A 71,398-nucleotide genomic window follows, 5' to 3' on the forward strand; every position below is an offset into this window, starting at 1 on the left:
AAAAAAGGATGACAAGCCCCTTACACATCAAAAAAATGCCCACCTGCATGCTGCACTTGATTCCTTTTGAAATTCCCCATTACAGGATGGGTGAAGCTGTGCTCATGCTAATAATTTGTGGCATGTTTAGCCTTGGAAGACAGGTGACAAAGAGAAAGCAATCCCCATGGAATTCAGTGTGACATGAGTCAGAAACTGACAGCAGGGAGCCCCTCTGAACCAAGGAAGGACACTTTTAAGCGCCAAGTATTAATAAAACTGTTATGTTTAAGTGTCCACTGTATCTTTGCAAAGGAAGATGATTAAAAAAAGAGAATCAGAATGGGTGAATGCCACATAACTTTTCTCTCAGCAGAGAAGCAACTGTGACAGCACGCACAGCTTCAGAACCAAAGAAAGACACTTTTCAATTTAGTTGAGTGCTAAGTAATCGTAAAACCACAGTGCTTAGGTGTCCATGGAATGTTTACAAGGAGGGAGAAATGCAGAACAACTTGGCCACACCCCTGTGACCTCACTGGCCACACCCCTGTGACCTTGTAGCAGCCCTGCCAGGTCCAGAGGACACTAGCTGCCACTGACTTAAGGGCCTCAAAAGCTGGAAATGGCCTGGGTCTCTGAGAGGGCCTGCATACTCAGACTTGGGTTCCCCACTGAAACCTGTGTACCACATTGGCGAAATTGTCCCAATTCTTCCTCTGCGTTCAAGAGACGCTTGAGCCACCAACAGTTGTTCCAAGAACAAAACTATATATCTGTATACAAACTTCCTTGCTAAACCAAAATGCAACGCCAAGGGCCAAACTAGACGAGAGAGAGAGCAGCGCACCAGCGCTCACCTGCACCAACGAGCTGCTTCATGAGTGCCGCCGCCATGCTGTCCGTAATGAGACATGCAGGGATCTCCTCATACTTCAGCTCGTAAGCAGTCAGCCGGGCTCCCTGATTGTACGGCCTCGTCTCTGTGCAGTAGACCTTCTCCAGACGACCCATGGCATGCAGGGAGCGAATGACACCTGCCAGGCAACATCATAAATATTGACACTAGGGAGGAGGTGCCAGCTGCCACTCCATATACAACCTTGTTTTTTTCAGAAGGGCAGCTAGGATTCCTAGCTCCTTCCTTTATCTGCCAGGGGAGGGACAGTGGGGAACCGGAGAAAAATGTGAAAGGGTTGGGAGAGGGAGCCACCACTCCTGGGAAAGGCGCCCCGTGGTTTGAGAGGTTTTGTACTTGAGCTTAGGTGATGCTTCCGGACTGTCACTTACCAAGCGCAGTGCCATACCCAGCGGTGGCCAGTGAGCCCGTGTTGCAGTGGGTGATGACAGTCACCTTGTCCTTCCCTACATGCTGCAGGAGGTGGCGTGCCCCATGCTCCCCAATGCTTCTGTTGTCTTTCAGGTCTTTATCCAACATGGCTTCCGCCCAGCTGATCACGCTGTGACAAGAGGTTACATTGACCTGTGTGTTCTCGCCTTAAAAAAAAAGGTGTGGGGAGATTGGGAAGCTGTTGAGCCCTCACCTTTCTCGCAAACTCTCGGCAGTGCTCCCTTCGCGCTTGGCCTCCTGGCGAACAACGTGGCCCAGCTCCTGAGCTGCCCGGGCCATGTTGACAGCGGTAGGACGGGCACTCTCTAGGTAGCGCAGCGAGTCTGCCACAAATTTTTCAAGGCTGCCCACAGTCTGCTCTGTGTTTCCTTTGGCGTGCAGCTCCACTGCCAGACTCAGGCAGCCGACAATGGCGATGGCTGGAGCACCTCGCACCTAAGGGAAAGGAAAGTGGAGTGTGAACACCACACATAAGAAATGATGAGCTGTGGTTCACTTTAATTTGTACCTCAGGGCCACTTACAGCCTGCCCCAGAACAGGCACCTGAAAGCATTTTCGCTTGGGAGGCGGATCCTTGTAGCATGTGCAAAGTGCAATGGCTTTGCACTTGAACACACGTGACATGGCAATGCTGCACCCATTTCAACTGGCATGTAGACTATGTGTGAGAAAAAAATTTATGTCACTCCTAACACAGAATGTGTTATAGGGAACTGATTTTTAATGGCCTCATATGGGAACTCTGACCAAACTGTGGGAGGCAGTGTAAGACAGGAGTGCCTGGCGTGCTCTGGTTGGACACGACTAAACAACAACAAAAACATGGGAACTTTAGGAGAAAACAAGTTAAAGAACTTGGATAGCAATTTGCAAGTTAAACAAACAGCAGAATTGGGGGGGGGGCAGTTCTTGCTGGACTGCATTACTTCAGACCTTCCATGGGGGGAGAAGAGATCACATGTTTGTATGGATAACTTTTAGCCCTCTAGATGTGGCTGAACTACAATTCCCATCAGCCCCAACAAGAAATTATAGTTCTGCAACATCTGGAAGGTCAAAGGCTCCTCAGGCCTGCTTAAAACGCCCTTCACTGTCTTCATAAATAGAAACAAACCCTGCCTGGCACGCTAGTTTTTGAACAGGAGCTGGATCAGCTCAACTCTGAATGCGCGACTGCTAAACAGATGAAACTCTTCCTGTGAGCAGGAATTACAATGCAAACTTTAGTTTTGGCCACGAAGGAGGACACCAAGTGTCCTGCCTTTTTAAAAGAAAATCCACCTCTGAACACGAGGAACCCCATTCTTTTCGGCCAGTAATGTTTTGCCTCCCCGCACAACACGGGGGGGGGATATCCTGCTCATACGCCTTCACTTCTGGATCCTCTGCCTGCCACTCTTTGTTGGGGTTCCTTTATCCGAATGATAAAACAGTCCCGCAGCTCTACCGCCCAAACTGCGGGCTGGCAGTCAAAAGGGAGTTGTTTTCCCCTATCACTGCCCCTCCACGTGGCAAGAGCTTCTCCTGTTGAACCGCTGCCTGCTGTGCAGCTGATAAAGGTGCGAGACCTCAGCCGGGGAGCAGCACGCGGAGCCCCAAGATCGCTCGGGTCCCTTAGGCGTTTCCCCTTCCCCGCCGTAGCACCTTCATGGCGCGGATGGCTCTCCAGCCGTCCTCGACGCTGCCGATTTCCTCGTAGAGGCTCTGCTGGGGCAGCAGGAGCTGGTTGAGGATCTGCAGGGATCCCCTGCGGTAGCGGATCGCTTCCAAACTCATGGCTGCTTCCGAGGCTGGGCTGCGGGAGGCGGAGCGAGGAGCGGAGAGGAAGCAGCCCGCGCGGGTGCTTCTGCCGGCGGACGAGACGCTGCGCTGGGTCCTAGGATGAACCATTTTCAAGTCCCTGCGAATATGCCCCACTGCTGACCCCAAAAGCTACACTAGGGCAAAGGATCCTTTCTTCTTCTTCTCCTTCTCCTTCTCCTTCTCCTTCTCCTTCTCCTTCTCCTTCTCCTTCTCCTTCTCCTTCTCCTTCTCCTTCTCCTTCTCCTTCTCCTTCTCCTTCTCCTTCTCCTTCTCCTTCTCCTTCTCCTTCTCCTTCTCCTTCTTCTTCTTCTTCTTCTTCTTCTTCTCCTCCTCCTCCTCCTCCTCCTCCTCCTCCTCCTCCTCCTCCTCCTCCTCCTCCTCCTCTATTCGTCGACCGCTGAGTTATTTATTATTTATTTGTAAGAATATTTATATAACACTGCATCATAAAAATATATCGTAGAAGTTTATGTTGATATGAAACCAAACAATAACATCGTGAAAAGTTAAGAACAAGCTAAAAGCATAAAAGAAATTAAAAACATCAATAGACTATTTTGCGGGATGGATGTACTCTTGCCTGCATAGACCTGGCTGAACAAAAAGTTTTCAGCAGGCGTTTAAAAGTTGGCGCAGAAGGTGCTCACTGAATCTCTAGTGGCTAGGTGTTCCACAGGACTGGGCCAATGACACTAAAGGCTTGGTTTCTTGTTCCTACGAGCTTCCAGTCGGGATTCAAGCCTCATCATGGGACTGGAATTGCCTTGGTCGCACTGGTCAATGATCTCCGGCAGGCTAGGGACAAAGGTAAGAGCGGTTTCCTAGTTCTGCTGGATCTCTCAGCGTTTTTTGATACTATTGACCATAACATCCTTCTGGACCGTCTAGAGGGGCTGGGAGCTGGGGGCACTGTTAAACAGTGGTTCAACTACGCAGCTGGCGAACCAGACAAAACTGGTAAAAGGCACTCCTAGCTACAGGACACTTGAGCCTCTGGTGACAAAGATGAGATTAAAATGTAATAATTAAAAACAAACAGAGCACTCCTGTTCATTAGCCTGTGATTTATTGAGGCGTTGTGAATGGACTGCATTAAGAGATGCATCGTTTGCACATTTGCTGAATGAAAGCTGTTTAATTACCGGTACTTTCCACCAAAGAGAATGCAGACATACATTAAGGATCCTGCTGACCATCTTATCCATCCCAAAATAGCAGGTGCACGTGTCTTACAATGCAATCCTGTGCACATTTATTCAGAAACGCATCTCTACTGTGTTCAGTGGAACCTACTCCCTAATCCGTGTGTTTATGATTGCAGTTTAAACAGAAGACATTATTAGGCTAAAAATGTTTCCCAGCAAGTGCATGTATGTGTCCCACAAACCTGCATCCAGTATAGATACATATAATGGTATCTCATGTGAATGTAATCACATAAATGCCGAGCAGATCTAGGCACTGAGCCTTGCCATACTAATAGGAGTCTTACAATGTGTGTACCTGTTTTCATCTCCCTGCCTACCTGCTCATTGCAGAGTTTTGATAACATCCCTAAACATTGCCAAAGGCTATCTTCCTACATAAATATGCTGCCTTGTAAATAATGCATGGTAAAATATGTGTCTTAGCATGTGATGTTGTTGCTAGTTTCAAGCATTGGAAGCAGGACTGAAATCCGAGCCGGGAGCAATCCCTAAAGCAGAAGGATACAACTTCGTTCAAATAGAACCGTGGGATGATAGCCATGCAATCTGAAAGCTGTAGCAACTACAACGTACAGGTTCTCTCATTTCTGGTAAAAGATGCCTTCACTGTTGGAGGCAGTATGCATCTAATGCCAGTTGCTAGCCATTAGGGATCTATCTGTACTCTACATTTAAAGCAGTATCCTAACACTTTGAACCGTCATGGCTTCCCACAAAGAATCCAGGGACTGTGGTTAGTTGAGGATGCTGAGAGTTGCTAGCAGTTCTCTATTCTGCCCACACAGCTACAATTCCTAGAGTTCCCTGGGAAGAGGGGTGGATTGTTAAGCCACCCTGCGAATTGCAGCTCCCATTCTTCACCTCCAAACACCCAATTTCAGGGCCTTCTGCTAGCTATCCCTGGCCAGCACCCATGGGAGAGCTTCGCAGAAGGATACCTCTGTTTAATCCAAATCAACCTTTGGCCTGGCATAAGAGCCAGCTGCCCTGCTGAGCAAATCAGAAACTTTCAAAACCATTACCCTATAGCAGGGGTTCCCAACAAAATTTTCTCGAGGACCCCTCATCGAGCCACTATTGTGACAAGGACCCCCATTAATTCCTAATCCTAAATCTAAATCCTAATTCCTAATTAATTTTTCCAGTAAGCTTAACACTGATCTTGGAAGGGTTAGGTTCAAGGGACGCCAACGATTTAGGTTCAAGGGACACTGACAAGATCGGTTCGAGAGTCACTGACTTACTTGCTTGAACATCAAATGCATTATCTTCCTCTTCATCTGTAGGCCTTTGTCGTTTTAACGAACCACTTTTTAACCAACGGTCCATTTTTAACTACGCGAACTGTAGCTTCCGCAAAAAACAACGCTTTGTTTAAAAACACTACTGTTTTGCAAAGAGGCAGCGCGCGCCAGGGAGGAGGGAGAGGAATGGAGAAGACAGGGTACCTGCGCAGTAGCGCACAAATGAAGCCGACACGCGCAAAGCATCTTGGGGAGGTGAGCGTTAGTAGAATGCGCGTGCTGCCTCTTTGCAAAACAGTAGTGTTTGTAAAGCGCCACCTAACGGCATACAGCAGAACTAATGCCTCTATCTAATTCTAGTTTTGCGCTAGACTCTGCTCATGCAGGAAGCGGCCAAAACAAAAATTCTGTTATCATACAGAATATATTTAATATATTTTTTATTCTAATAGCATCTTGCGGACCCCTCTGGCATAGCTCGCGGACCCCTGGGGGTCCACGGACCACCTGTTGGGAACCACTGCCCTATAGGATCACAAGGGTTTAACATTACAGGAACTTATCTGGAATGTGTCACACATCTTGATCCCACTAGTCCTCATTTTTGATATGAACTATGGACAGAGGGTTTGGCAGCAGACCCTGCATGTGCATCAAACATGCTGAGTCAATATGTGGGTGGGGAATAATTCTAGCTTCATTGAAATGAAAAGGCATTGTCCGGTACAGCATCTCCTTTTTAGGGTTAATTTGTTAGTATATTAGTCTATCCAGATGGCCATTGTTTCCCCCCCCCCGATCTATTCCAAATTCTCTTTCTATATAGCAGCAATTTTGGAACTACTGTTACTTACATGCAAGCGAAGAAACTTGGGCAAGCCCTGCAGGCAGTGGTACACAGGCTGTCACTGTAGCGCAGTTGCTATTGCCTTCTAGCTTTTTTAAGCCTGCTCTTCCAAGCTGTTTTCAATTTGCTTGTTGCTTCATTGCACCTCCTAAATCACAGTAAGTTGGTTAATAATAGAATATGCAAAGCCCTACCATTACAGAGTGGTTTCATGGCATTTTTCATTTTTATACTTTCTAAAACTCAATTCAAGTGTCAAAATCTAATTACTGCAACTTGAAGCATATAGTGCTTGATTACAGATAAAATAAAGTGCTCTTTTATTTTTTAATAACCAAAACTCATATTGAGGCAGCGGCTCAGTTGGTTGGCAGTGATTTTGACGGAAGCGTATGTTACAGTCCCCAAGCAAGTTATTGAAGTACGTATTTCTAGGATACCGTTGCCGTGTTCAGGGTGATTTCATCTAGTATATTCAAAAGAAAAATGTTTATTTTGTAATGGTTCCATAGACTTCTGGGCTGCCTGTTTTGAAAGTGCTTTTAGAAGTCTGTAGCAATCTTGTTTGACAATTCCTTTCATAACAGCCCTTAGACACATGATCAGAGGCTACTGAATGTGTGTGTACGTGTGGAATTGTTGGACCAAGATTGCAGAGTCCCTGATCACACAAAGAGCAGTTACATGCATCTCTAGAGTATGTACATACACTGTGCAGAAATGACCATGATTGGATGGAGGGCAGGGCAGAGGTCCTGCTGCCATAATCCTACTCACCTACTCCACATATCCCCTTGTTTGGTTGTAGGGAACAGGGCTAGTATCCAAGCTGGCAGGAAGATCACATGTGCAATAAAGTCTGCAAGGAAAGGGCTCATGCGTCATTGGTAAAGCACTATTTTACATGCAGAAGGTCAAGTTTCAGTTGCTGCCAGCTCTGGAGCAGGGAAAATTTGAAAACTTGGTGTTATACTGTCATCCAGATTGGTAGACAGTACAGGTCTAAGTATACTAACAGCTTCACTCAATATAAGGCAGCTTGCTATGTAAAAAATGTGTTTTCAGGAGTAAATCTAAAAATTTAAGCAGATACAAAGCAACCTGTTAGAAACACTGATTGTATTTCTATGGTGTTTGCTTTCTTTAATTCCCTGCTGTTCCACAAGCTGCCATGTTGCCCTTTGGCAAATGATAATGGCTATCTTGCTGTAACACATTCTCCACGCTATATTCCACCACCTTCCATGTTCAAAGTCCAAATGCTAATCATCGGATGTCGTTAAGGACAGACAGCAGGAACTGACTCAGGAAAGTACATCGGTGATGAACTAATTATTCTTTCGTGCAGAAGTAATACAATGCATCTAGCAATTCTAGATTTTATTGTTTCCTGGGTGCTTGGTTCATAGGTTCAGCCAAGCAGTGGGATAGCCTAGCAGATGGGTAATGCAATACACAGCCTGTCACATCTAGATCACTAGCTTAAATTCAGCACAGATTTCGGATGATCTGAGAGTGGTTACCATCTGTCCAATAAGGGCTAATGAAGTGGATTAATATCCTTTCAGCTCAGGCCTCTTGAAGGACATATGCCATTGAACTAAACATCCCAATTAGCCAACACTAGTTGAAAGTCACGACATGGAGACCAACAACTAAATAGCCCTGCAAAATGAAGAAGGCATTTGCGTCAGACAGTTAAAACTCGTGCACGTGAAGTTGGCATGGCAAATACACGTGATGTACCTGAGAATGGCTAATTACTGTGCTGGTGGCAGAAAGGACAAATAAAAGAACTGTTTATGTGTACATCCTGGATATTCTAAGAGCCTGCACCATACACCTTGTGCAAAAGCTTCCAGCATGGACCTACTTAAAATCTGCTAAATTGGAAATAGGGAACCTGTGGTCCTTTAGATGTTGTTAAACTCTAACTTTAAAGCGGTTAGGCTTTAAAAACAAACAAACAAGCAAACAAACATATAAATGTTGTTCTTCTAGTTAAAAAAACTTATATGTGTCTCTGTACCTGGACAGTGTCATGTGTATGCAGAAACAACTAAATTAATTTTTGGGGTAGCACCGTTTTGCTTCTTAACCAATAGAAGCATGGATGTTGGGATCACCCAGAGGGAATAACGATTAGAATCTGTTCTTAGATCCCGTATTAAGGTGTGACAAGAGGGCCCTGCAAAAAATCTTACTTTATACTGCGGCACGCCTCCCCAATCTCCTAGTGGTGTGAGATTCCAGAGGCTACAGGGTTTGGTTTTCTCAGAATGATATATGGTTTGTTTACACATATATACAACCTGAGCCTATGATGGAGAGGTTCACAGCATTAACAGCCCAAGAGGTGTTATAGCCACAGCCTTGGATTCCAGCAGAAATCAGGCATGGTTCTGTCTCCTAGCTGCCCTGCCTACAGCCTTGCTTCTACCTTCTAGCTCACATACACCTCAACTCTCAACTATGACTTTTATATTTCTAATTACCGGTACCAGCGAGTTGAGAGAGCCCACCCACTTTTGTCTGGCACAGAGCCAGTTCCTTTGTTACCTTAATGGGCCATACTCAGAGGGCCCTTACCTCACCAGGAAGCAAGCCTGGCTGTTTCAAGAATTGAATCCATGCTAGATCCAGGAATTAGAAGGGGGCTCAGGCATACAGCCTACCCCCTCAGCTCCTAACAATATTATTCTCAATGGAATATTTTATAGTTGTAACTGGTTTTTATTTTAATTGTATTGCTCGTACACTGCTTAGAGGCTATTGTAATCAAGTGGAACAACAACAAAACCAAAAACAGTGCTTCTGTTCAGAGCTCCAATTAGTTTGCTATGCTTTTCTCCAACAGGCCATTCTCCCTCCTACCTGCAGTTTTCTGTTTTCATTTTCCAACCGACATTCACCATTCTGTAGTGACTGAGTATGCACAGTCTTTATCATGCTGTGTGTGTGTGTGTGTGTGTGCGTGTGTGTGCGTGTGTGTGCGTGTGTGTTTTGGTGGCTCATTTTGTGTTGGCAGTTGGCACTCACTGCCTGAGTTCATTATTATTCATTCATTCATTTCCATTTATGAATTGCTTCCTGTAGAAGGCATCAAAGCAAATTAACAATAAAAACACCCACAATGGAAACAAATATAAAACAATTATATTTATAAAAACAAAACAATTTGATATTTTTAAAAACTATCAAATCCAATACAGATTCAGCATGGAATAAAGATCCTCACTTAAAAGACTTGTTAAAAAAAGGAAGGACTTAGGTTCTGAAAAGACATTTGGAGGGAGGATTTTTTAATACTGCTATCTATGATGCAGGGTTTGAGTGTTCCTTGGTTATCGGTTCACGACCCTTATCGATGACTGTGGAGCAGTTATATCCAAATGAAGAGCTGAGTCTTTTCTAAATGGGATCAATGGTGTACAATTTACAGATGGATCCCTGGGTGTCTGTGTTCCAACATTTGGGTCCAAAAAACCTATTGTCTAGATGGGTTACGATAATGTCTGCTAAATTGATGGTTATTCTGTTGACACAGGAGTGGGTTATGTATGTGTGACCTTAACAGTTTCATGCCCCTGTTCCAGATCCCTTTATTACCCAAGTATACATCATTGGTTCCACCTGAGTAAAACATAAATTACTTATTTTGCGTTTCTTAGTGGTACTTGAGGTCAGATGGATTATTCTGAGGCAAGTAGGTAGAGGGAGGGAAACGAAGCACACTTGCAGATAGAATCCAACCCCCTGCAATGCAGGAATCTTTCACTCAAAGTTGGACTCAAACCCACAACCCTGAGATAAAGAGCCTCATGCGCTACCAACTGAGCTATCCCACTTGCTACTTCGTTAAATTCAGCGAGGCTCCCCTTAACACAGCAATCCTGTTCATAGCTACAGGGAAGTAGAATTGTCCACTTAATATTCACGGGAGGTAGAAACGCGCGCGCTTCCCCCCCCCCCATTCAAACATCTCTCTCTGTGTGTGTGTGTTGTGTCTAGACATACGCGGTTACTCTACCCTTTTTTGCTACCTCTATGAATATTCCCTTCCGCTCCACCCATTGGCCGAGATAGAGGCGACTAGGCGGAAGGGCTCGTGCTCTCGCGTTGTCTTTCCGCTTCTCGCGGGAACCGCCGCAGCCGGAAGCTCCACGTCGGTGAATTGGGCTGTGAGGGAGACGGGGAGCGTCGGTGGCCGCAGCCCGGACTGCGTGAGCCAGAGCCATGGTGAGCTGGGCGAGGAGGGGGCGACGGCAGCGGGGCCCAAATGCAGAAGGAGGCCGGCTGTTTCTCCTAGGGAAGTGGGCTTGGTGGGTGGGGAGGAGCAGGCGCTGCTGGAACCGGGGAGAGAGAGGCCTGCCAGGCGCCCGGAGGGGCGAAGGAGCCGGCGGGGCCAAGGATTCCCCGTCTTTTAAAGCCGCACAGCAGGCAGAAATCCACCAGGTGAAGTCTTTCCCGGCACGGAGGCGCCTTGACAGGAGAAGGCTCACCTGCTGATTTCTGCGTGCTTTGATTATGGGGTGGGGGAGGTGGTACCTGTGCTATTGCTGCCTCTCCTGAAGCGCTGAGCGGATTTACTATCAAACTGCCTGCATATTTCGTGTTGTGCAGCGCAAAGCTCTCAGCCAGCTCCCCTTTGGAGCCCATGGTTGTGTGTAGACTCCCTTTGTTCCAGTGCTTCTTATATTCACAAGTAGTGTCTGGACTGGAGGTGATGGAAGAGATATTGGGGGTGGGGTCCGAGTGATGGTTGATGGTTCAATGCAAGCATTTGCTCAGTTGAAAATGGCAAATTCTCCTGGCCAACACTTACCAGCTGTCAGCCTGTTCTCATCTGCAGATGTGTGAAAGGCAGGCAACCAGTGGTGTTTTTTTTTTGTTCTAAAAAATGTTTAGGGTTACTCTCATTTTCCTACACATATTGAAATACTGCCCCTCAATGAGGCCAAACTTTGATTCACAAAATGTTTAGGGGTATGCATATCCCTGCGTCGTCCCCCCCCCCCGAAAAAAGCACTGCCTGCTGCAACCATTGCTGTAATTCACATTCTTATGTATCCTGTGTACATATCTTGAGCTGAGGGCTCTGTGGTATGGATAGTAGCCCGATGGCCAGGCATGTGGTTAGGGTATTGGCACAGTTGCTTCCTGTATGTAGTGTCCCGTTTGATGCCTGCTGAAATGGAAGTGCATTGTCCACAACAGTCTTTCCCAATCTGTGGCCCTCCAGATGTTCTGCTTCAACTCCCACCATCCCGTTAGCCTTGCTGGCTGGGCTCATGGAAGCTGGAGTTGAAAACAAATGGAGGGTGAAAGTAAGCTTGCACATTTCTGGGGTTTTATGAATTGTATAAATAGATTAGCTAGATGTATCCAAGAGGGTGTGAGATTTCATTAAAGCAGTATAATAAAAATGCCAGTTATAGAGACAGATCTGTGATCCATTTAGCCCAGTACTGCCAACTTTTACTAGCAGCAGTTCCTTAGGATTCTGTTGATTTATATGCTTTTAACTGGAAGTGCCTGGAGTTAAAGGCATGCAGTGTGTTTTGTGAGTGACCTGTGGATTTTCCTGGATGTTTGTATATATACTAATGGGGCGTTAGTTTTTTTCTTTAAAAAATCCTACCTAGCACTTCTATTACATTTGTCAAAAAAGTGTATTACACTTGCCCCCCAAAAAGGGCTGTGCACAAAGGGCATGAGCATGCTCTTTTATCTGTGTCACTTTTTGTGAAAATTGTAGCAGTATAATTTCATCCCAAACTGTTTTTTCATATCTGAAATCCTCTCACATCGTCAAAATTCTTAGTCTAGGTATATGATGAATGTGTGTTATTTTTCACAATGATGTTTCAATAAGCTGATTTTAAGTATGGCCTGGGCTAAACTAAATCTTTGGGCCATCCCAGAAAACAGTCTGTAAGGGAATAAATAGGTTTATTTCAGTCAGGCTAGTGTGAACCACTTACATAGACATGACTGGCTGTTTAGGCCCTGCCCAATTTTCTTTCAGTATATTAAATATATTTAACCAGCTATTTTATGTGTTTGTAACAGCCTCATTATATTCTTCTGCTATTTAGCCTCTTCGACTTGACATAAAGCGTAAGCTAACAGCTCGATCTGATCGAGTGAAGAGTGTGGACTTGCATCCCACAGAGCCATGGATGTTGGCTAGCCTTTACAATGGTAGTGTCTGTGTTTGGAACCATGAAACACAGGTAATGTGTGATATAAAATACGTTCAGTGAAAAGTTGGGCCCTTTTAAATGTGATTGGGGAGATTTGTGATCAGGACTGCTTATGTTTTATGAAGTCACAGGATCCCCTGAATTTGATTGGCATTGTGGTATGTAATCAGATTAAGACCCTTCTCCCCGCTCAAGGACATTGAATTGTGTGGTGTATTTATTTTCCTAAGAATATTAAATTTATAAAGCATTAGAAACATTTTGTAACTTATTTATGTAACTTTTGTAACTTAGAATATTGTCCATCGTGTTCCGACAGTTGAAAAACAGCTATCTGAAATAGCTGAAGAGATTTCTAAAAAGCGTTTTTTCATGAATAAAAGTTAACATAAAATGTAAACTTTGTTTTCAGACATTAGTGAAGACTTTTGAAGTATGTGACCTACCAGTGAGAGCATCCAAATTTGTGGCAAGAAAAAACTGGGTTGTTACAGGAGCTGTAAGTTAACTTCTTTCACTTAAGCATGTTTTGTTGTTTATTTTGGAAGCTTGAAGCTACTAATCAATCAGAGGTTTGCTTCTTGAAAATAAGCTTATTTAAGTGGTAAGAAATTTTGAATTGCAAATTTAATTGCAGAGGAACCTTATGGGCTGAGCTTATGGACTGAGGATGGTTGATGATTTTTAAAAGAGATATACTGTGTGGTAAAGGTAAAGGACCCCTGACCATTAGGTCCAGTCATGACAGACTCTGGGGTTGCGGTGCTCATCTTGCGTTATTGGCCGAGGGAGACGGCGTACAGCTTCCAGGTCATGTGGCCAGCATGACAAAGCCACTTCTGGCAAACCAGAGCAGCACATGGAAACGCCGTTTACCTTCCCGCTATAGCGGTTCCTATTTATCTACTTGCACTTTGACGTGCTTTTGAACTGCTAGGTTGGCAGGAGCTGGGACCGAGCAACGGGAGCTCACCCCGTCGCGGGGAATCGAACTGCCGACCTTCTGATCGGCAAGCCCTAGGCTCTGTGGTTTAAGCCACAGCGCCACCCGCGTCCCATACTGTGTGGTACAAGGTGCTACATTAGCAAAAATATAGGTATACAGTCCACTAAAGCAGAGATGGGGAACGTGGGGTTTTGCAGATGTTGTTGGGCTTCAGCTCCCATCAAGCCCACCCAGCATGACCAGTGGTTATGCATGATGAGAACTGTAGTTCAACAACAACTGGAGGACGAGTTGTTTTCCCATCTCTGCACTAAAAGATATGCAAAGTGATGCTAAAGGTTACTTTTTTATTTTTAAAATGTATCTTTCTGTATGAGGGAAGCTTAGAAACAAGTTTAGTAAAAACAATGCAAGATCAAAACCAATAAAGTTGTGAGTTGTGTTCCATTCACACAGTGGGACTTCCCTTTCTTCTCCTGTCCCTTCATTTCCCCCAAATCTGCTCTAGAGAATCCCCCAACTCTTTGGAGCAAGTTTTGAGAGTGCATGGGTAGGACACAGCGGAGAGAAGGGAAAGCTCCATTGCACAAATAGAAGTCTGTTGCACAAGCAGATAAGCAGCATTAAATACAACCCTTTATTTGGAAGTGGAAATTCAGTTTTCATTTATAGAGAAGCTGATTTTTATTGGGTTTTCTCATAGGATGACATGCAAATTCGGGTTTTCAACTACAACACTTTGGAAAGGGTTCATATGTTTGAAGCACACTCAGATTATATCCGCTGCATTGCTGTGCATCCTACACAACCTTTCATTCTAACTAGCAGTGGTAAGAGTTTAATTTTATTTCTAAATGTTATCTTAATGAGTGATTCTTTCTTAGCAGCATCTTTAGAATTTTGTAAGAAAATAAGCTGCGTACCTCCTTGAAGTAGCAACATATTTTAGCGACTGCAGAACTTGTACTGTAACAAGATTGAAGCAGAATCCTACCGGAAGCTATAGAACAGGGTTGACAAAACTTTAGCTGTCCAAATGTTGCCAAGTTATAATTGCACAACTGTTGTCCGTGCTGGTTGTGGCTGTTGGGAGTTGTAGTTCTGCTGCATCTGGATGGCCACAGGTTAGTCATCCCTGATATAGAACTAGAGCCATATTAGCTGGCTTATTGTCTCATAGTCTTCCTATTTATGTTGTTTTATATCTTCAGTGCCCCAGATCTTTGTTTGCATTATATGCTAGTCCCATTTTAACATATACCCAGCTTCTTCTTACAAAACATAAGTATTTATGGTTCTCAAGCATCTGTATTCAGTTATCCAGTTCACTGTGGTAGGATGTAGTCAAACTTCAAATAATTTAAATGTATGCTCTTGCTGCTGATAATGATGGTGATGCATATCTATGCAACATAAAACTCTCATTATGGGGATGCAAAACTGGGGCCCTCTACATTTTGCTTGCCTTCAACTCCCATCAACCCCAGCTAGCATGACCAAAGGTCAGCCATGATGGGAATTGCACCTCAACAACATCTGGTGCGCCACAGATTTCCCATCCATGCTCTAGAATGAATATGCCATAGAAGTATTTGATTAAGAATAAAACATGACCCAACAGCAGCAACTCAATATCTGAAAGAGAAGCAATGCATTTCCTATGGCACATCTGAATATAACAGTAGTTTGGGGCAGGGGGAGGGGGCTTAGCTGTGAACCTTTTTGGGGGGGGGCAGGTAGGATCAGAGAGAAACACCCTCTGCCAGGTTATGTATAGGGAAAAGAGGAAGGGAGTGTTGTCAGAGCAATGGCACTTAGGCATGGTGCTGTCCCGCTGGCATATTTCATATTAAAGAGGAGAGTGGGACTGCTAAACAGGTTACTGCAAATTTGATATCACTAGAATGAGTAGACTCCTGAAAAGTGATTTTGTAAAGAGAAGCTTTTCAGCCATATTGAACTCTTCAGGTAGATGTTCAGGGAAACAAAAGAAAAATAGTATTAGGTTATCACTATTTTTCTTTCCCTTTGGTGCTTATGAAGTGCATAATGGAAAGTATTTTTTCTCTCCTAGATGACATGCTTATTAAGCTGTGGGACTGGGATAAAAAATGGTCCTGTTCTCAAGTGTTTGAAGGACACACTCATTATGTGATGCAGATTGTCATAAATCCTAAGGATAATAATCAGTTTGCTAGTGCCTCCTTGGACAGAACAATCAAGGTAGAGTGATTTCTTACTTACTAAAATCAGAATTTTAAATTTAAAGTGAAATACTCTTCTTATATTGTAGGTGCTTAACAGCTGCTTGGAGGATATAGCATAAACTGTATTTTGAGTCATTTTAATACTCTGGGAAGATTTTTTTTAAAAAACCTGCACCAGTATGCATCCAATACAAAGGTTGGTGCACATGTTACACCTGTAGTGTAGATTGTGCTCAAAACAGTGTGACCCCTGGGTTTAACTTTTGATCTGCTTATCATAGGGGTTATTGTCGTCACACAGAATTCAGATGGGACAAAATCTGCCCCAGGATTTAACAAGGCTTCTAAATATACTGCTCCCTTTGTCTTTTGTTCTAAACACATGAAATTAGCCAATGGTGATATGTGAAAGTTTGAAAAGGGCTTCCAGGTTTTTGTTAGACCCAGTCACCAATCAATTTCATATTCTTGCAAGGTGTGGCAGCTTGGTTCTTCATCACCCAACTTCACTTTGGAAGGCCATGAGAAAGGCGTAAATTGCATTGATTACTACAGTGGAGGTGATAAGCCGTACCTAATTTCAGGAGCAGATGACCGCCTTGTTAAGATCTGGGACTATCAGGTATGTTGTGTTCTACTATTCCTATACCATTTATTTGCATAATATTGAAAAAGCAAAAATGTTATGGTTTTTTGTTTTTTAAATCAGGTATATGAATATTTTTGTCATTGGCTGTATTCAGTTGAAGATTATTATGTTTTGCTGGAAGCCGCCCAAGAGTGGCTGGGGCAACCCAGTTAGATGGGTGGCATATAAATAATAAAGTTGTTGTCATCATCAGAAAGGTCTAGTTAGGTACTTTGCAACTGTTGTTCAGTTTTATAGTTTATAACATTTATCATACGTTAAAGAGTACTATCAAGTCATTTCTTTTTTCCCTTTGCAGAATAAAACATGTGTGCAAACTCTTGAGGGTCATGCACAAAATGTGTCCTGCGTTAGTTTCCACCCTGAGCTTCCCATCATCATCACTGGCTCTGAAGATGGTAAATTCAACCATTTCTCAATTCTTTTTAGAGTGCCAGTTTATTTTCCTATGGGGGTTTCTGTAGCAGCGAGAACTTAACATCTCACCAAAGCTTGACATGAGCCATAAGCATTTTTTCCTTTCAGATGCTTACAAATTACTCAAGACAATTAGAAATAGTCCTGTTACAGTTTGTAGAGATGGGTTGCTGAGCCGAAGTATAGGCTTGTTAATGGGTTTCTTTGTAAACTGTTTTCATTTACAGCTTCTTTATTGGAGGAGCATTGTAACCAAAAGTAAAATATACCTAGAGGCCATGGGTGTTGAGTTTTAATATGCACGAAGGCTAAAAAGGGGTATAATTATAAATAAATACAAAACGCAAAAAGGGTAGAATTATTCCATGAGAAATATTTCCTGTGTACAGATTTAAATTCTTCTCAGTTAGAAATGTCTGATAAACAAGTGATAAACAAATGCTTAATACTCTGATTGGAAAATCTTACCTTTTATATAAAGGCTGGAGATATGGCAACATCGCTGTGGGATTTCTTTAATGTAGTTCTTGTTAGACTGCCTTGAAAAATGTACAGAAGCTACAGATGGTTCAAAATGCATCAGTTACTTCTAATTGGGACTGCATTAACTATGGTGATAATTAGGTTCAGACATTTGTAAGTCATTTAGAATAGATCTTTATTGTCATTGTCCCCTTGCGGGAACCACGAAATTTACATGCATGCAACTGGATTTACAGTACATGCAACTGGACTTTATATAACCCAGTTTTGTACAGGGTATGAAACAGTGTATTGATAATCATGATTGGGGGTTGGGTTCCTTCCCCCCTCCCTTTGAAGTATCTAAGTAATGCTGAATGCAATGACTCTGCCACTGCATAGGAACTGTTCGGATTTGGCATTCAAGCACTTACCGTTTGGAAAGTACTCTGAACTATGGCATGGAAAGGGTGTGGTGTGTGGCAAGCCTGAGAGGATCAAATAATGTGGCTCTGGGATATGATGAAGGTAGCATCATTGTTAAGGTATGTGCCTTAGAAAATATTTAACTGTGCTAGATGTCCACTACTGTCGTGGAATAATTACTTGGCATATTTTTATTAAATAATTGGGGTCAGTGCAGAGGACACCAGTCTTATTTGTAATACCGCATTGGAGACTTAACTGTTGGTTGTCAGTGTCAAAAGGTTTTTAAGTATATTGGTTTATTAGTTACATTGAGTATTGTATACATACTTCTACTCTCCTCACGCTTCCTTCCTTCCTTGCTAGCTTGGCCGTGAAGAGCCAGCCATGTCAATGGATGCTAATGGCAAGATAATTTGGGCTAAGCATTCAGAAATTCAGCAAGCTAATTTGAAAGCAATGGGGGATGCTGAAATCAAAGACGGAGAAAGACTGCCACTTGCTGTGAAAGATATGGGCAGCTGTGAAATATATCCTCAGACTATTCAGCACAATCCCAATGGGCGGTAAGAGATTTCTTTTTCCAAAGATAAAAGCTTAAACCTGTTCATTAATTTTAAATTTTGTTTAGGACCAGAGACATTGTACAGTGGTACCTCTACTTACGAATAACTCTACTTACGAATGGAGCTCCGTCCGCCATCTTGGATGCGGTTTAGATAGGATTTTTTCTACTTACGAATTTTTAGATAGGGTTGCTTCTACTTACATTTTTTTCTCCCAATGCATTCCTATGGGATTCGACTTACATTTTTTTCAACTTACGACTGTGCGTTCAGAATGCATTAAATTCGTAAGTAGAGGTACCACTGTATGTGTGTTTCTTTCTGATCATGCTTTTCTGAGTTTTACAAGTCTTACACAAACTTTCCTTGCATACTGTAATTTATATTTATTTTGTTTTTACTACCTTACAGGTTTGTAGTAGTGTGTGGGGATGGTGAATACATCATTTACACAGCTATGGCACTGAGAAACAAAAGTTTTGGTTCTGCTCAGGAGTTTGCATGGGCACATGATTCTTCAGAGTAAGTCCTTTGTGCTTTGTTTAACCTTAACATTTCATTTAATATTATGATGCTTTGTTTTGGACTATGAACAGCAATTGTCTCTGCCTAGCTTATTGGTCTTCTGTGTTTGTTTGTTTTTTTAAAAAAATCAGTATGAAATATAAAATGTGCAACCAACAGTTATTGTAGTGGCTGCATCCCAATTCAGTTTATGGCCTAGTTGGAGGCTTGTGGACTGCATCCAGTCAATTTAAGCCTTAACTCCAGCCATCCTTTCACAGTTGTTTTGGCAAAAGGGAAATAACCTGTCTATACAAGTCTGCAAGAGAACATTGACAGGATCTATATGGCCAGTGTGCTTAGTATTGACTGCTCCTGGCCTTGTTTGTTAATCTTGCTGAATAAGAGCTTGGTTCTACTGAAATCTTTTGTTTGTGTGCAGGTATGCAATCAGGGAAAGCAACAGCAGTGTCAAGATATTTAAAAACTTCAAAGAGAAGAAGTCTTTTAAACCTGACTTTGGAGCAGAAGGCACGTTATGCATTTTATCTTCTGTACCCATCTTAGCTAGTTTTAAACACTGTCTAGAAAGATTCTAATTTCTTCTGCTTGTGTCCCCTGAAGGTATCTATGGCGGTTTCTTACTGGGTGTCCGATCTGTCAATGGCCTGGCATTTTATGACTGGGAAAATACAGAATTGATACGCAGAATTGAAATTCAGCCCAAACATGTGAGTTTTGTTCCAACTGCAACTTGCTGATTAATTAAAGCTCACCTTGCAAGGTCAGCTGCTGTTAATTTTGAAACTTTCGGAGTCTTAAAATAAAACTATCTTTTTTGGTGCCGCAATAGGCTTAATTTTTCTTCTAATCAGAGCCCAACGTTTAAAGGTTATTGCATTGTTTTGATGTAGATTTTCTGGTCTGACTCTGGTGAGCTCGTCTGCATAGCCACTGAAGAATCTTTCTTCATTCTGAAGTACCTTTCTGAAAAAGTTGCAGCAGCCCAAGAGACACATGAGGGAGTCACTGAAGATGGCATTGAAGATGCCTTTGAGGTAACTACACTTAGTGATTAATAGGCTTTTTGGATCTGATTCTGTCTTTTAAACCATTTATACTGCTATCAACTAACAGATTAGCCACGTGATATAAGGAGAATGTGGAAACTGACAAGATGGATTGACTTGGAAGATTAGCTTTGGGACACACATGGTCATTTTAAATCATTTAGATCCTGTTTTCTCTAATGAAATCAATAAAACAATAAAAATAAAAACAGTGTAAAATGATATACAATAGACAATATAATACAATATACAATATAACATGATAGCAACCTAAATACTTACTAGGGCTCTAAACATTTTAATTGTTCTCCTAAACATTAGCAGCAAGGGAACCATATTAAGATGGAAATAAGGCTTCATGTAAATATGAATCTTACTGCTATCTTGATCTGTATAGAGCAGGGCTGGGGATGCTGTGGCCCTCCAGATGTTGTTGGACTCCAGCTTCTATCATTCTGACCATTGGCCATGCTGGCTAAACCTAATGGGAGTTTGGAGTCCAAAAACAGCTGGAAGGTCACATTCTTGGTTCAGAATATTTTGTGTACTACAAACTTAGTGAATGAACTTTGTTCTGTTGGATTTTAAAAGATCATTAGGCTACTTTGTACATATGTCACATGGAACTTCTTGTACCATATCCCACTACTAAGGGAACTGTGGTGAATAGGGAATGTGAACTTTTGTTAATCTTACCTGTGTTGTAGTAGAAGAGGTGTTTTTTGGTGGATCAATATTTTAAGCTGAGCTTCCATTAATATGGGACTCTTCATCACTAAGTCTTTGGAGTTGACCCACTTATATAACTAAACTCTTTTAATGGACCCAGTGATATGGAGAGTTTAGTAAACAAGATTCTCCTACTTAAGCCTAAACACCTTTGTTCCTTCAGGTCCTTGGTGAAATTCAAGAGATTGTGAAAACGGGGTTGTGGGTAGGCGACTGTTTTATTTATACCAGTTCTGTGAACAGACTGAACTACTATGTTGGAGGAGAAATTGTCACCATTGCACATTTGGACCGGTGAGTGTTCACCTATTCATCAGATATAGTTCCAATTGATATGAAATTACCTGTTTATTTGCATATATTTTCAAATTTTATACATGGAGGTTTTATGATGGCCTATATTTGTAATGCCTAATAAAGGTTTGGCAAAGTAAGATATGAAATTATCGCTATTAAGTGTAGCATGTTCTATTTCTTTGATAGTTCAATGCACATTGAGCAGAGTTCTGTGGCAAGAAGTAATTACTGTGCCAGTGATGGGCAGAAATGTGGTCCTTAAGCAAGAAGCTATTTAGAGTGTAGCTTTTGTGTTGCCCATGTAACCTGCTTCTTGAAGATTCTTTTGTCTTTCAGATATGGCACTAAGCCAGATGTGGGCTAAACTTTAAGATCACATACTAAGCTAGGGGTGGCCCTCTAGACATTGTTGAACTACAACTAGCAGCCCCGGCAAGCATGGACGATGGCCAGGGATGATAGGAGTTGTAGTTCAGCAACATCTGGAGGGCCAAAGGTTCTCCATACTTGTGCTAAGCCATAAATTCTTCATCTCTATCACTGCTGTTATCTCCAGGGTGTTACTACTTAAGGAAATGGAAGAGTTTCAGAAATAAAATTCCTTTGAGGTGGGGTGGGTCTCCTCAGTGATCTGGAGTTTCTGTACCTCAGCATACTCACAGTTTGATAGAGACTCACTATCCTTAGCATATCAGTTTAATTCAAGTGAATTACATAATTTCCTGATAATTCAGCGTGCAATCTTAAGGACTGTGGTGTTGATGGCTAGGGGAGTGCAGGTTAGGATGGTGTGTTAATGGCTCTCTTCTGGCCAACAGGAGTGCGGGTGGTTGTAAGATCATTGCTATTGCCCATGCTAGTAGAAAGCTGCTGCCAGCTGTTGTTCCACCAGCAGTGGAAAGCAAAGCATCCCAATTGGGTCTTGTGCCTCTCTGCTACACCAGGATCTGATGCACTAAATGTACTGAAGAACCACCCCCCCCCCATCTTCCCCAGCCGGTGCAGTTAGTGGAGTTAGGGATGTGGTGGTGCAACTGCTGTTTCTTGCTCCACATTAGGATTGCTGTGCCAGATGATTTCTTGGACTGAAGCAATCTCTCTCTCCCACCCCGTTTCCTTAAAGGACAATGTATTTACTTGGATATATCCCCAAAGACAACAGACTTTACCTTGGTGACAAAGAACTGAACATAGTGAGCTACTCCTTGCTAGTCTCGGTGCTAGAGTATCAAACTGCCGTGATGAGGAGAGACTTCAGTATGGCTGACAAAGTTCTTCCCACAATTCCAAAGGAACAGAGGACCAGAGTTGCACACTTCCTTGAGAAACAGGTGAAAACATTTGTCACATTCTATCAAATTAATATTTGGTCAACAAATATGGATTAAAATACTGGAATTGGAAATGGCTGCAAATTTAATTTGGCAGGGGTGGACATATCTATTAGGCACTTAAATGCTCTAAAATACGAGGTAAATAATCGTGGTGTGTTGTTTTTTGGCTTGTATAAAAAGGGAGATGTATTTGTGTATCAATTTGTGCTGTGGTTTGCCAAGAAGATTCCTTCACTAATGTCTTTTTTTTAAAATTATAATGTCCAGGGCTTCAAACAGCAAGCACTTGCAGTATCTACAGACCCAGAACACCGCTTTGAGCTTGCTCTTCAGCTTGGTGAACTTAAGATTGCATATCAGCTTGCAGTGGAAGCAGAGGTATGCTGACATCATTTTCGAAACATAGGAGGAATTACCAAAGTCCATGTTAAGATGCAGAAGAATAGGCTCTTATAAAAGAAATGTTTTGGCTATAAAGGTCCACCTGTAGCAGCAAAATGGAATACCTACACCTGCCCTAAAACATGTCTCTCCTGTATCAGTCTCTGCAGCCACAGCAGGTGCTGTAACTCTCCAGTGGTTTGACTTTACCCTCGAAGGTGCATTCTTCCATTGTCTCTCGAGACAAATGGATGCCAACAATAAAGGTGCAAAGTCAGCCTGGTTGTCTAGTGTCCAGGCTGAACTGAATTTAATGGAATCTGTGCAAAATCTGTTCCTGATTTTTATATTATTGTAAAGCATTAAACAAGATTATTTGACATGATCTCTGTCTGTAATACTGAAGTCAGAGCAAGATAGCTTTCCCCAGATTTTGACAGCAGCAGCCAGCTTAATTCAAGTGTTTTTTAAAATATATTTTCTGTCTTGCTGCTTATCTGGAGTATCTGACTAGATTGCTCGAATTATGTTTCAGTGGTATTAGATAGACCACCTGTCTAGGATAGTCTCAAGATCTACCCAGGTTCATAGTTTTTGGTTCACAGAACATAGTTTGAAAATACTGAGGCTGATCTGGGCAATGAGAAGTTTTATGTGAGCTAACCAAGAGTTAATTTTTAGAAGAAGCATACCCATAGTTCTTGGGTGTCAAAATAGTGTGATAAGTATCTTTTCTTAAGGCATGACCGTGTGCTTTGAATGAAACATTCAGTGCAAGTGAGGAACTATAGATGAGAAAGCTGAGATAAAAAACCTAACTGGGCTAAATTTAGTCTGAATAGGCTTCAGAACAAAGTCAAACATGGCTGATGTGGAATTGCTCTTTGTTTATGCAGTCTGAGCAGAAGTGGAAGCAGCTGGCTGAGCTTGCTATCAGTAAATGCCAGTTTGGCCTTGCCCAAGAGTGCCTGCATCATGCGCAAGACTATGGTGGCTTACTGCTGTTGGCCACAGCTTCAGGAAATACCAGCATGGTGAACAAGCTGGCCGAAGGGGCAGAAAAAGATGGGAAGAACAATGTTGCATTTATGAGCTACTTCCTGCAAGGAAAGTAAGTAACAAACAATCTCTCACCTACACTAGGGGTGGCTAATCCCCAAAATTGTATGTGGGCCCTGAATGAACACACACCCTTGGCATTATTATTATTATTATTATTATTATTATTATTATTATTATTATTATTATTTTGTTTTGCTGATTTGGTTTCCTACCATTGCACTTGACTTGTTTCTGCAGAGAACTGTCCCCAAATTGCTTTGGTGTTAGTTCTTCTTTCCCAGATTTACAGTGCTTTCTGAATCACTCGGCAGTACTGTAGTAATCTTTTTCTGCTGACCGACAAAAGATCTGGCCTCTGGTCATTCTGCAGAGCAGCCAAAGGCTTCACAACTCTCTGAGTTAGCAGCCAATTAGAAGAAACCAGGAACAAATGGCAGTAGTGAGTGGGCAGTTTAAAAATTATCATTTATAAAGTTATTAATGAGTACCTGAAACAGAGAAATGGGGATGGAAACCAACAGGAAAAGAAGGCCAATGAATTCTTTAATTTTGAGAGAGCCGGCATTGGAAAGACAATAAATTGGATTATGACTTAAATGGACATGGGAAAGGGTTGAAACAAAATACTTATTCAGTGTATCTGAAGAAGTGTGCATGCACACGAAAGCTCATACCAATGACAAACTTAGTTGGTCTCTAAGGTGCTGCTGGAAGGATTTTTTTTATTTTGTTTCAACTACGTCAGACCAACACGGCTACCTACCTGTAATGGGAAAGGGTGTGGGTGCAACGGAATGGATTCAATTATGAGGGAAGAAAGAGATGGAAAGTAAAAAAGTGTGTGTGCGTGCACGGTACAACATTGAAGGCTGTTTAAAAAGAAAATACAGAGTTTATACATTGTCTATGCAACAGAACCTCTTTATGCAAAAGTCCTGTATACTCTAAGAAACCTTAGCAGCTTTATGCCTGATCCTGTGAATTTGCTTCATAGGATCAGGGCATTAGATATTCATAAGCCTTTAAAACCACATTGCCAGTAATGTTGAACACAATGGTTTGCTATTAGCATAATCCTCAGATTATTACGTTCGTCGCATTTGTGTTATACTCCAGTAATGGGCACATTTTAAAAACTAGATTTTACTTTTATTTTTGCTTTGTTTTATTTAACCAAACCCAAACAAATGAAAATGTGACTCTTTTTAAATGTACCATTGTAGGCTTGATAGTTGTCTTGAGCTGTTGATTAAAACTGGACGCTTACCAGAAGCTGCTTTCCTAGCACGAACATATTTGCCGAGCCAAGTTTCAAGGTAACTTTGAAGTGTTAGTGTGTGTTTTGTAAAAATATTTTGCTTATAACGGAAGTGCTTGCAATGACCATCCGTTCCATCAATAGGGTTGTAAAACTGTGGAGAGAAAATCTCTCTAAAGTCAACCAGAAAGCTGCAGAATCGCTGGCCGATCCCACAGAATATGAAAACTTGTTTCCTGGATTAAAGGAAGCTTTTGTTGCTGAAGAATACATCAAGGCAACACAAACTGATTTGCGGCCAGCCAATAAATATCCCCTAGTCACTGTAAGTAGATACAAGTTATGAGCAATTTCATATAGAATCTGGCATGACCTTGAGAATTATTTAGTGTCAGCAAAAGTCTCTACTCACATGATATATTCTCTGTCTTTGGTAGCCAAATGAAGAGAGAAACATACTGGAAGAAGCTAAAGGTTTCACACCAAAAATAGGGGAAGCATTGCAGGTCAGTGGTAATGAAATTCTGGAGTAAGAGTTATCTCCACTAAATGTTCAAAATCCTTACTTCCAGTGTAGTCTGTGGCTTTTTATGGACTGTTTTAAAAAACAAAACTGAGCCATTTAGATGGCCCGTTCTCTTTATATTTTACATTTACTTTGGTGATAAGCAATTGCTCTGTAATTGTCTTCTTTTCATACCATGTTACCTTAATATAGAAACTGTTATGGATAGCATTGGCACTTAGACGCATGTGGATAATTCTGTTGCTGTCAGTTTTCCTGATTTCTGGGTCTGAATAAATCGGTTGTCTTCCTGAACACTGCTGCATTTCTTCCCATCACAGTTGCTTTCAGCACTTTGAAATAGCCCTGAGCAACAGCTCCAAAATTCTTAGTTTTCTTTTTATTATTTATCACTTTATGAGGCCATCCACATATACTTCACAACATTTAAGAAGATTGTCCTTCTAGACTAAATTTTGAGAGCAAGGGAGAAGGGTAGTAAGCAAGGAATGGCGAGCAAATGCACTTGCACATTCCAGGAATGAGAGACCTGGTTCACATCACAATAAACTATAGTTTCTTGTAATGAGAATGCTCAGGCTTGAATGCTCTGCTCCAACAACCTGATAGAAGTTTAAAGCTTTTGATCAGTTTTGAACATTTTGCAGTTTTCCATTACATCTAACTATGTGCAGCTGTGGTTAGTTCCAACCAAAGTTAATTCAAATAAACCAGGATCCGAAACTAGCTTTGAGATCCTGGTATGTTAACTGTGGGCAAAGCTGTACCTGTTTAAATATAACCAGACATTTTACGCTTCCTTCCCTATTGAGTGTGTGTTAGAAAGATGGGTAGCTCACTAGTTTATTTTTGTCACAACCAGGTTATTATTTGGTATGTCATCTGAACAGGGCGAGTGTCAATTAGATCAGGAGTTCTAAGGGCAATAGGTAAGATTGTAGGAACAATGTCTTAATGGAATAAAATGGTACATAGTCTTTCCATGTGCTGCCTTCTCTCGAATTTGCTTTTGTGTAGGGCTAGTATAACACACTTTCTTGCTGAATCAATTTCTTTGGGTTACGCAACCTAAGAATGGGATCCAGTTTTTCCTTATATTTAAATATTTCCTTTTTCGTCATAAGGATTCAGAAGAGGAAGAACTAGCTCCTAAGCCTGTGATAGTGCCTCCGGTTGCAGGGAAGGACCCAATTGAAACAATAAAAGATGAAAAGGTAAAAGCTCAAGTGCACCATGAAAAATCCTAAAGCTGGGAAGGTTCTAATCCCAGTAGCAATCCTTATTTCTCTTGTTCTAAACTGTCATTGGAAGTTTCAAAATTAGAGTTTTTCTACAAACCATACAGAATAAGAGTAAGTCAGCAGAACTTTAGTTTCAAGATTGGCAAATCTCCCTCCGTGTAATAAACTGGCACATGAGGTTAAGCTCGGTTTAGTTACTTTTGCAATGTACGAACATTAAAGGCAGATCATTTGGGGAGTGAGACAATCTAGAATTCTACCATTACATTTCCATTTTGCATAAAACAATTGTGACAAGCTAACTCCATTCTGCAATTTCCCCCACTTCGCTCACTTTCCTATGTTAACATTTTTCTTGTGAAGTATAGCCTTTTGAGATCAGATTTGTACTTGAGAGAATAACAGTTTCTCCAGAGTGTGGCTAAATGTTAATCTGACCTCTTTAGGAAAGTTTGCCATTGGGTTGATTTCCTCCTAATTTAATATAGAAACTTGTGCTTAGCAGTTGTTTACATTTCTGATCAGTACATCACAGTACATTCTTACTGCATGCTCTTGTCTGCAATCAGATTTTGTTTGGATGGGTGTTCTTAACTTGGGCACATGAAGCTTGCTTGCAGAGTGCGTGCTAAAAAGAATGATTCCTTCAACTTTCTCCCACATGTCCCTAATGTGTTTATACACCATGATCAAATTAGACTGCAAAACTGAATGTTCCCTCTTTTTCCAGCAAGATAGGTACGGTATTTGTGATATCCAAGATTAGTCATATTCACAGTAGATCCATCAGTCAGTGGACAAGAGTATGACTAGTGTTGGATATTGCCCCTTACCTTGTCAGCTAAAGCCATAGGTTTCAGGCTTGAACCTAGCTGCATAAAAACTTGAATTCTGCCATTCAGCTTGTTAGGTTTTGGTTCTTTAGGACAGAATCCTGTGTTGCACAAGTAGATTTCCAGTTGTGGCACAGGACTTGCATTCCTCTCCTCTTCCCTGTACTCTTCTACCATCTCTGCTCCAGAATCATGAAGCATATAGAAATTGTGTAGGAGACAGTGAAGTCTCATTGTGCAAGCAGAAGTCCATTCTCATATGTGTGACAGCAGTGGATACAACCTTAAAGTAGTTCTATCAGCATGCAAACCTACTTCTGAAGGAAGTCCTTATTCAGATGTAGCTCATTGTCAATGCTTTGTATCAAAGCCAGTCACGGATATTTGTATCAGATAGTGACTATCCCAACAGAATACAGGGTCTTTGATACAACCAATCTTGCCAATAGTCTCGTTTTAATCTTGCTGCTGATTTACTGTACTGTACCGAACCCTGCCCCACCCTCATCTCTACTGCCTAGGTAAACGTACTTCTGCTTGCGGAATGTGTAATATTTTAGATATTAATGTAAAAACTGTCCCATTATACAGCCTCTAAAACTGCCTTAATCACCACTGCTCAGAGTGTTAGTGGCCCTGTTTGGATATGTGTTCTAGGTTTCACAATTCTTTATGAAGTCAATAACAAGTTACTCATCCTTTCCTTCAACATACAAATTATACCGTACATTGGTTTAAATCAGAGTTGCCTATTATACCCAAATTTTGGGGCTGTGTTTTATAATAAGCAAATATATCTAGCAGGCCCATAGTTGTTTAGGATGGTGGTAGCAGGATAGTCCACTAAAAAGCAGTAGTTGGGAGCATTTCAACTTGCAGGAATAAAGTAAGTAGTTCCCAATAAGTAGTTATTTAGCAATGATAGATGCATGGTATTTAGTAAGCCATTTTCTTCTATGTATTTCCTGCCACAGGCGTTATTGGAGCTTGATGAAGACTTGGATAACTTAGACCTAGAGGATATTGATACTACCGATATTAATTTGGACGAAGAGATGTCTGACTGAAATTTTTTTTATGACCAAATTTCTTACAAATTTCTTTCCCTAAACTTCATTTACTGCAGTCTCCATGGTGGAAAGAAGCTTGGTTTTTATATGCAAGCTGGATCAAGTAAGTAGGGTTAGACCTGTAAAATGCATTGAAGTATCTATTTCTGTTATGTAGATCTCCTTAGATACTATGCCAAGCTCTTGTCACATGAAGACCAGTCTTGTAATAAATGTCTTTTAAAATGTAGTTTCCCTTTTAATTTTTTGATTTCTAAGCACTGTACTCGCAAAACTATTCGATATGACAAGTTCTCTGTATTTCTGTTAATCAAAACAGGCCAACTGTGCTTTAAAAGCTAACTAAAGCTACTTCCCATACACTATACAGCAAAAAGTATTTTATTGGCGTTCTATATACATTTTACACCACCCTTCCACCCACAGACATAATATTAAGTGGATTGATAAGTTCTTTATGAAGCTGCAGACCTAGGCGTAGTTGCTTGATAAGACTGGAGTGCAAGTTCAATATATCCAGCTCTCTGTGTTTCTGTCTTCACAAAAACCTGTACAAAAATGTAAATGATAATACTGTAATTAGGTAGCCAGCAAGCTTTTGATTGTGCTACTAGGTTGGGCTCTAGCATGTAACCTTAAAATGATGAAACTAGCCTAATGTTCTAACTTTCATTTTGTGAAATAGAGGGTACAGGTTATGAAGTTAAAAGCTATGCAGTCTCTAGTCCAGGCATCCCCAAACTTCGGCCCTCCAGATGTTTTGGACTACATTTCCCATCTTCCCTGACCACTGGTCCTATTAGCTAGGGATCATGGGAGTTGTAGGCCAAAACATCTGGAGGCCCAGAGTTTGGGGATGCCTGCTCTGGCCTTTTAACAAACTGTTCCATTGATGAATTGCTTCCATAAATGTGTACAATATTCATTGTCCCAAAACTCCAAAAAAGGAAAATTGCTGTGATAAGTACCTAAGACATGAAAAGAGGCCCATGTAAAAGAATTGTATACTGTACCTTAATTAAATCTAGTCCTTGGATGTCATATTCTTGTGCCTCTTTTGCTGATTGGCAATCAGGATGGAGCATGTGATACAAAGTAACTAAGCTTACTGCATCCTCGATTCTGAAATACAGGTGTTATTCAAGACTTAATTGCTTTTCTAGGAACCGTCACAGTTAGTACTCCACACAAACACATTAAACTGGAACTAGCTTGTTTTATTAAACTCACTAGCTAAAAGAACTAAGTTTTGAGGAATTACTAACAGATGTAAGCCACCACTATGAGCAAATATATTCAAAGAGGTGGGTTTTTCACCCTTGCTACCCGTGTAGGTAGTGTCTCCATTTGGGTTCAGACCCATATAGGAGCCATTCCAGCAATAGGGATTATATCGTAGAAAGACCTCTCCAATACACCTCCTGCTCTGGGCGTTCTGTAGTCACACATGTAGCTTTACAATATAAATCACCTCCTTTCAATATTGGGTTACCTCCCACCACCACCACAGTTTAATGCCTTTGTAAAACTATCCAGCATCACTGATGAATTGACTGGAGAAGCCTTACTTCCCACCAAGTTTAAAGGGATTATTCCAAAGGACTGCAGCTTCACAGGAAAATCCAATCTGATACATCGGGGTGGCCAGCTCCCAAGAGACTGCAATCTGCTTAAGAGTTAAAAACTGATCTACCCCCCCTTTTGGGGTTCAGGTCAAAGTTGGTGAGCTTTTTAGGGAGGGGGAAAGCCTAGTTTTTTTGGGTGCAGGGCAAAAAATTGAGCTTTTTTAAGGGGAGCTAAAGTTGTTGAGCTTCTTTGGTGGGAGCCAGTGATGTACCACAGACGTCCAGTGATCTACTGGTAGATCACGATCTACCTGTTGGACATGCCTGTGATACATTACCCTGACACTCCAACCACATTCTGCAGCCTTACTCAAACTGAATTGATTCCTGGATGATACCAAAATATGTTTCGGGTGAGTAAATAATAAAATGGGGGGGATTATTCTTGTTTTTATTTATTCTGTGTTTTTTATCTTGTATTTTTATGTTGTAAACCACTCTGAGTTGTATGGAGTGGTATATAAAGGGTGGTATACAAGTTTAATAAATAATAATAAATGGAACTGAATTATCCTACCCATACAGCTGGAAATTGGAAATGAAAATAAGCAACAGCTGCAGGAATTGCTAGCTAGACCTAGTCTATTATTGACAGGAAACACAATTAGTGTCTCATGGCAAACTTTCTCAACGTATGTTAATGATCATTAACCCAGCCTACAGTTCCTGAACAAAAGTCAACTAGTGCGTTGATCCTGAACACATATGCTTACAAGTGCAACTAATCTCAGCAGCTAGGCTGCTTAAATAGGAACTTTTAAATTCTATATTGCCATAGAGAACCTATATAACTCTTGCACAAAAAATGTTTAGCTCGATAAACAGCACTTACAAATCTCTTTGGAGCATGTCTATCAGCAATCCATCAACCATCTTTCTATTTATAAAGTACCACACCATTCCTCCAAAGTGTCTTGTTGAACGCAGCAGATCATATTTTCCATTTTTCTCAACATCATCATACGTCCGCTGATGAACCTATGCAGGAGTTGAAATGTAATAATGCTTAAACATTGTAATAGCTTCCTGAGTAAGTTTCAGGAGTAAGTGTAGGTAGCAAAAACAACAAAGACTTGGGGCACCTTAAAGACTAAACAAATGCATTATATAGCATTACCTTATATACAGTGTTGTACAGTGGTTCCACTCCTTCCTCCTGGGCCATGCCCAGAAATTGGGGGGGGGGTTCATGTTCAGACCCCTGGGCCCTCACTTGTAGGGTACCTCAGGGTTCCGTCCTCTCCCCCATGCTTTTCAACATCTACATGCAGCCGCTGGGAGACATCATCAGGGGGTTTCGGCTGGGTGTCCATCAATATGTGGATGATACCCAGCTCTACCTATCTTTTAAATCGGAACCAGTGAAGGTCCTGTGTGAGTGCCTGGAGGCGGTTGGAGGGTGGATGGTGGCTAATGGATTGAGGTTGAATCCTGACAAGACAGAAGTACTGGTTGCGGGGGACGGGGCAGGCTGGTGTGGAGGCTCCCTGGTCCTGAATAGGGTAACTCTATCCCTGAAGGACCAGGTGCGTAGCCTGGGAGTAATTTTGGACTCACGGCTGTCCATGGAGGCGCAGGTCAGTTCTGTATCCAGGGCAGTTGTCTACCAGCTCCATCTGGTACGCAGGCTGAGACCCTACCTGACCGTGGACTGTCTCGCCATAGTGGTGCATGCTCTAGTTATCTCCCGCTTGGACTACTGCAATGCGCTCTACGTGGGGCTACCTTTGAAGGTGACCCGGAAACTACAACTAATCCAGAATGCGGCAGCTAGACTGGTGACTGGGAGCGGCCACCGAGACCATATAACACCAGTCCTGAAAGACCTACATTAGCTCCCAGTACGTTTCTGAGCACAATTCAAAGTGTTGGTGCTGACCTTTAAAGCCTCGACCCAGTATACCTGAAGGAGCGTCCCCACCCCCATCGTTCTGCCCGGACACTGAGATCAAGCGCCAAGGGCCTTCTGGCAATTCCCTCACTGTGAGACGCAAAGTAACAGAACCAGGCAGAGGGCCTTCTCAGTAGTGGCGCCCGCCATGTGGAACATTTTAATGTATTTTAATCTTTGTTGGAAGCCGCCAAGAGTGGCTGGGGAAACCCAGCTGGATGGGCGGGGTACAAATAAACTACTACTTCTACTACTACTACTACTACTACTACTACCTTTAATGGACCAGTCCACTTCATCTGCATGTAATGTTATCCTGAGTTGCAGGTATACACACAACCATCTTACAGGGTGGAGTAAGAAGGGGATTGTAAACTGGTGTCAAAGGGATAACAACTTTGAGGATATATAGGGTAACACTTTTGTCATCTGCACCCCATGAAAGTTTATACCAAAATAAATTTGTTTCATGTGCAAAAAGTTGTTAGTCTGCTGCAACAAAAACATGACTACCCCTTTGGAAACAGCAGCTGTCTCAGCCCCACACTCCCTGCCCAAATGTTGGCAACTCACTCGGATATAGTCAGGTGAATCTGGCTCAAACTGTACAAGGCAATGATCAAGGAGTTCTTCATGGCGGTCCTGAAGAAACGTCGTCTGGAGCAATTGTAACAAGAATGAAATATAAATGAAGCATCCTGCATCAAAACAGACTCAATAAAAGTAATAGTCCTGTTCTAAACAATGGCAATGATTTATGATTGCCATCCGATAGCAGTTGGGAAAATGTTTTGGGTCCGTTCTTTAATAGATTCTATCAAGATTACCAGCACTGTCAAAGATCCGGATATGGATTTCAAAGTAGTTTTATCAGCTTCATTTTCATTGGATTTTATACTACACCACTTACATGAGGACTCTGTTCTGGGGGTCCATGGGCAAAAGCAAATTAGTGCATAGTGCCCCCACTAAGAGATGGAGGGTTGCTTACTGGGGTCTGTGTATGTCTCAGGGCCCTCCTGTGATCTTCCCAGACCCCAGTAAGTGATGATGAGGCACCTTCCTTACCAGCCTCAGTCCTCCCACCTTCGCATAGGCTGCAGAGGATGGGATGTGTTTCCTTGTCCCATCCTGGTGTAATTAAACTGCAGTTTGCTATAATAACCAAAATGGAGAATGGTAGTCTTACTATTCTTAAATACAACTTCAAAATGTGGTTTAAAGTTCTGGGAAGTAAAACTCTCATTAAACCAGTTTTGGACATAATGGCAAACTGCAGGATAATTATACCTGGAAATAAGTGCCCAGATAGGAAGGAAACCAGAAGACAAGTGAGAATGGAGTGTGTATTTTCACTGCTCATTTCCAGCTTTTAAACTATGGTTTAGCAAACAGAGAACTGAGTTTCCAAATTGGGCCATATAGTCTAAGGATAATTTAGAAAATCACAAGGAAGGATACTGGTAAGGAAGTTGAGACAATGGCAAAGGTGCAGTAGGCCAAATATATTTGTCTCATATTGCTCACATGAGTAAGATTAATTGCTCTGCACAAGGCTGAATGCTAGCATTTACCGTAAGGTTTTCTTCTTTGAATAGAACTGGAGGAATAATTTTGCGCCCTTCTTTTGGAAAGTATATTTGTATCATTCTGTCCCGTTCCTCCCAAGTGGCCTTGCGTAATGTTCCATTTGTTTCTCGAACTACAATAAACCGTTCCTGAAATTGAAAAGAGAAGTAAGCTGCACTTGTAGTCATCTGTTCCACCATGTCTCTTTACATTTAAGATATGGAACAGTGCCAACTTTAAAAAGGCCAACTGTTTTTCAGTAACTTCCTATCAAGATATTTGAAAAAGTCTTCTGCACAGTGAAAACAGAACATGCTTCTTCAGCTTACCTGAAGCTGATGTTACTGCTGCTTGGAAAAGATTTAAAGACCAAAAGCTAGGAGTATGGGCGTTACCTTACTAGTTCAGTTCTGCTAATCCAGCTGTTCTCTCAACAAGTCAGCCAATAGTCTCTAGAAAGCTCACAGGCTAGTCAGAACACAAAATACTGCCACCTGGAAAATCATTCTCTTTAGTTTCATTTAGCTATTATACCCAGTATCCCTTTATTGGCATATCCTGCGTGAATTTATCTAATCCATTTTAAACCTACCTGTACTAAAAGGCACAGCATCTTGTAGCAATGAATTCTATAGGTTCAAGTGTAAACTTGATTCCAATAGAAAGATTATAGTAAAGGAGACAGAGCCCTGTTCAGTCATCCAAAAGAAAATGATTCAGGCCTCTGTTGACCCTATAGGAAGTATCTTGAGGGACAAGTGGGATCAGATAGGGCACAAGTTCTAAAACTTGTGGTCTGCAATCTCCACCATGATAGCCTGTGAAAAGGCTAACATCACCGTACTTCAAAATGAAGAAGCCGGATTGATGCTGCACCTGATCTACTAATAAAGCTGACAAACATTAAAATTTCACAGATCTTTGCTCACAAAAACAGGCAAGACCGCAATTCTTAAAATGTGAGCTGTGTTTTTGGATTCATAGAACAAAAAACAAATTTGTGATGTGGTCTGTCAAGACTCCGCCAATATTCAAGTGGTCCACGGGGGGAAAGTGTTTTTTGAGAAGTATCAAGTACCACTTTACAAGAGGGTATAGGTCAGCCCAAGAATATAATGCCATGAGCAAAAAGCCTCTGTATTGGAGGATGGTAAAAATTATTCCTTTCTTCAAATCCATCAATGGTATTAAAAAACAAAGCAAAAAAGCAGACCCAGCTATCTATCCTAAAACTGCATATCCTGATTCCAGAAGCAGCTGCTGTTGTGGTCCTGTGTGTACAATAAAGTGTTGCATTTCCTTGTAGATTACAGTGTCTATTAGTGGAACTGCAAAGTGGGTAAAATTCATTGATATTTTTACAAGGTAGCTAACAGACTCACACGGTGGGGGGTGCTGTATGCTAGATCAGTAAATATATATTTATAAGGTTCTATTCCATCCAGAATCTTGTCTTCTGCTAATACATCATTAATTGGCTCCCGCTCACTTAATACAGGAGGCATTTTGAGCCTCTCTTTAGCCTTCTCAACAGCAGCTTTTGTGGCCTAAAAGGAAAAAGTGAGTAATTAATTGCACAGAAATTGTCATATTGGAAAATCATTTAACATTAAAAATGTGTGAATATTTGATAGATATAGGTTTTTGAAGGACAGGCAGAGTAATGGTTTAGCCATGCAAAAATATGCAAATTGGCATGGTGACAAACCCAAAGTTTCAGATATTTTTTGCATATCTTACTACAATTTTTTACACAAAAAATATTATTTGTTGTCATTTCACTGGCAAAAATTGTTAGCATATGACAATTTTTCAAAAATACTAATAAAAAAATGAGTGACAAGTGAAAGCAGATACCTTTTTTTTTTTAACAATCTGCAGCTACTATTATTGATCTGAGTTCATGGAAATACTTATTTACATGCCCCATAACTAACTGCCTGGGATATTAAAGAGTTGTGACCACATTTTCCTACTGCAGGTTAGATTTCATCAATTTTCATGTACTTGATTGCCCTTTGGATCAAAATGAGACACACTGATCCCCCCCCCCCGGCTATACAAGGCTACTCTGAATCAGTTACTGTTTACAATATTTCAACATTCATGCACATTATTTCCACTCATAAGCAATATATTTCTCAAGATACATTATATGGTCATTGTATTGCTCTGAATAATTTAAATTATTTTAATTTTCTTTGTCTCAACTACCTTGGTATGTTAGAACCACATACATCTTAACAAATATATGTTTTGAGTGCCTATATTTCCTAACTCTTCTTACGGCCAAAGCAAATAAATAAAAAACAACTAGAAGTGTCTTCTATTCATATCTTAAACCCAAATATATTATTTCTTGAACGCTGGCAATATACCTCCTCCAGCTGTGCTTCTGTCATAAGCTTGTACGTCGGGGGGTTAAGTTCTTGTTTTGCTGGCTTAAAGACTTTCTGCAAATTCAGTCCTGTCATCTGGATGAGCAAGTTCTGAACTTTTTCATCCGTAAAAGAAGGTTTTGGAACATCAGATTTCTTCTCCCCTGAAAAACAAGTGGTTGGTCTAGCACAGAGCTTTACAAACTTGCGTCAGCTGCAGTGTGTAGGTGTGTCCTATGATATCTCTTATAAGGGGTTCGCTTAACCTCCGGTTTGCTAGTAAAACTACAGTAAATTACTGTGCCGCAAAGTAATGCATGTCTAAAAAGTACATCCCCAACATGAAAAGTTAAGAAAGCTCCGGTCTAGCAGGAAAGCAACAGCTCAAATACAGTTTTTAAAATGCAGTTTCGAAAAGAGAGATTCTAAGGATACTACTAAGTTGCCACCTGTAACTTAGGCATGACCTACACATATTTTATCTTAGAGTAAGTCCCATTGAACACAGGGGGACTATCTTTTGGTTGCAACATTGTATGTTTTACAAAAAGACTTAGTAGGTTGCCACTCTAACGTCCTGGCCAGAGCCCTGCCGCTTGTGTGGGCCAGTGTAGAAGGGTGGGGTTGGGGGGGGGGGAAGAGATGCTCCTTTCACTGCGCCAGCTCCTAGGCTAGTACAACGAAGATGCCTGGATCAGGCCCAGCAGATCAGTGCCAGCCCAGCCCCTCCCCCTAAGCGTCCCATTTATTGCGGTGGGGTCGTTAACCAGCAGGAGCAAGTTCCGCCCGCCCACCTGCCTTCTTGGTTAGCACGCGGGGGGTAGGGCGGCCCTTGAGCCGCAACCAGGTGAGCCATTTCCACTGGAGGCGCTTTCAAACGCGGCGTCGCCTCACGCGCCCAACGGGAGGGGGGGAGCCTGTTCGCCTGCATCCCCCCGAGGGAAAGACTCACCCGCCTCCGGGCCTTGGCAGAGGCCCCGCCATCCCCACGCGGCGCGGCGTCCCTGCGGGTGCTGCCTCAGGAGCAGCGAAGCCACGGCGACCCTCCCGCCCCGCAGGCACCCCGACGCTCCCAGCGCAGCCATGGCGCGGCGACCCGGAACTGGTCCCGCAAGCGCTTCCGGGTCGCTGCGCCTCGGGTTTCTAAGGAGGAGTTTGACCAATCCGCTCTAGGCTCCGATAGGGCAGCAGCCTCTATGCTTGCGCCATAGAGAGAGCGCCGGCTTTCTCTATGCTGGTTTGTTGGCTCTGCTTTTGAGTCCGCCCGCACCCAGCACTGCGGAGCTTGGTTTGCGTGCAAAAAGCAGCAGCCTGGGAGGGGGAGAAAGCCACCCCGAGATAGGCACCCCGTTCTGGTTTAGCGCGATTTATTGCAATGACAGCTCAAGGCAGCACAAACGCTGCCCTGTGAGTTTTAAGAGTAGTGGCTGGGCAAAGCCCCCCCCCCCCAGCTGCTGCTGCTTTTAATGTCTTGAGTGGGTTTTTGAGTGCGCCTCCAGGGGCGAAGTCAAACTGCTGGGGTAGCAGAACCGTCGGGACCTGCAAGGTGCAACCCTGGGCCGCGTGTATGGAGATCCCGGGCTGCCCCCCTCGGCCTCGCTGATGTGGTCCAAAGGGAAGCAGAGCAACACACACGGCACCAGCTTGGCTGCAGGAATTGCTGGAAGGAGGCATACAAGGCACCGTCCCAATGTTGTAGGGACTCTACTCTGGATTCGTGCAGGGTTTACTCGTTCGCCCCTCTTCTCCCGAAGATACATATTCCCAAAGGCAGTGGAGGTTTAAGATCAGAGTTTAACCTCTATAGTACCACCGTTTTTCCACAGCCCTTGACTAACACCTTACAACAGACTTGCATGAAAGGTTCTGCCCAGGAATTGTAACTCTAGAAGTTTTTAATGGTTGATGTTTTATTCTATTTTTAATATTTTGTTGGGAGCTACCCAGAGTGGCTGGAGCAACCCAGTCAGATGATGGGTGGCATATAAATAATAAAATTATCATCATCATCATTATCATTAAAGCATTTACATTTCAAACACCTTTGTGGACCCTAAATCAGAAATCAAGGTTCAACAGGCAAAACAGTTTAAGTTATCATAAATTTGGGAAACATTGCATTAGTCTTTCAAGAGCTCCTTTCATCTAAAAATTTAAACCTGGCCAACATAGGGATGGGGTATTCAATTTCTATTTAAAGGCAAACCTACCTAATTTGCACTTCCCAAAACAACGTGTGAACCAAAACACAACCACCCTTTGAAATGTGCTTTTCTCAGAATTTTGTGCTGCAGTTCTCCAGGCAAGTAGCATCTACATAAGTGCACATGCTAGGGTGAACTGAAAACAACATATAAAATGCATTATATTCAGAATTGCATACAAAAGTTTGTTAAGTTTGGACAAAATTGCACTAAGGTGCTGCTGATTTCTCATGTGGACTTAAAAAAAATGAGCCGATGTGGAAATGTGGAGATTGGAAAATGAGAAAGTGAAACAGATAGATTTGTCCACCCCTAACTATGCACCTTTGAGCAGACTGGATAAGGGGGGAGTCAGCTGCTGATGGAGCAGTTGACAGGCCTGCAGGGTGGGAGACTAGAAGGCTGCACACTTCTTTGCCACAGGGTCACACAGTTAAACCCTGCTGCTGAGGCACTTCGGCAATGCTAAGGAACTATTAAAAAACTGAAAGGAAATGGAAAGGAGCTTGATTTTCCACTTTTGATGCACACATTTTCTAGAGGGAGAGTTCTATATACCCTATTAGGGAATTGGGAAGCTATTTGGCTACATGCCTAAAAGCCACTTCAGCCCAATACATGTGTCTGGATGGCAACCCAGAGTTCACTTTAATTTGCAGACGTGCTTAGGAAAACAATAGAATTTATTAGGTTAGATCCAGGCGTAGTTAAAATCATATTCATTTTGTACTTGAGTGGGAACAGCTGCTGGGAGGATTAGCTTTGCTGGCATGTGAGATAATGTTAATTCTGTATATATTTATACCATAAATCAAGGTATATTCAGTTCTTGGTGCTTACAAAAGGATATGCATTTAAATCATGTAAGGAGAGTCAACACTCTGTAAACACATTTGGAGATGTGAAATTAGTCTATAACAGTCCACTGGTGAGCACAAAGGTATGTTGTGAGCATATGTTGGTGGTAAATGCCATACATGCCTTCAGCACTTTGTATATTTGGCCAGCTGGCAGGACCCTTTACAGATGCCTGCTCTAAACCCACCCAAATCCCCACCCCCAAGCCTGGCACTCTGAGCAGTTCCAGGCAGTTTTAGCCACCATGCAAATTTCCCACAATGCTCCCAAATCCGGAGCCGTACTGGAGGACGTCCAGCTCAACCTGTGAGCCCTTGCTCAATTTCCAATGGCACATGAGCATTTCCAGGGACTCTTTGCCACGTAGGAGGTGGGTAAAGTGGAGGCTCAGAGCTGAAGTCAGTGTAAACCAGGCATCCCCAAACTGCAGCCCTCCAGATGTTTTGGACTACAATTCCCATCTTCCCCGATTACTGGTCCTGTTAGCTAGGGATCATGGGAGTTGTAGGCCAAAACGTCTGGAGGGCCACAGTTTGGGGGTGCCTGGTGTAAAAGAAAGAGGAAATGAGCGGGAGGAAATGAAATGGTAGCTAGCAGAGGAAGATGAATCTGGGCCAGGGCTGATTTTTGAACAGGGAGTAAAATGGGGAAAGGGCAGGCACAATACTTTAATCAATAATTTTAATGTATACAATTAAAATTATGTATATTTTATGTAAGCCTCTTAGAAGTTTTTACAATTAAGTGGTAAACAAATTCCATATATATATATATAGAGAGAGAGAGAGAGACAGAGAGAGAGAGAGAGTGTGTCTGGTCAATTAGTTCAGCATTGGATTCACTCCAGAGCTACTCCAGAACGTGACTGACTACACTTGGAACCATTCGGGATGAGCTTCAGCCCCACTCAAAGGTGACTCCGATGTCATAGAGAATGGGGTCTTTACCTCTAACCTAGGACTCTACATGGCACAGATTGGACTTTAGGCTGAAGTCCTACGCATGTTTTCCTCACAGAATGTCCCACTGCTCTCGCTTTAAATTTATTTCCGAGTAAACATGCATAGGAGTGCACTGTTAAAGTTAAACATGTGTGTGACTCTGCCATTGAAACTGATGGTATATAAAAGTACTGAACTTTGGCTGGATTGTGCCCAAAAATTCCATCTGGCATTTATGAGGAAAGAGATTGGCCCGTGTAATTTGGCTATAAAGTCACATTTCATGCCGTTGCCGGTTATACAAAAATCAGTGTTTGGCTTTCTGTTTTCCGAAATGGAAGTCGTGTGCTGGCAGTTGTGTGGATTTTTCTTTTCCCCAAGGGATGCTCTAGTATGGGCTAAAAGCCACTTCCACCTGCGTATAATCATGATTGCAACGGGAGTGGCCTTTAAAAAAAAACAAAAAACATTGTGCTCAGATTGAAAGAGAGCACTTATCAAAATGAGCAAATTGCGTTTATTTAGGCTGTAAAGTACTACACATAATTGCCTGCTATTTCTATATTCCTTGCAAGGAGTCTCCAATAGATGGTTTCCATTGACCATGAATGCAGTTACAAAAAAGTTACTTGCATTTGATTTGACTTGGCAAGTTGAAATGTTACACAAACATAGTATAGATAGAAGCAGTGGCGTGCATTTAAAAATAGTTGGAATTTACCCAGGCACTTTCCTATGCAAATCAGTTTTTCATTTGCAGCATGTTCATATTTGGGTTGGACTAAATGATCCCCTGCCTCAGGGTCCCTTCCAACTCTAAGATTCTATGAATCTATCAACTCACATTTGGTAAGCAAAACTAAGCACTTTGAGAGTACCAAGCTTGCCTAATACTGTATTTGCAATTGGCACCCATCCACTGTTACTACTGAACTTACTGGCACACAACTAAGCAGTAATATGGTGGTGGAGAATTAGGCTGCATATATCCAATTCTGTCACCCTTTCCTCTTTCAATTTGCTTTTTAGTCTTTACATCCTCCTGCAGATAATACTACTACTACTACTACTACTAATAATAATAATAATAATAATAATAATAATAAATTTATTTATACCCCACCCATCTGGCCAGGTTTCCCCAGCCACTCTGGGTTGCTCCCAATAGAATATTAAAAACATGATAAATACATCAAGCTTTAAAAACTTCCCTAAACAAGGCTGCCTTCAGATGTTTTCTAAAAGTCTGGTAGTTGTTTATTTCCTTGACATCTGATAAGAGGGTGCTCCACAGGGTGGGTGCCACTACCGAGAAGGCAATTGGTACATGTTGCTGTTGTTTAGTCGTTTAGTCGTGTCCGACTCTTCGTGACCCCATGGACCATAGCACACCAGGCACTCCTGTCTTGCATTGCCTCCCGCAGTTTGGTCAAACTCATGTTCGTAGCTTCAAGAACACTGTCCAACCATCTTGTCCTCTGTCGTCCCCTTCTCCTAGTGCCCTCAATCTTTCCCAACATCAGGGTCTTTTCCAGGGAGTCTTCTCTTCTCATGAGGTGGCCAAAGTATTGGAGCCTCAGCTTCACGATCTGTCCTTCCAGTGAGCACTCAGGGCTGATTTCCTTCAGAATGGATAGGTTTGATCTTCTTGCAGTCCATGGGACTCTCAAGAGTCTCCTCCAGCACCATAATTCAAAAGCATCAATTCTTCGGCGATCAGCCTTCTTTATGGTCCAGCTCTCACTTCCATACATCACTACTGGGAAAACCATAGCTTTAACTATACGGACCTTTGTCAGCAAGGTGATGTCTCTGCTTTTTAAGATGCTGTCTAAGTTTGTCGTTGCTTTTCTCCCAAGAAGCAGGCGTCTTTTAATTTCATCACTGCTGTCACCATTTGCAGTGATCAAGGAGCCCAAGAAAGTAAAATCTCTCACTGCCTCCATTTCTTCCCCTTCTATTTGCCAGGAGGTGATGGGACCAGTGGCCATGATCTTGGTACATAACCTTGTTAAACGATGGTGTCCAAACTTGAACACCATTCTCCAAGCACCTTCCAGGATGGAGTGAAAGGCTTGAAAAAGCATACAGGTATTATTACACAGCCAGCCAGCCAGTCAGTTCAATTGCTGGATAGGTGAGGGCAACCTTCTTACTTACTCACCATCAATCTCAACCAACACAGCTGGGGATAATTTTACTGTGGTTCCCTTTTGATCTCACTTTGACATCATGTGCATTCAGCAAGCATGCAGCAACATATTAAGATGGCAGTTCAGTGCCATCCATTTACCAGTGACTGCTCTCCTAATGACTTGGATCAGTTTTGGGTTGGGCTGGTTTCAGAACCTAAGTATTGTGCGGTTAGGGACATCTTTTCTGAAGAACACCAGGGGGCACTGTCTTCCTTCATGTGATACACGTGAGCTACAGTAGCAATTCATTTCATATACTGTACTGTTCTGCAAAATCTTTTAAAACACACACACACACACACAACTAGTTTCATTTGAATTATTTTATAGCATATTGTGTCTTTATTGCAAAAAAGTCATGGATTTGCCCAGGCTCCCCCTCCCCCAAAAGTATTCTAGTGCCTTGTAGATAATCTTTTCTTCATTGTGGGAATTTGTTGGATGGGATAGAAGCGTGTGAGCTCAGCATGCACCTTTCTTTTGTGTACGCAAAAACTAGATAATTGCTAGATATTCAGGGTTGGAGGAGAAGGGAGAGGAATTTTGCAGTCCCTGGTATCATCAGAACATTCCTTAGACAACAGGAAGGAATGAAAGTACTTCGTTCCCATGTCCCTTTTTATGACATCCTTTACACAATTCTGGAGCTTTAGAGCAAACACACACACACACACACACACACACACACACACACACAAACACACGAATGAAGTGAAGGTAGAGACATATACAGTATGGGCAAGTGTGGTTTATCAATGTCAGAGCTAAGAAAAAAACCTTCAAGAGAATTTTATGTATTACTGCCACTAATGGTGCAATCCCAAGCACACTTATCTGGAAGCAAATCCAATTGAAACCAGTAGGAAAGCATTTTTCAGAATTTAACAATTGGACTTTAGAATATGAGATTGGCTTCATGGGTCTGAAAGTGATGTGAACTGGAGTTTTATCAGCTAGAGGGCACTCACCTCTTTTTTATTTATATGCGCCCCCCCTCTCTCTCCCTCTCTCTAACACACACACACACTGCCAAGTATGGAAGATTACTTGTTGAGTCAACCAACTTTCAATTTCAAATATATGCATCTCCTTTTCCTACCAACTGTTGAAGCAGTGTCCCTTTTCGAAGAGAAACACAGGAGCAAATGACATACAGGACAGTGCACATAGTGCATAATGAACACAGATGCAAAAGGTCTAGGGACTTTTACAGGCACACGTTTTGCATTCGGCAAATATTTAGAGTAAAACGACAAACAACGTTGCAAATCAGAGCAATGAAAAATTAGCAGTTATTTTGTTTCATCTGGGAAACCTGAAAAAAGAAATGGTTTACAAAGCAGTGAAGAGTCTGATCGCACCTTAAGGATCAACAAATATATTGTGATCACAGAATCATAGAATTGTACAGTTGGAAGGAACCCTGAGGGTCATCTAGTCCAACCCCCCTGCAATGCAGGAATCTCAACTAAAGCACCCATGCCAGATGGTCATCCACCCTCTGCTTAAGAACCCCCAAGGAAGGAGAGTCTACAACCTTCTGAGACTGTTCCACTGTCGCACAGCTCTTACGGTCAAAAAGTTCTTCCTGATGAATCATCGGAATCTCCTTTCCTGTGGCTTGAATCCATTGGTTTGAGTCCTACAAATAGGGATTCCTTTGTCAGATCTACAACAACACAATTGCATATTCCGTTTCAGTTGAAAAGGCTTGAATCCACCAATCCCTTTTAAAATCTGGTGGTAGAAAGTCATTTAGTTGGTATACTTTCAGCCAGAAGTGATGGGTGGAATCTTAGTTCCCAGCCAAGCAACATGTACAAAAAGGCAGTTAAGTGGCATATAACGTGTCAAACAAAAATAAATAAAATGTACATATTATTGAGAAAAACATACAAAAATGTATCCTTTTTGAGGGAACTTCTGTGCAAGAATGTCTACATTAGAAGAAATGCAGAGGCTTTTGATTGACCCATTTCTGTGTGAATACAGCTTTTGGGTTTGCTTTATCCTAGTTAGCAACAAATATGGAGATTCCGGTTTATAAGGAACCAAAGCCGGGAGGGTCTTTCACTTGTCATGAAAAAGCTTCTGAAAAGTGCAAGATAGACTGGCCTTTCTCTTGAGCACTGAGTTTCTTTGAAAAATGCATCACACCACCATTCCAGATTATTCTAGGGTGAAAAGCCACAGCAACAGGGCCAGCAAGGACCACCTCCGCCATGAGACAGAGTGAGGCGTCTCCATCACATTTGTGCCTCTTCTTTCACTGTGACAACTGTTCCACAAGTGACTACATAATGAATTCATTTTCTGTTTTATTCTCTGGTTTGGGGGGTCTCATGTAGCAAATTGCTAAAGCTACTTTAACATATCATTCTTGTATTTTCACTGCTAGGGAGAGGAAGCAATGCTTGCAGGATTTTGTCTTGGGCTGGCCCCGGCTTCTATTTCCATCGCAAGTGAACATTGTAGAACAATCAAGTTACAGACTCCCCAAGCTAAAAACAAAAAACGACCACTTTGCAGCGGCTTACTGAGGAATGTATGGATGAAGCGGGAAGCCTTTCACCCTATGGCTCAGATATGGATGCTGACTAGCTACCGGTAGTTACACAAGTAAAAAAATGTATTGATTTATCACCACAATCAAGCTTTAAGTCAGCCTTTGCTGACTTGGTAGCTTCCAGAGGTTTTAGATCACAGCTGCCATCAGACCCAGCCTTCTTTGTACTTAGTTGTTCCATAAGTGGCTCCCTACAAAACTCTTCATTTTCTGTTGACTCACACAATATGCAGAACATGAAAATTCAGCGGCGTTTTAGTGTGGATTTATCTGAAACATACACATGTTGCATGCACTTTTGCCTAATACACACACACCACTGCAGAACAATTCCCCCTAATACCATGCATTCTTGTATGCTATTTTCTCAAATACAGTATATACAGTACACACTTTGCCCTAACATATACATTTTTGTACACATTACATGGCTGGAGAAACCTTGCAGATTTTTTTTTTTAAAAAAATGTCCTCCTGTACAGAAATTGCTTTCTTTCTAACCACAGAAATGCAGCCGATAGTGGTTGTTTTTCTTGTAAAGGGATGAGCAAATGAGCCAACCTCCTTCAGAGAAACAGGAAATCCTCAGAAGTGGCAGCTGGATTTCCTATTCCTGAACTAAAATCCAAACTCAGCTCAGTATGGCATATCTGTGTAGAGTGAGCAATGAACATACAGGTAAATGGGCATCCAGAGATGTGCAGCCAGTCCTACGCACATCACATGTATGCCCCATTGTTTTTGATGCGTTTTCCCAATTGTAATGGGCCATAAGGATTGCAGCTGCAGCATCTTCTATTTGTGGCTTAGTTCCCTATTTTGGATTTCTAGCTTCTCCTCTCCTTCTTGCTCCCACCCCCTTTGGTCAGATACGTTGAGTGCGCACTCTGTTCATTTATTCCGTCTCTACATAGCGATGAGCTCCAGCTGATGTGGGAAGTGAATTTAGGATGTGTGTGGTCATAGCTGAAGGTCTTAGCAGTGAGCATGCAGTAAAATATCCTTGGAATGGAAAATAAAATAAAATGAACGCTAAAAAAAAGCAATGTAAACAGCGGCTGATCTAGAAAAGGATCTCTTATGACAAATGAATCACTCTGGAAAGATAACGAATGAATCTCATAAGGAAGTACAATCAGCTGGACAAATGTGTGTGTGCGGGGGAATTATCTTCAGCTGCACAGCCTTAGCCTATGAGTGTTTACTTGGAAGTAATCCTATTTAGTTAATTCTTATTCTCAAGTTAGCATAAGGTTGCAGTCATGCATAAAGTTTATTTTTATTTTTCTATTACCTTTGTACTGTTCTTCCAAGATCCTCAGGATGGGATGACTATGTGAAGTAGGCTAGTTGCCTCTAAGAAGCCTGGGAAATCAGAAATGGCACATATAGGATAATAATGGATGAATGATGGGTTATACAATTTAAAACAATCATCTCACAAGTGGACAAATATACGGTAGGAGCCTTGAACAAACATAAAGTGAGGGGGGGGAAAGGGAGGGAGAGGGAGAGAGACAGACTTTTCTGTGGTGGCTCCTCACCTTTGGAAAGCTCTCTCCAAGGAGGCCCACCTGGAAACCTCATTGCTATAATTTAGGCACCAGGCAAAATCTCGTGTTCTCCTAGGTTAGGCATCCCCAAACTGCGGCCCTCCAGATGTTTTGGCCTACAACTCCCATAATCCCTAGCTAAGAGGACCAGTGGTCAGGGATGATGGGAATTGTAGTCCAAAACATATGGAGGGCCGAAGTTTGGGGATGCCTGTCCTAGGCTTTAAAAAGTGCTAATGGAAACATTTTTAACTTAGTTTGATTTAAACGAGCTTTGCTATTTTAATTTGATGCTTTAATTTGATGCATTAGCTTGCATGTTTTATACCAGGCACCCCCAAACTGCGGCCCTCCAGATGTTTTGGACTACAGCTCCCATGATCCCTAGCTAACAGGACCAGTGGTCGGGGAAGATGGTAATTGTCCAAATCATCTGGAGGGCCGAAATTTGGGGATGCCTGTTTTATACTGTTCTCTTGCATACTTTATACTACATTGTCAGCCATCCTGAGAACATAATATGTGCATTTCTGGAATATGCATTTTGTAAATAAATATATCAGCTAAGGATCTAATTTGGGGTTCTCACACTTTTTAATCCCAGGGTCCACTTGGGAAGACTAAAAATTCCTGAGGCCAAACAGTCACAAAATGCTAGTGCACGGGCAGAGCCAACATCAAAATGGTGGCAGATGGATATTGGCCTAATCGGTTGACAATTATGGACATAATTTTCTATTGCTATCTAACTCATCTTTGGGAATAGCCAATATCCTTGTGGCAGGGAGTTCCATAGTTCAGTTTTCCCCCTCAAGCTGAGTACAGAGGAAAGAATTCATTCTTATTTCTTGCACAAGAGAATATACTATGCCCGGCCTTTACTGAGCTTTCCTTCTGATTTCGTTGTGGATTGATTATAAGGCAATGAGCATTCATCCTGATTTGCTTGAGTGGTATTTATATGTTGTTCCCATTATTCATTTGTTCATTTGGCATTTTTAAATGTATTTTCGCATTACTTTGCTAACTAGAAGTCCATTTATTTTAAAGTGGGTTTGTTTTCCTAGTGCGACAGAGTGCTTGAATCCACTTTAATTGTGCAAACCTAAATTTGTGGTATCCACTCGATGCCCTCCTGCAAAATAATGACAGTCTGGAGGCAACCATAGATATCTGTGCCCAGTGCTTTTTTTCTATAAAAAAATATATTTAGGGGTACTCTCGTTTTCCTACTCGTATTGAAATACTGCCCCTCAATGAGGCCAAACTTAGATTCACAAAATGTTTAGGGGTATGCGTAGCCCTGCGTACCCCCAGGGGAAAAAAGCACTGCCTCTGCACATAAATTAGATGTAGCATTGCTTCTTTCACATTGATCCAATAGGGCTGTAGATGCATCCTGTATTGCAGAACCTGCTCTGAGCAACAGGTTAGACTAGATGGCATCCAATACACCTTCTGTGAGTTATTAAAGAAGGATTGTTGTAGAAAAAAAGAGGTCCTGACACAGTTATGGCCCAGGAAAAAAAAATGTGATGAACCTCAATTTTTACTGTATGGGTTCAAATGAAATCTTAAGTTCAAGTTGCATGGCGCTGAATAAAAAAATGACCACAAGAATGATCTGTTTTATGAAGTTTTAATGTACAAGAGTTTCATGATCTCCTGCCCAAGTCCAATTCTGCACCTAATGCTTCTTCAATGTGTGTTCTAATATGTCCACAAAGCACTTGGGTACCTTCCTTCATTTAAAGAAGAGCACATCTTCATGCACAAACAAACATGTGCATGGGGTGCTTTTTCCCATCCAAAATGAATGGAACTGCCCTTGAATCAAAAGAGGGTGAACGAATTGTTGAGTTGGTACATCTATTTTGTTTCTTCTCCCAGAAATGCAGCGAGGGAGGCTACCCTTAAGTTTGCTCCACGTGCGACAGAATTGCCACATCCAAAGAACTCATGTGTAGCAAATAGCATGCAAACCTGAGAGACGGGGTGAAGACGAAAACAATAACAGCCCTCGTGGCACCTTAAAGACTAACCAATTTTATTATGTCATCAGCTTTCGCAGACTAGAGTCTATCAGATGCATGAAGTGTAATCCTCAGTTGACAGGTATGTGTACACATGGGTGCAAAGGGGAGGGGATCTAGAAGTTGGCATTACATGGCAATGGAATCTGAAACATATGGTCTGCGATAATTTAATTACTGTTTGAATGTATGTAAAACAAGCAAAGTGACCCTTCATGACACAGCAGAAGACAGACAGACATTCTAGGTCTGGTGAAAATTGTCTGAACACACATCCTTGACCTGAAAATAAAATAAATTGGAATGTAGCTAATGTCAGTTGATTTTATTATTTAAGGTCTCAGGAAATCATAATATTGCAATGCAACATTCAAAATGTATAGAGGCAAAAGCAAACAAAACAAAACCAAAGGCTTTTTCTTCTTTTAGAAATGTATATTCAAACCACTTCAGCTATATTTTAGAATGCATGTCTGTTTAATTCTTAGGTCACCACCTGGAATTATTGGAGGTGTCCAGGTCAAGGGTAACCATGTGGAATCCTCAGGTACCAGCCGGGGGCAATGCCCTGACAGGTCTGCTGTGGTGCTTGGCCTGCCCCTCCTTTAATTCCCCATTCCCCAGTGCTGGGCCACCACATGGTCAGCATCTAACTACCCTACAACACTCTGGACTTTATGAGGAACACTAAGGGGAAAACAGGAGAGTCGGATCAGGACACCCCCTTCCCCTAAACCCACAATGGGGGGGGCACCAGTGTAGGAGAAAGCTCATCATGGTACTGTGCTGAAAGCCCCACCCCCAAGCCCAGATCCATAGCTGCCAAGTATCCCGTATCCGCCGGGAAAACCCATTTTTTCTTACAGTTTCCCGGCGGTCTCCCGTTTAGCGAAAAATCCCGGTATTGTCCCTTAAATCGGGATACTTGGCAGCTATGAGTGGAGGAGAATTACCCGGCCATTTTTCTGGTGCCGCTTGCCCTTCTATGGGCACCAGAAAATGACGGCGCCGGCGCCGGAAGCCGCTTCCGCGCATGACCGGAAGTTGCGTGACGCGACTTCCGGTGACGCTTTGCCCTTCTATGGGAATTAGAAAATGGCACCGCCGGCGCCGGAAGTCGCTTTTACATGTTTCCGGTCATGCGCGGAAGCAACTTCCGGCGCTGGCGCCGCCATTTTCTGGTGCCCATAGAAGGGCGAAGTGCCGCCAGAAGTTGCGTCACGCAACTTCCGGTCATGTGCGCGCTGCCGATCCCGGATATTCACGACCCGGACTTGGCAGGTATGCCCAGATCCAGCCATAGTGGTGTGCATTTCATTCCATGTACATTGAATTAGATATCTAATTTTGAATTGTCCACTTCTTTCTAAACAGGAGTGTTTTCCATTTAGGAATTGGGTCCATATTAAAAATGAAATGAAATGAAATGAAATGAAATGAAATGTGGGAAACAATGAACTAGCCAAAACCACTCAGGGCCAATTTTTGTTTTGCATGTTGTGTACCTGAGTACTAAATGCATAAGATTTTCATCAAGTGTGAAGGGTGCATGTGTGTAAAATTGGGTGCATTTCTCTTTAAATTCTTAGAAGTGGTGCTCCAGAAATGATTGGGCTCCCAGTTCTGAACATTTTGAAGGCACAAATTTTATACATGTGTGCCCTTTGCACTTGTTGAGCAACTTATGTGTTTTGTGCTTGGGTATCCATGCCAGAGTGCAAAAAATAAATTCAGAATCAGATTGCATTGCTACCCCCCCCACATACACTTCTGAATATTTTAAAGAAACATGCATTAAATTTTACACATGTGCCCTTCACATCTGTTTATCTGTTTTGTACTTTGTGTCCGTACAAGAGTACAAAATGTGAAGTGAGAATTCACGCTGGGTGAGTTCATGAGTCCAGGCTTCCACCAGGTTCCCAGGACCACACTAACTTGCCAAGTTGCCTGCCTGTTTTTAACTGTTGCCAGGCCCATCTTACCCATAGAGGCTAGTGGTGCGGGGAACCACGGCGCCGGGTGCTGGAGGGCGCCAGGGAAGAGGTGTGAGGGCCACGGCTCGGTAGGGGCGGCAGCCTGCCCACCGCCAGGGGGAAGGCAGGGGGAGGCGATCGGCAGCGAAGAGCCGGGCACGCAGCGCTCAGCCCTCCATCCCTCCCTCCCTCTGCCCATCCCTCTCCAGCTGGTGTGTGCGCCCCGCCCGGGAGGCGGGCGCGATCCCCGACGGCTGCCCCTTCTCTCAGCACCGCAATTGGTGGCTGGAGTGCTTCTCCAGCCTGCCACAGCAGCCAGCCAGCTCCCTCAGCCCTGCCGCTTTGCGACGGAAGGTGGGGAGCGCGGAGGCGAACCGGCACCAAGCGGCGGCTGCGGAGGAGAGCGGCGGCGGAGAGAGCCCCGCTGCCTTTTCCCACAGCCCCGTGCCTGCTGCTGCTGCCACCTCCGCCGCCTCCTCCCCATCCCAACCGCCATCTTCCAGCCCCTGTGGCGGCGGCGGCTTCTGTCTTCGTTTCCCTCCCTCCCCAATGGCGCCCTCCGCCCCAGGCTAAATTGTGGGAAGGGAGGGGGCGCCGGAGGGACCTTTGCGCCACAGCGCTGGATGTGGTTAAGGCGGGCCTGACTGTTGCTTACAACATCCACAAAGGACATTAGAAGGAATATGCACTGTGCACCTGTGTATCACTTTTACATCTCTATGTGACTTACACTTTTCCAATTCTTTTGAAGCAAACATTTTTTTCATTAGATGTCATTTTTGCCCGCTTTATTAAATTATACCTTATCATGGCTACTTTTTTTTTTTAAGGCACAAGACATCCTAAAGGGATTTTGGGGTGGGTGGGGGTGGGTGGAAGGAGTTACCTTTCAAGTCAAGCACAAGACAGATGCTTGGCGAAAATGAAAGCTACAAAGTCTTTGTTAATAGCCATGGGAATTGAAAAGCATTCCAAAGATTTGATCTATGCAAGTGTTCAGTCTGTTCCAGGTAGTTTGACCATGTCATCTAGATGTCACACCACGGGTCACATCTCTTCAGGAGAGACATTTGGGGTCGACACCCAGGTCTTGGTTTGGCTGTGAACTTTTGAAGCAGCCTCTGGGGCACATGAGTGGTTAGCCTTCTGCTAGCTTGTCATTTCCTTGTGCATTTCATTTCCCCCAAAGTCAACTTTGATTAGAGAGAGTTTCATCTAAGTTTGAAAACGGTCCTGGGGATCTGGTGGAGATTAATGCAGAATATCTTTTTTATACTTGTCAGGTCATAGCAAAAAAAAAACCAAAAACCCAGCTTGAACACTGGGTCATCTGCCAGCATAGTACCTACTGCACAGCAAGATTTATTGCAGCAAAAACTTGCCTAATTCGATGGCAGCATAATGTTTAGGGTCAGCATTTTCCTCTCCTTACATTCAATGAATGGCTTTGCTTAAACCTGATCAGTCTAATGCAATTCAAAGTTATGATTACACTGAATAAAGTATACTCACAGCAACTTCACTCAGTGTATTGTACGATTCAGCCTGCTAGATGAATGTTCAGACATTTTCATGTCCTCTGTTAAGAACAGATGGTTGTTGTATTTAAGCTTCCTTCCAGTCTTTTTGGTCTTTCTGATTTCACTGGGAGAATTACAGTAAGTTCTCTACCAGAAAATTCAGTGGGACCTGGAAGCACTCATCTTTGGCTGAATTGTGTCCTTGTTTGTAAACTGAATGAAGGAGATACATTGATTGGAAAGTACACTGGATTTAAAATGGTTCTGGTTTGTTTTCGTCCCCCCTCTCAGGTGGGCACCATTGTCATTCTAAGAGCATGAGGTGTTCATGGTGAGTTCCGGCACCTATTTTTCTAGAAAAACAGCACTGGTCTTCACAAAGTGATCTGGGGATTTTTTCAAAATAAAAGTGACAGTATAAATGTGTAGCTATGCATGCTACTGTAAGCTAGCCCTTCCTCTACTTAGCATTCTGAGTGGGTTTCTCTCTGACATAAGCTCGTGGCATGCAGAGGATTCACAAAGAGCATCCCAGGATATGATATAATGGCCCTGCTGTGAAATAAGTGCGGGTGGTTTGTCCTGCACTACACCACTGCTCCACACTACTGAGCATTTAGTGGCATATTTGTGTCACAGATATCATGGTGGTCCCTGTTGGGCCACATGGCTGCTGTTCTACTTCCTACGACACCATGCTGGGATACAATCTTATCTTTAGATGAACCCCTTTCATTGGAGTGGCTCAACCATTGGGCAAGCTGATACCATTTGCTTCAGGCAGCAGATTGGACCCACTCCCTCATCTGCCCTTGCACTCCTGCCAGCCATGCCAGTGCTTCGCTCCTGCCACCAACACAGCCCCATTGCCTTAGCCACTGCTGCTACGTGTTGGTGGCAGTGCAGGCACAGCTACAGGTGAGGATACAGTTCTGGTGACAAGGTTGGCAGGAGCGGGAGAGTGACAGTGGGGACAGGGAGGAGGAAGGGGCCAGGATCTGTGGAGGGGGGGCATCATCATGGGGTTGAGGGTGGTGTCAGGGTGTTTTGCCTACAGCAACAATAAGGCTCAGGCTGGCTCTGCCTTTCATGGATTTCATTGTGAGGTGATGGGTGCATACATTCAAAAGAGGCATACAGTGGTACCTTGGTTTTCGAACGTAATCCATTCTGGAAGACCGTTAGACTTTCAAAACGTTTGAAAACCAAGGCACAATGGGTGGCCTGCAAATTTCATTGAGAAAAATACAGCGGAAGCCATTTGACTTCCAAGGCGCATTCGAAAACAAAAGCATTTACTTCCAGGTATTTGGCGTTCGAAAACGGAAACGTTTGGCAACGGAGACGTCCAAAGTCCAAAGGTACCACTGTACATACAAAATAATTAATAAGGGCATTTGTTGTTAATAATGTCTTTTTATATTAAATAAAAACTCAAGCAGTGCCATCTAAACATTATAAACTAATATGGGTTTTACAAAAAAATGATTTGGGTCTTTAGCATACTTGCGTACAATCCTATGGTTCCTATTCCTATTCTTATTATCTTTTCTTCCCTTCACCATAAGGTGAATAAGTTAAAATTTCTTTGTTAATAACAACAGAATCAGAGTAATGACAAACAGTTCCATGACAAGTGGAACTACCGATCTGACTATAGATGTTGGATTTATCAAGTTCGGTCAAGTAATAAGCCTCATGGTTTGGGGTTTGTTTGTTTTTCCATTTCAAGACATTTCCCTTTTTATACCAATGATTAGCATCCAAATTGGATTCGCTTACACGATTTGTTTTAACTATGATTTTAAATTATGATATTTGTTTAGCATTAACTGGAAGTTCCCCCAAAGCTCTGCTCAGTAAAACCTTATTCCGCTGGCTTTAGCTGCTGAACTAGGCTGTTGTTATTTAGATTAGCTTAATGTAATGATATGGTTGGCTGGTGGTGCCGAGGATCACCATTACTCTTTTTCATGCAGCTAATTCAAGAAATGTTTTGCTAACACTGATTAGAGTTGAAACCTGCCTTCATGGCTACTTGGGGATTGTATATACAGTGTTTCCTTTAGGGATAGGGATAGAGGCCGGCTCAAAGGTTCAGAATGCAGCGTATACAAGGCAGAAACTGAACGAGCATAACAAGGGAATTAAGTTATCTAGCAGGGGTACATACAAAAATCCATTTTGGAAATACGTGATTTGATGTAGGGAGAAGACCCAAGCTCATATGACCGAAAGGCAGGCACACTTAAGGCAGCCTTTTCCAACCTCGTGCCCTCCAGTTTGGGGGTGGGAGGACCTGTCAGTTTCTTAGATTCAGTTCTCCACCATCTTTCGGCCATTAAAAAAAAGAACTTGTAAAAATCTGTATATTTGTCAAAGCAGCATACGAAAAAGGTAATGTTAGGAGAAATTCAAACTGAAATGCCAATCAATTTTCATGAGGATTTGGAAAAATAAATCAATCACAAACTTATGTAGAAAGGGGACTGAATTTGAGATTGGGAAAATGGGAATCTGAAACTGACAGATCCGGCCATCCCTCCTGAACAGCCACAGAGGCTTTGGCAGAGGCCTCCCTCCCATCTGCCAGCGTTGCCATGGCAGCTGATGTGCATGAGGGGAGAAATCCAAAATCCAAGCAATCTGATGCAGCAGCAGATGTTGTTAAAGCATGCATCAGCCCCAATCCAGCCCTCAAAGTGAGATGGGATGCCATCGCAAGGCACCCTCCTTTTTCAGGGAACCTAACTGATTCTGGCCTAACTTTGGAATGATGTTATCCACCTTCCTCATCCTTGGGGCCACCTCAGTACAGGGCCGGTGCTTGGGGTTTTTTTGCATCCTAGGCGAGATCACCTTCTGGCGCCCCCCCCCCTTAATAAAAAATAAAAAAATGAAAAATAGAAAAAATAAATAGAAAAAATAGAAAAAAATAAAAGTAGAAAAAATATAAAATATAAAATAAAATAAAAAACAGCTGAGAGGCGCGGCAAGGTGGCCCCAGGCCTGTCAGCTGTTGTTGAGCGGCTTCAGGCCGCTCTCTGGAGACACACACGCGCCTCGGGATAGCGGCCTGAAGCCGCTCAACAGTGACAGGTGCAGTGGAGGCGGCCCCAGGCAGCACCGGGGGGCGGGGGGCAGGCTGGCCAGCACCCCCTCCAGTTTGGCGCCCTAGGCAGCTGCCTAGTTCGCCTAAATGGACGCGCCGGCCCTGGGCATATAAAGCATTAGGCTGGTCCAAGGCTTAGAACAGGGATGGGGAACCCTTTTCAACCTGTGGGCCACATTTGTTTCTGAGCAACCTTCTGAGGGCCACATGCCCTCAGAGATGGCCAAACCACAAATGTAAAGCAGATTAGCTTCTACAAACATCTGCACACACACACGCTCTCAGTCATCCAGACAAAGAAGAAGCTGCAAAAGAGTTCAAGGATACATTCCAGCCAGGCAAAACTCTGTGTTCAAAGCAAGGTCCATGAGGGGTGTGGCCTGGAGTGAGGGGTGTGGCCTGGGGAGAGTTGCAAGGGTCAGATGGAGATGCTTGGTGGGTGCCTTGGTCCCTGGCCCTGAGCTCCCCCCCCCACCCCAGGTTTAGAATAGAAGAGGAATGAGGGCAAGGGGAGCTCAGCCTTCTCCTCAGCTTGTTATCACTGTAGCCACTCTTTTTTCTTCCAGATCCAAACTGTACATGTTACTGGCGTTAGCAGATGGGAAGGGATGGGAGATGAAGATCAGGGCTGGGGTGTGTAGATTGGGGGGTGCATTTCCTTGCCCACTTTAGGTCCTTCCAAGGACCACCTGCCTGAAGCTGCTATTACTTCAGGAGGGAAGCGCCAGTTGGTTAGCTGCTTTCTTCCTGTGGACAGCAGCAGCAGCAGCTCTAGGGAGGAAGGCCATTTTCCTCTGGTTTGTGGCAGTGGAGGAAAGTGGAGGAATACAGGGCTGCCTTATTCCAAGTCAGACCTAGCTTAGTGGAAGGATGTTCGGATCCAGAATTGGCCTTCACAGTCACTTACGGACACACCGTTAAGACCATGTTCATGGAAGACAATCTTACTTGACTACGAGTGATTGCCAAAGCTAAGTGAAGTGAGGTTTATACCAGCCTTGCCCATCCTGGTGTTCTCCAGATGATTTTGGATCACAACTCCCATCATCCCCAGCCAGCATGGCCAATGGCTATGGAGGATGGGGTTTATAGTCCTGCAGCATCTGAAGGGCACCAGGTTGGGGAACACATGCTTCTCTGAACCAGGCTCTCCCATCTGCAGCTAGCTGCATGCAGTTGCTGTATTGCTCATGGCTGTGGCGGCAGGTGTGGTTCCGTATTCACACTGCATGCACATGTCATGCTTCTTCATCCAGGATCTCATGGGGCTGGTCAACTCTGCCATATGCATTGCAACCCATTGTGGATCTGCATCCAGTCTGCATGTCCAGTTCCTCATCCAGGGAGATGATGTGTTCATGGAACTCTGATTCTGGTATAAGAAAACTTTAAGTATGGTGATGTAAGCTAAAGCAAAGTATAGCCCAGAGCTGTGGAGTTATGAATATCCCCTTTCCATTTCAATTCTTATTTGAAAGTCAGCCTTAATCTATATATATATAAATGTAAACTGAGTATGTTCCCTTGTCTCCAATGTTCAACAAAACCGCTTGACCGATAGCGTAGAAATTTGGACACAAAGTCAAATGTGACTACCCGAGTGACCCCATACCGTTCTCAAAGACAGGTGTGTCACCTATGCCAGGTAAAACCCCATGTTTCAGAACTCACAAATAATATGAAAGTGCATGCTGGGAGCACAGGAGAGTGCCCTGCAAAACAGCACCCTCTAGTGACGGCTACACTGGTACTGCACCTAGGAAAGCTTCCCTCTCCACAGGATCTCGGCTTGGCTTTGCAGACTAGGCCGCTTTCCAGACTAGGCCGAGTGGAGGTGGGGGCTTGCCTGGGTGGGGGTGGGGGGAGGGGTGGGATAGGTCATGGGCCGGGACAGGGTGGGCCCAATCACAGGGATGAGCCAGGGGTGGGGGGAGGAGGGGACAGGATAGGTAATGGGTCGGAACAGGGTGGGGGCAGTCACAGGGATGTGCCTGTGTAAACATAACACACTCTGAAGGTGAGGGGAGTCTGAAGGGGGACTATGAGGCTCCATTTAACAGACTGAGCCACAGCAATGCATGGCAGGGCCAGCTAGTTATTTTTAAAATTGGTTATGCTGTCTTGTGTTGAGTTTTACCTTTATGTAAATATATGACTTTGCACTAGTAGTTTCATCATGTGACACGTTCTCTGCACACCCACCTGACACTTTCTAAAGCCTCCTTGTTGTTGTTGTTACTGCACGCTGTCCATATAGTGCAAACAGCTGAAAGCGATTTAAAAAACTACAACATATTTGCAAATATCTAGTACCACTGAAAGACAAATTCTGCATTTTTGCACTCGGTAGCCTGGGGTACCCTTCTCAGTTAATAGGTTGAGGCCCAGAAATGGACTCTAGAGATCTGCATTCCAGGTGTGCAAGCGGAAGAGGACACCCCTTTCTATATACAAACGGTTGCTGAGATCCCTGCACACAGTCTTCATACTGCTGCATTTTTCTCATGTCTGTTCAGAAGTCTCAAAGTCCTTCCACTTGAGTTTAAAAAAGCAGTTTTACAGATTTGACATAATTTCTTTTCTAAAGGGAAATGATCACGGAAGTGCGCCATTCCCCCCTTAACGGCTCTTTGTGGAAAAGTGCGTACTGACACCCAGATACAAGCAGGCGCACCCCACTGGTGCATGCAAGTACAAGGACCCCCCTCCCCCCCTTTTTAGATAGCCAAATTGGACACAGCCTGGAACAGAATTCTTTTCCACTCCCCTCCCCCCAACAACCCACCACAAGCCACAATGTGAGGCGTACAAAACCCATGTATTACACCCAACAAATGCAGCTACAGTATTCCCCATTAACCATGCATATTGGATAACTGTTGCTTTTTCTGCCAATGCCCCAGTTCCATCAATATTTTCCTAATTTAAATGACATATTGTAGAGATATTCACTATGAATCATTTCATAATTGGATACGCTAAATAATAGATTCAGTGGTGCCCTGTTAGTTTCAGCAGCAAATATTGATTCCTCTCCCCTCTCCCTCATATGTAGCTTTCTGGGGCATGCAAGACTGACGCTTTCACCAGCATTTATCCGTTCTTACAAGTATCGGCCCCTTTTGAACCAACACCCACAGTTAATGCAAACGGTGTGTGCTGCTGAGAGTGTTTCAGAACGATGCCAAAAGTATCCTTTTTGGGGGGGGGAGGGGACCCGACTGATACTATGATTTGTTTTATGATAATCAAAGTTATCTAGAGAGCCAGCCCTTCAAAGATAGGACTGCGTGGCTGATCCTTTAAAGGTACTTTGCCTCTAGGTTCAGCTTTAATCGTTTTCATTCTGTGTTGCTCAATTTGCCCTCATATGTTTCTCCTTTAGATAACATTACTTGTACAAATTCCAACCTTAGCTGGATTGGTAAGACTCAGAGAGTCTTTATGGCATTTCTTATATAACAGATCTAGGGATGGGCTAATCCATCAATTTCATTTCTCCCCGTTGCTCTATTTTTCCCAATTTTAAGTTTGTTATTGACATTCCCACATAAGGCTGTAATTTTGTTTTGTTTTTAAAAGCTCTTCAATAATTTTCATCTGCATTATAGTGCGTGTTTCTCCTGATCTACACATTTTGATACGCATTTTTGCAAGCAATTTTCTGCCATATTTTGTATGTTATTCTCAACAATATATTTTTATTCTACAGTATTATATTTATTTATCACTTATCAAGTTTAAATCCTGCCCAAAGGAGGGCTTTTATGCAAACTTTTCCACTTACATGCACATTTTATGTACATATTATCTGATTGGACTACTCCATTGTAAAAGTTGGAGAAGTGCAAATTTTGAAGCATAGTTTTTGCATAGGGTTTCAGGAGGTGTGAATTAGGTAGGTTTACATTCAAATACAAATCAAAGCAAATTTCTCCCTCATTCCTAAACAGAGTTCAGCTTAACTTTTTGTGCATTGCATCTTTTCAGTGTGTGTTTCCCTGTCCTCAATTCCCCTGAGCTGAAGAAATATGAAGAGCAAGTAGGGATTGAATAGGGAATAGCATGGGGAGGTTGAACTTGGTTCAGTTTGGTGCCTTGTCTATGGTTGCAAGCATCTGGGTAAAGGAGGCAATTGGAGTTGGAACAGAAATCATCACAGTAGCACCCAAGTGAATTATGTCTACGGTACCCTTTTCTATGTTTGGGGACATAGTAGAATGAAAAGTAAAATCAATTCCAAACACACAGACTCCACAAACTGGCAATTCTTGTTGCTTTTGAGAGCTATTTTATGACTATAAACGTTTCCTTGATAGAGATGGCCCGTGCTCATTTTGTGATTGCAAAGTTCAGCTTAAGTGGTTTCAGAGCAAAGAGTTTCAAGAGCAGGGAAGATATTGTGTAGCTTGTTAGTAAAACCCTGAAACATTCAAAAGAAGAGATCTTGACTCCAACTATGCTTGAACAGCTTGCTATTTGTTTTATGCTTTTTCAGAATTGCATCATAGCATGGCCAAGGCACGCACACACACACACACACGCGCGCGCACACACACACACACACACACACACACACAGGCTCTCCCTGCAAAGAGAGATGCTTTGGAATATTGCCTGTTCGTTTTCTGGATACACAGAAGTTTTTTTAATATATGCTGGCATTGTTCCTTTCCTAAACTAGCAATATTAAGCTACATTTAGGTCATGGTACTATGCTGTGTGTTTCTCCAAGTAGGAATGGAAATGGATGTGGAACAGAAACCTAACTATATACATTTATAATGCTCCCTTGCACACATTTCATTGGAAATTAGTCCCACCATGTTCAGTGGGGCTTACTGCCTGGTTAGTGTGTTCAGGACTGCAACCTTAGTTGGGAAACAGACTTCCTCTCTGTATTTGCATTGTTAGGGACATAGGGACATAGTAAGCCCACGACTTATGCAGCCCTGTACTGTATAAGGAAACTTTTAAAGGTTTAATGTTTTACTATGTTTTTATATACTGTATGCTGGAAGTCACCCAGCAGCTGGGGCAGCCCAGTTTGATGGGCGGGGTACAAATAATAATACAGTGGTACCTCTGTTTAAGTACACAATTGGTTCCAGAAGTCTGTACTTAACCTGAAGCGTACTTAACCTGAAGCGAACTTTCCCATTGAAAGTAATGGAAAGTGCATTAATCCGTCCCAGACGGGTCCGTGGAGTACTTAAACTGAAAGTACTCAAACCGAAGCGAACTTTCCCATTGAAAGTAATGGAAAGTGCATTAATCCGTTCCAGATGGGTCCACGGAGTACCCAACCTGAAGCGTATTTAACCTGAGGTATAACTGTAGTTGGTTCCGGAAATCCGTACTTAACCTGAAGCAAACTTTCCAATGGAAAGTAATGGAAAGTGGATTAATCCATTCCAGGAGGGTCCACAAAGTACTTAAACTGAAAGTACTCAAACCGAAGCATACTTAAACCGAGGTATGACTGTAATAATAAGTATCATTATCAGCGTCAATATCATCATCATCATCAACAACTTTATTCAGGGGTTACATTCCAGTGATTGTGCCTAAAGCCAACATCACTTATAGTCAAAACACATTGGGTTCAATGGCGGGTGAGATTGTCAGCGTCTTTCCAACCATCCCCTTCCTTCCTTCCTTCCTTCCTTCCTTCCTTCCTTCCTTCCTTCCTTCCTTCCTTCCTTCCTTCCTTCCTTCCTTCCTTCCTTTTAATATTTTGCCCAGTGTGCAAAGCTGAGTGTGCACAAGTTAAATGTGCATAAGTTGTGGGCTTACTGTATTAAGTCAGATCATTGTTCTGTCTAAATACCTCACACCTGCTTGCACCAGGAATTTTGAAACTTTGGCCCTCTAGCCAGATATAGTCCAGCAAATTCTGAAGATTCTCCACTCACAAAACATCAGAAAAAAACTTTCTGACAGTAAGAGCTGTTTGACAGTGGAATGGACTCCCTCGGGAATCCTCCTTCCTTGGAGGTTTTTAAGGTTTTAAAGCAGAGGTTGGATGGCCATCTGTCATGGATGCTTTAGCTGAGATTCCTGCATTGCAGGAGGCTGCACTAGATGACCCTTGGGGGTCCCTTCCAACTCTACAATTCTATGAACACATAGAATGGTTTGTCCTAGAAAAGCAGCATCAAATCCCTTCTCAACTATGAAGCTCACTAGGAAAAAGGAAACAAATCACTACCTTTTGACCTAACCTACTACGTATATAGGGACCCAGGTGGTGCTGTGGTTAAACCACTGAGCCTAGGGCTTGCTGATCAGAAGGTCGGCGGTTCGAATCCCTGTGACGGGGTGAGCTCCCGTTGCTTGGTCCCAGCTCCTGCCAACCTAGCAGTTCGAAAGCACGTCAAAATGCAAGTAGATAAATAGGAACCGCTACAGCGGGAAGGTAAACGGCGTTTCCGTGTGCTGCTCTGGTTTGCCAGAAGTGGCTTTGTCATGCTGGCCACATGACCTGGAAGCTATACGCCGGCTCCCTCGGCCAATAATGCGAGATGAGCGCGCAACCCCAGAGTCGGTCACGACTGGACCTAATGGTCAGGGGTCCCTTTACCTTTACCTTACTACGTATATATTGTTGTGCAGTTGGAATAAACTAATCCTGAGATCCTTGGATATGATGAATATGTAATGACAAATAAAAGAAATCTGTTAAAGTTGTGGATGTCATCCAAATTTCCTGTACTAAGTTTGAGGCATGCAAGTGAAGACTAAGTAGCGGGCTGGCAGGGAAGAATGGTATGTTGGAGAGCATTTAGCTCTGATACCGCGCCGTCAGAAATGTCCTTGATAACAGCTGGGACCACCTGGAACCTCCCTTTCATTTTCACACATTGTTAAAGTGCTCATTGCTGTCTTTTTTAAATTGGCCCAGCTGGGAGTCGTCCCCCCCTCTTTTTCAATTTCCAAAAATACCCTTGGCTCAGAGACGATGGCAGGCGCATGAGTTCAGAGGAAGCATCACTCTGTGCACTCCTCTAAGTACAGTAGAAGGGTGAACAGTACTTTTGCTTTATAAAATGCTGGAAAGCAGATTCCAGTGTCTCCAATCCGTGCTCTCTCCCCACAAAGAAGAATCATAGAATCATAGAGTTGGAAGAGACCACAAGGGCCATCCAGTCCAACCCCCTGCCAAGCAGGAAACACCACCAAAGCATTCTTGACATAGGGCTGTCAAGCCTCTGCTTAAAGACCTCCAAAGAAGGAGACTCCACCACACTTCTTGGCAGCAAATTCCACTGTCAAACAGCTCTTACTGTCAGGAAGTTCTTCCTAATGTTTAGGTGGAAGCTTCTTTCTTGTAGTTTGAATCCATTGCTCCGTGTCCGCTTCTCTGGAGCAGCAGAAAACAACCTTTCACCCTCCTCTATATGACATCTTTTTATATATTTGAATATGGCTATCATATCACCCCTTAACCTTCTCTTCTCCAGGCTAAACATACCCAGCTCCCTAAGCCGTTCCTCATAAGGCATTGTTTCCAGTCCTTTGACCCATTTTGGTTGCCCTCCTCTGGAAAGTGGTCAAAAGGGCCTATAAAAGGGATCATGTGGAAGAAACTTGTCACCTCCTACTCATAGCTGCCAAGTTTTCCCTTTTCTCGTGAGGAAGCCTATTCAGCATAATGGAAAATCCCTTTAAAAAAGGGATAACTTGGCAGCTATGCCTACAGCACATTTTGCATAATCTGCTAATGCATGGAGGTTGGAGGATGCAGCCAACAGCATGTTCAGTACATACCTGTGCATGGAATGGGCTATGAAATGCATGGAATGGGCTATGAAACCAGGTTTGGAACTTGCCCTTTTTCTTTCTGCGTAACTATAAGCCAGAGGCAATAAAATCATTTCTACAATTTGACCCTGTCTAAACAGTCCTCCATCACCTCCCACACATCAGTAACCTGTACAGCACCACACTGCAATGCTTTAGAAGATAGCAGTCTAAAAGTAATAGCAATTTATATCCTATCTACTGAAACCACTGCTGTGTTCTTTACACTGGTTAAGAAGGCTTTTCTTTCCCAACCAAAGAAGAGTGGCAATTTAAGTTGACAGAATATGCGCAGCTTCCAGACGTAACATAGAGAATAAGAGAACAAGAAGAACATACGTTTAGAGAAGATTGGAAAACGTTTATTGAATATATGGGAAATAACTGTGTCCAGCTGAAAACGCTGGCAGCATTAAGATAAATTCAACAGTGTAAATATGTTTTGATGGAGGAAACATATATATATGGATTTTCTTGTGGTGTGAACCATTCTTTTATGGAACATTAACTGTGCATCTATAGAAATGTATTATTTTTAGAGTTTGTAGGAATAGTATCATCATTTTTAAACTTTGTAGAATGGATTTGTTGATTTAGAACTTGCATTTTAAAAATATTTTGTCTCATTTTTATCATACTGTATACCGCTTGGATGGCTTTAGGCTATGAAGTGGTTTATAAATTATAAAACAACAACAATGCCTACCGGGGGGGGGGGAGGGAACCACAGCTTTCCATAGAGTTCACTGCAGAGTCAGCTAAAAAAAAACACTTGTGCTTCCTAGTTCTGGCAAAGGGTTTGGACATTTCAAAGGGCTTGATAAACAGCAGCAATAGCCTCGCCTCCCACACATTAAAGCTTCATCAGCGACATTATGGGAAAAGAAGAAAAAGCTGGCAACACAGCAAAGCAAAGGGTAAGGTGTTCCTCGGATGGGTCAAGGTGCTCTAAGTTCCTCTTTCTGCACTGAAATAACAGCAGTTTTTCTGGCAGGAGCACATCTCTAATCTCCGTCTATTCCGAAGAGGCACATCTGTTCACAGTTATGGGTCAGTGCCCATACAGGAAGTGTAATGTTCTGTGCACAGAAAATAGACTCTGGATTAAGGAGATACAGAAAAGCTTTTAAAATAAAATCTTCCTTAAGTGGACTGGATGATAAAACGGATCCAGCTCAGATCCATAAAAGAGTTAAAGACTTCCAATTTGATAAACATCTAGAAAAAAATGGTGCAGGCAGAGTCCCGTCCAGTTTCTGTTTTCTGCTGCTTAAGCATGAATTGGCTACAATCATGACTGTGGAGAGTGAACCATAGAAGGGGAGAAACTGGCTTAGATATACCGTACCTCCTGGGAGTGGAGGTGCTCAGTTACATCCCCTCCATTTCTATGTACAGTACCTCCAAAGGCCATTAAGTCCATTTCTTTCCAGCATTTTGCCCACTGATTTAAGGTAAGGTAAAGGGACCCCTGACCATTAGGTCCAGTCGTGACCGACTCTGGGGTTGCACGCTCATCTCGCATTATTGGCCGAGACGTACAGCTTCCAGGTCATGTGGCCAGCATAACAAAGCCGCTTCTGGCAAACCAGAGCAGCACATGGAAACGCCGTTTACCTTCCCGCTGTAGCGGTTCCTATTTATCTACTTGCATTTTGACGTGCTTTCGAACTGCTAGGTTGGCAGGAGCTGGGACCAAGCAACGGGAGCTCACCCCGTCACAGGGATTCGAACCGCCGACCTTCTGATCAGCAAGCCCTAGGCTCAGTGGTTTAACCCACAGCGCCACCTGGGTCCCAGTGCCCAGTGATTTATGAGTGCTAAATTTTGAATGGCAGAAGAACCACATCATGACAGCCCCCAAGACCACATTCTCGCGGAGATTTTAAAAATGCAGGCAGCTGTATTGACTGATGGACTATTGATCTAGCCATCCATCTATGAACACTAAAGAGCAGCAGTATACAGAGCACAATACCCTATTTATTAGGATCAGTGCTTAGTTTTCAGAGGATAGGGTACGCAGTACTGGCACCTCTTTCGTTTGTTGTTCAAAAGTGTGGCACTCACTGTAACTACTTCATGGTGAGTACCAGGACCTATTTTTCTAGGGGGGGGGAGCACTGATTAGGATACACATAAATACAAACCTGGGAAAAGTTTGAGAGTAGTAAATTCAATTGAACTCAGTGGTGCTTGCTTCTGACAATATAGGTTCCTCTCATAAAACACATCGAGCTTTCAAAAAGATCATCAGCCAGCTCAAATGCAACCTTTCCCTTCAAATTAAAAAGTGTGTCCTCCCTAACAAGAGGACACATGTTGCGCTGGAACCTGGCAACCAGACCCTGTGTTGTGGGTGGGAACACTGGAGTGGCCACAACACCCTATTGGTGGTCCCTCGATCTTGGGAGCAATTGGGCTTGAGGGACACCAGTCAAAGCTATCGAGGGACCACTATTTAACTTGCTGCACGTGTCCCCGAGATTCTCTTTTGGGCTCAGTGCATCGGAAGACCCACCCACCTCTCCCTATATTTAGGGCTTGCACTTGACCTTGCTATGCCGTTGTGTGTTACCTGTCGTTGGGACAGGGGCATGGCAGGAATTTTCCCCACTTGGCTGATTGGCTGGTGCCATTTGGGTTACGCCTGCCGCGTGGCAAATCATCACAACTTGTAAGGTTGCAGATAGGCTCTGGTTCAGGTGGATAGGGGTGGCAGGATGCCTAGCGTTGGGTATTCCTTTAAGATGGAATCCACGGACCCATGGTTGGTCTTCCCTGTTCGGGATTGTGCCCTGACCCTGAGTCCAGGGCTCATCTGGGTGGAGGCTGAGCAGACCCCCTGTTCGGCACTGTCCCAGGTGTTCACCCAAGGCTGGCTTATGGTTGGTGCCGAGAGCCAGTGCTGCCTGCAGGGCTGCAGGTAGCTAGTCGAACCAGAGCCTATGCAACCACTCACTTGATTGTAATCAATAAAGTTGTGGCCTAAATTCTGCCAAAAACCAAACCAAAATGTTGATTCTGTCTGAATTTATTTCTTGGGGGTGGATAAAGGTCTCCACACGCAATGCAAACAATCTTGCAAAGAAATGCTACCATTTGAATTATGAGCATGAAGGAGGAACCCCATGAAAAGGAAATAGATGTTTAGCCTCTGCTTGACTACTTTCCTCATTCTCTGATTTCATTACTGCTCACCTGTCAACTATTGTTTCCTAAGACGTAATATCCTATCATGTCTCTCGGGAAGTCCTCGCATATATCTGATCACTGTAGTGGCGATATTGGCGAAATGAAGATAAGGCATGAAGATAGGAAATGAGGCATGGGTTGTAATTACAATAATATGAATGAAGGCTAAGGAGTCAATACTATTGCTGGAAGGTCACAGGTAGGCCTACACTAGTCAAGTTGGGCACTGGTCAAGGGTCTCAGTGGCTCAGAAGGGCCTCTGACTCAGCCTTACCACCCTTCTCCCCACACTGGGCAGGTGTCAAAGCAGTTTTTCTGGAAGCCAATATCAGCTACCATTTGCTGTGGCCACCAAAGATGGGAAATAAATTTGGCTTCCAAAAACCTGGCACTACTGCTCACCCAGTACACAATGCCCAGGGTCCTAGTGAGGAGAGTGGTCAGTGTTGCTGTTGTCATGATGGTGGCAGGCAAAAAAAGAGTGCAACTACATTTGTTATGGAGGTGTCGGTTGTGTATGTGTTGGGTGGAGGTACAGAGGCTCATTGGTGGCATTGTGCTGAGGTCTGATGCTTACCCTAGCCACAGGTTGTTCATTCCTGGTTTAGAACATTTAAATCTCTCCTTTCCTTCGTGATTGAACTCAAGACAGCATACAAAGGATCCCAAATGGTCACCCAGCCAGGCACTGGCTGGACACAGATCTGCTTAGCTTCAGCAGGTGGCTGCATCATGTGTTCTCAGAGAAGAAAAGGCAAAATGTAATTTTAAACTCATCTCCCTTTTCTCTAAACGGCACCCTTTAAGTTATGTCAGAGTTTGTGCTAAACACACATTTTACATTTTCACTCAACCCTTTTGCAAAAAGCATTAGAATGAAATTCTCTCTCTCTCTCTCTCTCTCTCTCTCTCTCTCTCTCTCTCTCTCTCTCTCTCTCTCTCTCATTCTCATTCTCTCTCTCTCTCTCTCATTCTCTCTCCCTCTTCCCCCCCTCTCTGTGTGTGTGTTTCTGAAAGATAGATGAATGCTGGAAACCAACCCAATTGCATTAGCAACAAGACGTTTTTTCCCTCATGACAATAAGCATAAGAACATCCAAAATGATGCAACTTTGAGATAAACAATGCAGTTTGCCAAGAATCTCATTTTTAGCCTAAATCGGGTCAGTAGAATTAAGTGAGCGTTCAAAGCCAGGCACCACTTAAATCAACGGAAATTCTTATTTCTTACTTCAGTGAAATTAGCTTTGATTGGTGAATTACTTTTATCAATGTATTCTCACTAAGGGCAATACAACTTTTTTTAAAAAAAATATATGCAAGTAAACAGACAGGTTGGCCTGCTAATGGGATATTCATACCTAGATCTGAAGCTCAGTTACTAGGCACAGGTTCTGGTGGCATTTCATTATTACAGCATAAACAATATAAGTGTGATCAAATATTCTCTGCTGCAGTGTAATAATAGGATTTTAATCCTTATGATGGCATCATTCTTCCTTATTCTTTATACGAGCCAAATACAGGCTATAAAATCATTTATTGCACTGAGTATGTGGTTGGAGAGACAGCCAAAAACTGATATCCTTTTTGGCTACTCACCACAACTTTCTCATTACAAAAATCATAGGGCTATTTCAAAGTAAATAGGCTGTGGATTGTGCTCTGTAGAACAAAAATATCAATTAGAGAGACAGGAATAAATATATATCATTTACTGAACTTTATTTTACGTTGATTTTATACTGCTTGCAAAGAATCCAAAATGGTGCATGAAAAAAAAGATGTAAAATATTAGCTGACCCTAATCATGTCTGCTTGGAAGTAAAATCTGTTGGTTTCATTATTAATTCATTATTAGCCTATATTGAGGTGAGCTCAAATTCAAGGTGATTCTTCAAGGAACACAAAAGTATATATTTGGTCCAATATTCATAATATTTGTCTCTGACCGTTTGCTTCTCTCCCTAGCAATTTACTTGTGGGTTGTTAAACTACTTCATTTTCAGAAGCTTTTACACTACACATGCAGGTGTGAATTCTAATCAGTTGAAGCAATTAACTGCTATCTCTGCAGATACAAGGAAGCCAATCAGCAAAGCAGCTGGGCTGGGAATGCCCTTGTTATTTGATAACTTGGTATGAGCATGTTGATGTCTAGCGTTGACTCCCCTGCAATATTCCCCTGAAGAATTCCTTCCAAGTTCTGACATTTGGGGACAATGAACATTACATTAAGTAACATGCTGCTTCAAACAGGGGAGAAGATTATGTGGGTCAGAAAAGGGACACAATGAGCAACATGATTTGGAAGTTGCACAGAAAAGGGAATTTCGGGTGCGGGTATGCCCCAAACCCAGCTACACCGTTCGACAGGATCCTCCCCCTCCTCCTCCTCCTCATCCTGCCAGTTCATAACATCTGCACTTTCTGAAACAATGGTTGAACCTAAACACGGCCAACCTTTGAAATCTGCCATTCTCCAAATTTTGAAATGCAGTTCTCCAGGCAAGCAATCTGGGCAAAAATACTAGGCTACAGTGTGTGTAAAAATAACATTCAGAAATGCATTCTATTTAGGAAAATTGCTTTGCAAAACTATGTGCATTGTGGAAAATACCTTGCAAAAATATTATTTTAGGAGAAAGTCACACCCAAACACTGATGAATTGTCCCGAGGGCTTAAAAATTTCTGCACACTGATGTTGAAATGTTGAGACCTGAACTTTAGAGTGTGAAAATGAGAAACTGAGAGAAATGAGGACAGATTTGCACATCCCTAGTTGGAATGCTTCATTTGCCATGGATATGTTGCCCAACGTAGCCCTGCAATAGTGAGTCAAAATGGTTTGCCATAGGGATTGCAGCTATTACATTAGGAATCACTGGGCCCTTTACATTCCATTTCTGGAGGCTACAAGCATGGAGAGGCATAAAGCTACAGGTTGGGCTGGCGATCACTTGCTGCTCTCAGTGGCATCCCTGGGGGCAAATGTGATTTACTACACCCATATGAAAGTGTGGCTTAAGTGTTCAGCCTAAATCCAGGTCTGTGTGGGCAAAGAAGTTGACTGACTTCAGAGGGGCTTTAGGTGCAGCCTAAGTGTATTTCGATTGGGGGTCTTAATTATTTGACAAGCCTGTGTTTTTCAGAAGGGAGAGAAAACCACATATGGTCATTAAGGGTCCCAGGGTACTTTTTACAAGCATAAGAGTGTTAACCCTGATGTCCTGGCTAAGGTCCAATGTGTCTAATTATATCCTCCTAATATTAATTTTCCTTGTAGTTTCAGCTGGTTATGATATTCATTGTTTCCTGTCCTAGACTCCTGAAGTGTGTCTGCACTTCCCCCACCCTCTCTCTCTGTGTGTGTTGCACATATGAATAAAATATTCTCCTGGTTGGAGAAAAAGAAATCATATTCCCTATACAGTGGTACCTTGGGTTAAGAACTTAATTCTGGAGGTCCGTTCTTAACCTGAAACTGTTCTTAATCTGAGGTACCACTTTAGCTAATGGGGCCTCCTGCTGCCGCCGCACAATTTCTGTTCTCACCCTGAAGCAAAGTTCTTAACCCGAGGTACTATTTCTGGGTTAGTGGTGTCTGTAACCTAAAGCATCTGTAACCTGAAGCATCTGTAACCTGAGGTACCACCACTGTATATCCCATAAACTCACAAGCCAGTGTATGTTTTACTTGAAGCTAAGCCCCATTCAATCTGATGAGTCCTGCTGCTTTGTTTGTTTGTGAGGCTGCAGCCCAGGTGCTTGGACAACTGCAATCTTTTATTACCTGTTGTGGCATTCCTACATGTTAAAGTAAGTCGTTTCAAGGTGGCACTGAGTTAAGAGGTTTTGAGTGATATTATATATATATGGTTACATGACTCGATTTAAATGCGCAGCTTTAATAAGCACACAGCTGAGCTTATTGTATCTTTTTCCAATAGGATAATTTGACATTTTCATACATTAGGATAGTTTAATGGAGCTGAACATTGAGATTAAGTACAGACAAAAGTAAGTACTTCTTTACACAGTGCATCATTAAAACTATGGAATATACTTCCACAATATGTAGTGATGGCCACCAACTTGGATGGCTTTAAAATGAGATGTAGGGAAATCCATGGCGGTTAAGCTTATCAGTGGCTATGAGTCATAATGGCTGTTCGCAATTCCTGCATCTGAGATTGTGTGTCTCTGGATACCAGATGCTGGGTAAGACAAGCAAGGAAAGTACTGTTGTGCTCATGTCCTGCTCTTGGGCTTCCTATCGGCATCTGGTTGTCCACCATAAAACCAGGTTGCTGCACTAGATGTTCTATCCCAGTAGGGTGCTATTGTATTTGTAACAAATTTGTATGCCTCATTCAACCATTTGGTTTGCTATTACTGCTAAACACTACCTGAAAATTTTGTGAATAATCTGTTCTCTATTTACTTTGATTTACAGTAGATGGTTTGTAGAATTGTGCACTAAGCACAGTCAATAACAAGTAAAGTTGGCAAAAAAAGGTGTTTATGCGGACCGAGGAAATATTAAAGACACAGATGTGTATACGCAATCAGCTCCTTCAGAACAGCATGCTGCTTCAAAACCCACAATACAAAACTATTTGGAGGGATTGCGAGTCAGAAAGTGGCAGGAAGCCATTTCAGTCTGCACTTGAAATATTTTTCAGTTCTGTCTTCAGCAGCCTCCTTAGGGGGCTCAGAGGTACCATGGCTCAATGATATGCAGATGGTCCCCAGGTTCAATCCCTGACATCTCCAGCTAAAAGTATTTTGGGGAGCATGTGATGTAATTGACTGCCTGGGACTTGAGAGGCAGTAATGGCTGGTCAGAATAGCCAAATACCAGTCTTTTTAAAGACATGGCTGACACACACAGTTTGAGTATTCTCCAAGTATGCAGTGTCATTGTATTGGGGGCACGGGGGAGGGAAGGTTTTTCACTGCCAAATATCACACACAACTCCTAGATGATGGATAAGCAGGGAAGGGCCCATTGCCATCTCCAACAGCGTGAGAAGTACCAGTGATTCATCCCTACTTTGCCCTCTCAGATGTAAGAAAATACAAGGAGGAGGCTATGACCATGGGGCTTTCTGGCAGTCTACTTTGCAGCATGAGTGAGAAGTTGGCACATCAGTCTCAATCCCCTCCCCTAAAAGTTGCTGACCATCTAAGCAATGTAGCCAATGGGGACTCAGAAACAGATAACAGTGGAGTCAGAACTGTACTCTAGTAGTCTCGTCACATTTCATAAATTGATCCCAAACTGAAGATAGATACCATAAGGAACCAAAGAAATACCATTTCCAGGAAAAACCATTAGAGCTCAGTCTTCTGGTTATC

General features: G+C 42.8%; 3 protein-coding genes across 4 annotated transcripts in view; 1 reads left to right on the forward strand and 2 right to left on the reverse strand.

The window, feature by feature from the left end:
* Nucleotides 1-3,156, reverse strand: part of MRI1 (methylthioribose-1-phosphate isomerase 1) — a 4,652-nt gene extending 1,496 nt beyond the window's left edge. Inside the window, exons 1-4 of the mRNA XM_035134042.2 lie at nt 2,976-3,156; nt 1,524-1,765; nt 1,270-1,439; nt 840-1,016 (exon numbers count right to left, since the gene is read on the reverse strand). Of these exons, the coding sequence (XP_034989933.2) occupies nt 840-1,016; nt 1,270-1,439; nt 1,524-1,765; nt 2,976-3,107 (721 nt within the window). The 5' untranslated portion in view covers nt 3,108-3,156. The remainder of the gene's footprint in view (nt 1-839; nt 1,017-1,269; nt 1,440-1,523; nt 1,766-2,975) is intronic.
* A 7,405-nt stretch (nt 3,157-10,561) lies between these two features.
* On the forward strand, nt 10,562-28,846 carry COPB2 (COPI coat complex subunit beta 2). 2 transcript variants are annotated; one of them, XM_035133029.2, is made up of 22 exons: nt 10,562-10,672; nt 12,532-12,669; nt 13,052-13,138; nt 14,289-14,415; nt 15,660-15,808; nt 16,268-16,414; nt 16,740-16,839; nt 17,723-17,865; nt 18,113-18,312; nt 18,724-18,834; nt 19,259-19,347; nt 19,441-19,547; nt 19,731-19,874; nt 20,779-20,909; nt 22,036-22,243; nt 22,514-22,624; nt 23,524-23,738; nt 24,913-25,005; nt 25,092-25,272; nt 25,385-25,453; nt 26,598-26,687; nt 28,522-28,846. In XM_035133029.2, the coding sequence occupies exons 1-22, from the start codon at nt 10,670-10,672 to the stop codon at nt 28,612-28,614; spliced, it is 2,736 nt and encodes a 911-aa protein (XP_034988920.1). In that variant the 5' UTR covers nt 10,562-10,669; the 3' UTR covers nt 28,615-28,846. The 2 variants fall into 2 exon arrangements, with proteins under 2 accessions (XP_034988920.1, XP_060130547.1); XM_060274564.1 differs by lacking the exon at nt 10,562-10,672 and adding an exon at nt 11,738-11,760.
* A 75-nt stretch (nt 28,847-28,921) lies between these two features.
* Nucleotides 28,922-37,185, reverse strand: MRPS22 (mitochondrial ribosomal protein S22). Its single transcript, XM_035133031.2, has 8 exons — nt 37,033-37,185; nt 36,081-36,244; nt 35,085-35,249; nt 33,708-33,851; nt 32,707-32,790; nt 31,075-31,220; nt 29,631-29,739; nt 28,922-29,165 (listed from the first exon to the last, which is right to left on the reverse strand). Exons 1-8 carry the CDS (start codon nt 37,163-37,165, stop codon nt 29,073-29,075), a joined length of 1,038 nt encoding a protein of 345 aa, XP_034988922.1. The 5' UTR covers nt 37,166-37,185; the 3' UTR covers nt 28,922-29,072.
* Nucleotides 37,186-71,398: the final 34,213 nt, after the last annotated feature.

The sequence above is a fragment of the Zootoca vivipara genome, chromosome 5 (assembly GCF_963506605.1).
Source record: "Zootoca vivipara chromosome 5, rZooViv1.1, whole genome shotgun sequence".
NCBI classification, from domain to species: domain Eukaryota; kingdom Metazoa; phylum Chordata; class Lepidosauria; order Squamata; family Lacertidae; genus Zootoca; species Zootoca vivipara.

What these genes read in the sequence shown, in the direction of transcription:
- COPB2 (XM_035133029.2), top strand. An exon ending in AAGGTAGCATCATTGTTAAG is followed by an intron (nt 17,866 to 18,112) that starts GTATGTGCCTTA and finishes CTTCCTTGCTAG; the next exon opens with CTTGGCCGTGAAGAGCCAGC. An exon ending in TGGGCACATGATTCTTCAGA is followed by an intron (nt 18,835 to 19,258) that starts GTAAGTCCTTTG and finishes GTTTGTGTGCAG; the next exon opens with GTATGCAATCAGGGAAAGCA.
- MRPS22 (XM_035133031.2), bottom strand. Translation starts at nt 37,165, where the DNA reads ATGGCTGCGCTGGGAGCGTCGGGGTGCCTGCGGGGCGGGAGGGTCGCC. An exon ending in CTGCCAAGGCCCGGAGGCGG is followed by an intron (nt 36,245 to 37,032) that starts GTGAGTCTTTCC and finishes CTTGTTTTTCAG; the next exon opens with GGGAGAAGAAATCTGATGTT. An exon ending in ATTCACCTGACTATATCCGA is followed by an intron (nt 31,221 to 32,706) that starts GTGAGTTGCCAA and finishes ACTCCTGCATAG; the next exon opens with GTTCATCAGCGGACGTATGA.